Source organism: Ornithodoros turicata, chromosome 1 (genome assembly GCF_037126465.1).
Source record: "Ornithodoros turicata isolate Travis chromosome 1, ASM3712646v1, whole genome shotgun sequence".
Lineage (NCBI taxonomy): Eukaryota > Metazoa > Arthropoda > Arachnida > Ixodida > Argasidae > Ornithodoros > Ornithodoros turicata.
Genome location: NC_088201.1, coordinates 149,722,622 through 149,794,710, shown reverse-complemented (window position 1 = coordinate 149,794,710; position 72,089 = coordinate 149,722,622). Strand labels below are relative to the sequence as shown.

Genomic DNA, 72,089 nt, shown 5'->3' with positions numbered 1-72,089 from the left:
GCTACATGCGACACAGCCCAAAATTTGATTGCCTATGTACCTCGCTGTTGGCCACATACACGAGAATAGCACCGTTTTACCCAGTGTTTCTGAATGTGTGAGCAAACAAGGGTATGATACATATTACTAAAACATCGAGGCTAGGGTAGTACCACGGTCCCTTGATAGCTTGTCACTCGCTTTTCGAGATTACTACTGACCACAAACACCAAACAGTGAGCAGTGGTCAGCAAGGTCGCTTGGATTAAGACGTCTCTATACCGCAAGAGAAAGGATGTGCTTTGTTGTAAAATACAGCGCTATCGTGTCATGCGTGCACCGTTTTACCCAGTGTTTCTGAATGTGTGAGCAAACAAGGGTATGATACATATTACTAAAACATCGAGGCTAGGGTAGTACCACGGTCCCTTGATAGCTTTCTGGTCATGCAGCTCCGTCAAAAAGTTGGCCTGGGGACAACGGGAGCCGCGTGGCGGCGCCGCGATCGGAACCCGGTAGAATCTTCCGCTCGGGCCAGCCATGGGAACGGCAGACGCAGTGTTGTTTTTGCGCTTTTCCAAACATCCTACAAGAAAATTATTTGTTGCGATGGCTTTCTGCTACCATTGCAGCAGCTGTAATGTGGATAATCGTTTTCTGTTCAGCTTTGTTTTATGCGGAAAGCTGCTGCCGATCACTCTGACTGGCACGGATGTATTGTCGCGAGTCTCATATCTTCAAACCCTCAACCGGAGATTCAAGCGCCGTTTTTGTGCGTAGGGCACGGTGGTAAGATGATCCGTGCTTTATTTAGCGCGTAGAGGACCTTCTGCAGTTAATCGCAGACAGTTGCTGCGCCCATGACGGCGTACTAATTGACGCGATCGGCAGATCGCAATCACACCAGTCTCTTTTACGTGGTACCAGATGACTTACTCTCAGTTGTTGCCGCGAAGCTAATGAAGACAAAAGTATGGTTTATAAAAAGATCTCGACTGACTCAGACATGTCACGATATTTAGCCGCTGTGTCCTTGTCGTTCATCTCTTGTTTTAGTCATCTCGTGTCTACCTTATTTCTTTTCCGATACTGAAAGGAACCGCCATGTGTTCGACATGCTTCCGTGAATCAATCTCGAGCAGCATTTTTATCCTGCCATGCAAAACAACTTTAATAATGCGTACTTTATTTAGTGCGTAGAGGACTTTCTACAGTTAATCGCAGACAGTTGCATGACCGCTTAGTATTTGACGCGATCGGTCGGTCGCGATTACAGGATTATTGCACCAGTTAACACCCCTGGGAGCCAAATCAGCTCAAAAGCCCCAGTTGCCTGAGCAATTTTTCTTTAAGATTCTATCCATAAAAGCACTGAGTTCGTTGGTGGTGTCAACGGCGCACGCTTTCTTTTTACGGGGCCGTTTCCCTGGGCTCGTCTCACGGAACTGCTTCGCAGTTTCGGCGTGGTCAGATAGGGCGGCAGCCGTCATATGCGCGGCACTGCATCCTCTCGAAGCATGCTTTCCACGCTTGTGCAGCACTTTATCACCGTTGATGACGAGTTCCTCGTGCCACACGACGTCGCTGTGGTCTAAGTGCTTCTCGCAGACACGTGTGTGAAGAGAGTCAAAACTGAAGCGGCCACCTTCAATGCGAGGAATGGCATGTTTCCACTTCTCACGCTTTGTCAGGATCCCCAGGAAATGCGAACATGGATACCTTGCCACCTCCCTGATACCAGAGCGACATTTCGTAACACAGCGTGTTTCTGGCATGCTGCTAGCACACAGTTATCACGCGATAACAGCCGAAACACGTGTACTGCAATGGGAGACGCCAGGCGTTTCCCTCCCGGGTTCCGATGGCAGCGCCACCACGCGGGCGCTCCGGTCCCTGGGCAAAACTTCCCCATAGAGTTACGGAGAAGCTGCGTGACCAGGAAGCTATCAAGGGACCGTGGTAGTACGAAAACAGGCACACACGGAAGAAGTCCCAAACACAGCTGAAATATGCATTCCAGAGGAACAATTTTTAAGAAATACAATAAGGTCAAGGACGAAAAGCCATCAACTCTCCTAAACACGAACCGAAGGTCGCGCACGGCTTGCTAACACAGTTCCCTCAGGAATAGATCGACTGTGTATTTCTCAATTGCAGACCATTCAACCCTGATTCTTTAGCTTTAATAATAGTGTTATGCCCAACTAAAACGTTCCAATGGCGTGGCACGACCACCGCCCGCCGGTTTTCATGAAAAAAAAAAGATATATATATATATATATATATACGCTACAAAATTTAGGTTCGAACGACCAGGATGTTGAATATAGATAGGGGAGAAAAGACACCAGAGACTGAAGTAGGGAGTAGGGGAAGTTATTTATTAAGCTGGCATTTAAACTAAGGGTCTGGGGAAGTCTACGTTTCGGCGGAAGCTCCGCCTTCTTCGGGACTGAGACGAAAATCTATGTACAAGGTCTTTTAAAAGGTTACAAAAGTGTCGTCACAGTTGGTACAATTCCACTGCGAGGCAGTCGTCAGTGAGTCATGTTCTGGAAGATTCCGGAAGGTTCCTGGGTCATCGGCCGGGGAGATTACGTGTCAGAGTCTTGGGTCGCGCTCGTTGAAAACCTGTTGTCCGGGGTGTTCTCAGAGTCATTGTGTTCAACTGTAAAGAAAAGAAGAAAAGAGGCAGCGGGCACTCCGAGGACATACAGAAAAAAAGTTATCCGGATATGCTTCTTACAGTTGATAGCACTCCTTTATCCTCATTTATTAGAGATTGGAATTTGTAGATCAAGTACGATTCGCGTTGCTCTCTGCAGCGATCGGATGTGAAATTTGACTCTAAAATAAAAAGTGCGACGTTATTAATGGAATGACCGGGTCGACTAAAATGGCGAGAAACCGGGAGGCTACCTTTTTTCGAAACATCTGATCGGTGGTTATTGAATCGAATCCTGAATGAATTTTTACTTTGACCTACATATTGCGCGGAGCATGTTGTACATTGAATGATATAAATAATGTTACTGGAGTTACAGTCAAAGTCGCCATTGATTTTAAGGGAGAAGTCGGAGTTTGTACTCTTGACCGCTGCCGTGCTTTGCATTGATTTGCATATTTGGCATCTTTTACCATTGCATGGATGGCATCCCGCCGTAGGTGTTAATGGTTTGGGAACTTTGGAGTTGACTAGTCTATCTTGGAGGTTGCGGGCACGTCTGTAGGTAACTCGTGGCTTCTCGGCAAATATTTGTCGTGTCCGTTCAGAACGGTTCTGAACGTTCGTGTTCTGAACGGACACGACAAATATTTGCCGAGAAGCCACGAGTTACCTACAGACGTGCCCGCAACCTCCAAGATAGACTAGTCAACTCCAAAGTTCCCAAACCATTAACACCTACGGCGGGATGCCATCCATGCAATGGTAAAAGATGCCAAATATGCAAATCAATGCAAAGCACGGCAGCGGTCAAGAGTACAAACTCCGACTTCTCCCTTAAAATCAATGGCGACTTTGACTGTAACTCCAGTAACATTATTTATATCATTCAATGTACAACATGCTCCGCGCAATATGTAGGTCAAAGTAAAAATTCATTCAGGATTCGATTCAATAACCACCGATCAGATGTTTCGAAAAAAGGTAGCCTCCCGGTTTCTCGCCATTTTAGTCGACCCGGTCATTCCATTAATAACGTCGCACTTTTTATTTTAGAGTCAAATTTCACATCCGATCGCTGCAGAGAGCAACGCGAATCGTACTTGATCTACAAATTCCAATCTCTAATAAATGAGGATAAAGGAGTGCTATCAACTGTAAGAAGCATATCCGGATAACTTTTTTTCTGTATGTCCTCGGAGTGCCCGCTGCCTCTTTTCTTCTTTTCTTTACAGTTGAACACAATGACTCTGAGAACACCCCGGACAACAGGTTTTCAACGAGCGCGACCCAAGACTCTGACACGTAATCTCCCCGGCCGATGACCCAGGAACCTTCCGGAATCTTCCAGAACATGACTCACTGACGACTGCCTCGCAGTGGAATTGTACCAACTGTGACGACACTTTTGTAACCTTTTAAAAGACCTTGTACATAGATTTTCGTCTCAGTCCCGAAGAAGGCGGAGCTTCCGCCGAAACGTAGACTTCCCCAGACCCTTAGTTTAAATGCCAGCTTAATAAATAACTTCCCCTACTCCCTACTTCAGTCTCTGGTGTCTTTTCTCCCCTATCTATATATATATATATATATATATATATATACATCTTGCGATGCGACAGCACCAGAGGACACGTGTTTCGCCGTGTTTGCGGCTCGTCGGCCCTGGGTAGCTGCGCATCGTTCGGGATTGGCAAACCAGGGGTCACTCATTCACTTCAGGGGTCACTCAGTCAATCCCGAACGATGCGCAGCTACCCAGGGCCGACGAGCCACAAACACGGCGAAACACGTGTCCTCTGGTGCTGTCGCATCGTTCAATGAGTATCTGTTTCTCTACGTGCAGCCATAGAAGCCATTTTAATCTGTAAGTTTGAGTTTCAAACACGTCTAGCATCATTTACTTATTTTTTTTAATGGCTTTCCCCCCTCTTTATATTTCACTGGCTTGCACTGTGGCATTGAGGAGTGCTCAGTCACCCTCCCAGGTGTATATCGCTCGCTGAGTGACCCCTGGTTTGCCAATCCCGAACGATGCGCAGCTACCCAGGGCCGACGAGCCGCAAACACGGCGAAACACGTGTCCTCTGGTGCTGTCGCATCCTTCAATGAGTATCTGTTTCTCTACGTGCAGCCATAGAAGCCATTTTAATCTGTAAGTTTGAGTTTCAAACACGTCTAGCATCATTTACTTATTTTTTCAATGGCTTTCCCCCCCTCTTTATATATATATACATACATATATATATATATATATATATATATATATGTTTACAATTTGATCGTGCACTCCCAGTCAAGGACAGCTGTTTCGCTCTACTTGGAGCTCGTCGGCCTGGCGTAGGGAAGTGACACGATCTTGGGTCGGCACAACAGTGCGTCTCGCCGAGATGTCAATGTTCCACGGTGACGACGCCACCTGTGGAGGCCGCAGTGCAAGCCAGCAAGTACATATACAAAGTAAAAAAATAGCCGAAGCTCTGTAGCTGCACGTTGAGCATATGTTTACAATTTGATCGTGCACTCCCAGCCAAGGACAGCTGTTTCGCTCTACTTGGAGCTCGTCGGCCTGGCGTAGGGAAGTGACACGATCTTGCTGGTGGTAGTGATGTTTATTTTTAAAAAAAATGTGGTCTGCCTGCTCAGAATAATGGCGGCAAGTTACATTTCCAAGCGTGGGGAGTAAGGGAGGAAAAGAATAAGCAAAATAGTTAAGAAAGAAAGGAAAGAGGAAAAGGTTAGGGGGATGAAATTACAAAACTGACGAAAGTCCGGTGTCTTCTAGGAAGCTGAGGAGTGCGTCCCGAATTTTCCTTCGGGTATATCTTGACCCTTGAGGGTGCGTGAGGTCATTAGAAGAGCGTAAAGTCGTTCCTGTGCCCTGAAGACGTTGAAGTAGGGATTGCCTTTCGCTGTGATACCTCCCGCAACAAATGAGAAGATGGCATATATCGGATAGTTCTCTACAGCTGCTGCAGTATGGTGACTCTGTGCGTCCGAGCTTATGCAGGAACGCTGGTGTGAAGGCACTTCCCGTTCTCAGGCGATGTATAAGCGTGGCAGTGTGTATCGGAAGTCCTCTGGTCGGACAGGCAGGTGCGTATTCTGGTGGAGTGTTTGCTGTTTGGAGATGAACCATGGTGATATAATCCCTTATTGCTGTGCGCGTGGCGTCAGGGTCAATAGGGGCAGGTAGGTTTGCGTCAAGGTAGGTGACGACGCCATCTGTGGAGGCCGCAGTGCAAGCCAGCAAGTACATATACAAAGTATACGTACTCAACGTGCAGCTACAGAGTTTCGGGTATTTTTTTACTTTGTATATATATAGAAGCCATAGAACCATGTTAATCTGTAAGTTTGAATTCCAAACACGTCTAGTATCATTTATTTGTTTCTTTAATGGCTTTTTTTCCTGCATTATATATATATATATATGATATATTGATGATATGATATATATTGTATATCTGGTGCTGTCGCATCGTTCAATGAGTATCTGTTTCTCTACGTGCAGCCATAGAAGCCATTTTAATCTGTAAGTTTGAATTTCAAACACGTCTAGCATCATTTACTTACTTTCTAATGGCTTTTCCCCCTTCTTTATATATATATATATATATATAGATACTGATGGAACGATGCGGCAGCACCAGAGGACACGTGTTTCGCCGTGTTCGCGGCTCGTCAGCCCCGGGTAGCTGCGCATCGTTCCGAATCGGCAAACCAGGGGTCACTCAGCGAGCGATATACACCTGGGAGGGTGACTGAGCACTCCTCAGTGCCACAATGCAAGCCAGTGAATTATAATGCAGGGAAAAAAGCCATTCAAGGAACAAATAAATGATACTAGACGTGTTTGAAATTCAAACTTACAGATTAACGATGCGCAGCTACCCAGGGCTGACGAGCCGCGAACACGGCGAAACACGTGTCCTCTGGTGCTGCCGCATCGTTCCATCAGTATCTGTTTTTCTGCGTGCAGCCATAGAAGCCATGTTAATCTGTAAGTTTGAATTTCAAACACGTCTAGTATCATTTATTTGTTCCTTGAATGGCTTTTTTCCCTGCATTATAATTCACTGGCTTGCATTGTGGCACTGAGGAGTGCTCAGTCACCCTCCCAGGTGTATATCGCTCGCTGAGTGACCCCTGGTTTGCCGATTCGGAACGATGCGCAGCTACCCAGGGCCGATGAGCCGCAAACACGGCGAAACACGTGTCCTCTGGTGCTGCCGCATCGTTCCATCAGTATCTGTTTTTCTGCGTGCAGCCATATAAGCCATGTTAATCTGTAAGTTTGAATTTCAAACACGTCTGGTATCATTTATTTGTTCCTTGAATGACTTTTTTCCCTGCATTATATATATATATATATATATATATATATATATATATGCTTCTCACTGACGTACATACGTTCTGTGTGAAATATTTCTTTCGGGTTACGCACGGAATCGCCACTAGAGGGCTTCGAAGTTCCGCTCCAAACCCAAAAATGTAATGCGTTTGAGCAAGCACAGAGGGTTGAACGGCTTTACATATATGAAAAGTTCAAACGGGACGTGCTTCCGAAAAGTTCAAGCTGGTTATCATCGGATTGGCAGTCGCCGCGAGTGGAGAAGTAGCTAGCTACGCTTCCGCGAAAGAGGCGCAAAACCGCACGAATTCAACATTTTTCTAAAAAAAAAAAAACACTATGAGCAGAAATTGCTAAGTTTTAAACTGTTAGGCTGTAAAAAAATGCGAAAGACGGTAGTTTTAGGAAAAATTGAAAACTTCGCCAAAGAAAAAGTGGCATTGGCGGACGCGCTAAAGGAACAAACTTTCCGCACAAATGTATTATAGTTTCCCATTTATAAGCACCAAAAATTTCTCCAAGGGTGTTTTTTGTGGCACGACTGCGAAGAATTTTAAGTTCAGCCTGGTGGGCGTCTCGCAAACGCATTCCAGTTTTGGTTTCAGAGCGGAAGTTCGAAGCCCCCTAGCGGCGATTTCCTGCGGATCCAGAAAGAAATATTTCTTATTATTTTTTTTAAACGAAAATCAGCGGTGGTCGAACCACGCCATTGGGACGTTTGAGGTGGAATGGCCCGCACTTAAGATGATAACTTCTCAAGCACGATTGTTTTTTCTTTTTTTTTTACTGGGCGCATTTTCTGAAATATTTGAATTCTAAACATCTGCTCGCTTGCTTTTTAGCAATTCTTTCAAGGATATGATCATTATGAATGTGTCCTCTGGGCAGGATGCGAGAAAGAACTCTAGTTCCAATAGCTTCAACTCGAGCACATAACAGGCCTTATCGTTACTTTTTGAAAGGGCACGGAGGGGATTCGTGCTTGTGGGCCTCATTGACTACTGGAAGCAGGTATATTCTGTGCTCAATGCTCATTAATTGGAATATACACTCGTAGTGTGATGCAGGAAAGAGTAGAGCCGCGAGCTGGTGTGTGACGAATGCAGACTGTGAGGTGTGTGGAACGAGGACTTTCACGTCAAGACGAATGAATACGTCAGGAATTACGAAATATACCACCTGCGAATGAAGGATATATGGATTTCTAACAAGAATTGTTCCACGTAAAACCGAATTTTCTCAGTAATAGCCTTGTAGGACATACAGTACAAGAGATGAACTTCGCAATCACACAACACCGCTACGACAACAGCACCAACGGTCAGTGATTTACCCAGACCCCCAACACACCTAAATGTTTGACAATATCCCCACCCTTTTTGTCCTTGCTATTTCAGCTTTAGACAGACATTGGTAGGATGCATTAAAGGTCTGATAAAGGGGGACAAGGTGCATTTTCTTAATGCACTGTGATGCGTTGCCGGAGGTGAACTTTTTCCAAAATTGTTGTCGCAAAAAAGGAAACACTGACACAAAATCGACCGAATAGTCACTGCAGTCTTTCCCGCTCATGCCCCACTCTGCGATGACCTTTCGACAGCAGCCAGACGTCAGTTTGCCGTCGCGCACCATCAACGATCGTGCGACAATCGATCGTGCAACAATCAACCCCTCGCGGCATTTTTTGCAACACCCCGTGCTTGGAATTCTGACTAAACCAGTGTCAGCAGTGTTGCAGTGTCTTGTGCAGTCTGACCTGTGCTGCTCCGCTCCCAGTTGGTAGCAGCTCTGGCTGCCGCTACTGCAGCTCATACGCCACGGCGAGGTTTATCTCTACCCGTCGCAGAAAAGTCGGAATTCCCCTGGAACGGCGTTGATTGGAGGATGGGCCGTTCCTGCAACTTATTTCCTTTGATAATTATGTGCGCTGTAGGTGACCTACACTTAAGGCTTTTCGCTGCTTCGGAGGAAGAAAAGAGGAAACTCCGATTTGCCACTTTTTTTAGCGTTTTAAATCGAATGGAAGAAGCCCATTCCTCTTGCGTTGCTGTCATTGTGACAACATTTTTAATACCCCGAAGTGAAATTTTCGCGCGTCACTGCCCCTTTCACTTGGCATGCTTCCAACGTCTTGGGACGGCAGGTGCAAAGCCTTTTTTGGTTGACTGGGATTATTAGTAAACCTTACGATTAGACTTCGCGCAGGGACTCATGGCAAGTCGCGGAGAAAGCTTTATCGCTCGCTCACCGAATATCACCAACCTAAAGATCGCGATTGCGAAACCAATCTAGCCTAAAGAGGGTACGATGCTCAGCAGAATTCGCTCGCACGACACCTTAACGCGATTGCTGTAGTGGTTGTCTAAAAACATTCGGTGGGTTTTTTGCGTAGAGGTATGCATGCAGCATTCCTAGACCTTCAGAGAAAAAAAAAGAATGAATGAATTTACTCTTGTGCGCGTGACCGAAAAGTCATGGAGTGGGCATTCGTACTCCGCAGGAAGAAGAATACGGCGCTGTTTGCTGGCGTTACGCAAAGTCATTGGGACGGAACAAGTACCGCTTTCTAGTATCGTTTTCTCTCCGTCGTCTTCGCCACCGCGTCCTTCAACCAAGCATGGTGGCCACAGCCCTATGGGCTGTCCAGCGCACCAAGGGACTCTGAGGACTTATATTAAAAGGGAGTCTGGCCATTGGGAGGAGTCACGAAAAGATGCTCGACCTGTCAATCACAGTTTCGTTCCCCTGACTGGTTTGCTTTTTACCATGGGGTTGCCATGACACCTTACTGCCACCCAAAATGGCGATGAAAACAAACAGAGTGAAGCGGGAATCTCGTGACAAAATTTGCACACATTACTCTGATTTTACGCTGTAAATGTGCACCCTCATATAGGTTTCTCGGAAATCAGATTTAACTGCTGCTCATTCATCGATATCTAAACGAAAATGATAATGTTTTGTCGTCGGTGTTAGGCCTAATGAACGCGGCGATAGCTGCGATCAGAATGAAATCATAATAAAAACGGCAGTGTGCTGTACAATCTTATATTTAGTTGCTGGATTTCATGGACATAAACATGCTCGCCTTTTATATTCCCACTATTCATGTAGGTTCGTTTAAATATAGTACCGACGACAGAATGTGTCCCAGCAGGTGATTCAAGCTGTAGGGGTACAACGACGGAGGCAGACGACAATTGGTGGCGTGCCTTACGCACTTTAGAAGGCGTTCATCAAATTGGCACCAAAACTCCACTAGTTTTGCAGATTGCGAGAGGTATATATTTCAATCCCATCCAATACACTTTCCACCCAAAATGGCGCAGCCCATGTTGGATTCGGGGACAAATAGTGAGGACAGGTTGATTAATACTCCATATTTCAAGACTCCATTCGTTAGAAAGCTGAAAAAGGGGTGGAGCTTCAGGTATGGGCATGACCCATTAATTGCCGGACTCCCTTTTATTATACGGCTCTGAGGGGTCTATACATATAACGGCACCTAGGGAGGTAGTGCTCAACCTTGTATAAGCAATGCGCCTAGATAACAAGGCCGGTGCACTCTCTCGACAACGCCACGCATCCGTACAGGATTGCATACATTTTCAACGAGGGAGCTTCCCACTTCTTTGCTCTTTCAGTGACGTCACATCTATCAGTCGCCAACAGCCACAGTGGGTCCAGGTGTGAAAGAGTCTTCTGTTATTACGGTGGTATTGGCATATAGGAAACGAATACTACCGGTTTTCCCGGCGATTTTAATCTAAGTGCCAGCTAGATTAATCCCAGTGCCAAACTAATTAATCCAGGCGCCATTTAAATTAATCCGAGTGCCATACAAAATAATACAGGTGTCACTCAAATTAATCCTATGTAAATACTTGGGATAGTAGACACTTTGCGACATAGGTGGTGCGGTCTACTACGTGGAACACAACTTTTTGTGAGTCACGTATGTCAGAGTTGCATGACATGACATATACTCACTGTTGTGGGTTATGGCAACTGTTTGTGACAGTTTTCGTCATAGCGTGACCTTCTAACTAAATGGCTTCAGAACTACGATCAACTGGGAGAGCGATTCTATATTTACCACGACAATTTTAATATTTGGTGCTGTCCAGGGTTCTGAAAATTACGTTCCGTAAGTAGTGAGTTACAGCTACAGATGGTCAGCCTCCAATGTAATTAAGCTACAGCTAGGGTTACCCCTCCCCGAACATATTCAGTTATAGTTACAGCTGCCTCCAAAGGCTATCTGAGTGTGCTGCAGCTGCTTTTTAAAACTCCCCTTGTAAGCCATACTTTTGTCTTTGCTTCATCGTAACTTTCCCACCTGAAATATTATATTTTTTTACAAATTACGGAAGGTCGTACAGCCTATGCTGTTTGCACACACACAGTTTCCTGGCTGATCTCATTTACATGCAGCACTATGAAGGGTGTACCTAAAGGGATAACAATCGCGAAGACAAAAGGTGACACAACGAAAAGGCAATAAAGATTTTCATATCCAAACGGACGTGACAAGCTTTTTATCACTTTTTGATTCTGGTTGGCATGACATAGGTGCAGAGTAGTTCCCCAGCATATTCCGGCGGACAAATAATGTTAAATGTTTAGAATGTATGCGATGAACGCAATTTCCTTACCGCTTCGGACATGCTTGACACTCTGTGAAAACTTCGGTGACATTGTGTTCGCACTATATCTGGCATTGTGCAGTGAGTGTTTCTCGGCGTCGAACGTCTCCCCCTTTCCTTTCCCCCGTTTTCCTTTATCCTTTATCCAGCTGCACCCACTCTACCCCTTTCTTGTTTCCTGTGTTTGGTTGTTTGTTTGTTTGTCCTATTTTTCGTAGCTGACCTTTTTCTTTCTTTTTTTTCACCCACAAACGCGTTTTGGAGTAGCCAGTTCTGACTGGGTCGGGACTAACCTCTCCATATTTTTCTTTCTTTTCCAATCCAATCCAATCCAATCCAACGCAATTTTCGGTGCGTGCCCTGAAAAAAGAGTTTGACAAGTATTCACGACTTATATGTTTTCAGTCAGAGCTGACTTTCTTCACTTTTTACCTGGATGCTTATTTCGTCGCAAAAATGCATCAGCAGTTTTCAACCGGTCGGGATGCTTGCTAAAAGGTGTCTGCAGTAAGAGCTGGTTATATGTGACTGTCTCTTCAGGCTAGTCGGTGAAGGGAGGACACCGTAACCAGCATTACGAAAGTTGTCCCAAAAAGGTGTAGCAGTCAGTAATGGGCATAAACCACAATACCATACAGCTGCGACATGAGGAAGCCCCAAAAAGTCACGCCGTAGCCAGCACTACGAAAATTGTCCCAAAAAGGTAGAGTAGTCAATAATAGTCGTAGACCAGCCTGTCATACGGCTCTAACATGAGGAAGTCCCAAAAAGTCACGCCATTGCCTGCTCCGGAACATTGTCCCGAACATTGAACATTATCCCGGTGTAGTTGTGAATAATGATTATAAGGCACTACACCATACGGCTCCGACATGAAGAAGTGGCAAAAAGTCACGCCGTACTCGGGATCACCAAAGTTGCCCCAAATTGGCGTAGCAGTAGTCGATAATGGTCCTAAACAACCATGTCATAGAGCTCTGACATGAGGGAGTTCCAAAAAGTCACGCCATAACCGCCTTCATCCAAATTGTGGCAAAACGGTTTTGTAGCCAATAATGGTCGTAAGTCACCAGTCCATACAGCAGCGACGTGGTGAAGTCCTAAAAGGTCAGGCCATACTCGGCATGACGAAAGTTGTCGCAAACAGTTGCCATAACCCACAATAGTGGGTATGTGTCATGTCATGCAACTCTGACATACGTGAGTCGCAAAAAGATGGGTTCCGCGTAGTTGACCCTACCACCTTTGCCGCAAAGTGTCGATCATCCCAAGCATTTGTATAGGATTAATTTATATGGCACCTGGATTAATTAGTTTGGCACAAGGATTAATTTAGCTGGCACTTGGATTAAAATCGCCGGGAAAACCTGTAGTTACTGAGCATACGGAGGGAGTTAGTATGCAGGTAGCCTACAACTCTGTGTCACGTATCGCCTCCTTGTCTAGACCGATAATCATCGGATGCTTGGTCGTCCACTGGTAGCCATGTTCGGTTGAGCGTGGCCTCCCCTCAGAGACGGTACTGGTATAGGTCCTTCGTTCGCCACACCGCCGATAGGGAAGCGCTCAGCCACGGGTCGGAGATTTGCGAGAGCCGTATTCGTAACAGTATCAGTAACAAAAATTTATATTTATACTATTATAAATCCAGCATAACCTTTCTTGCACTCGGTCCTATTCGCAGCCCGATTTACCCTTAGTGCTGTTCATCTACTTGTTCCTGCTGTTTCAGAGGACGCTTGTGCCATGATTGTGACGGATCTATGCAACGTGGACCCGTGTTGCGTGGAGATGTATGACTACATCTGTGGGCCTAAGAAGATACCCATATACGAACACAGTTGTTCTGAAGTATATGCTAGCGTGCAATAAATATATGAACAAATGCTGTAACTCAGGATTTTAATGAGTTATATTGGTTGCATATCATAATAACATAACATAACATAACATAACATAACATAATCGTTTGGAATCTGAATGTAATCTTGTGATTTTTCTTTTTTTTTTACAACTAACGGTCTTCGAAAAGAAAAGCATTGCAATCACCACAGACATGGCTTATGTTTATAGCTGTGCTTCCCTTTTCTCCTCTCGAAAGTGATCTGTGTCCCGGTATTTCGACCCGCGTATAGGGACGCCGCCCACAGAAATGTGCGTTTGAAACACGTACAGTCCCATAGTGTTTGACACTGCACAGTAGTTAATTTTTGCCAGTTTTATCTCGCGAAAAGTGTTTAAATATTGAATAAACCAGTTTCATAGGTGGTGGTGGTGATGGTGAAAGGGCTTACTGTTGTCGGCCTCACGTAGGTAACCAGTTTCATAAATTAGCATTGCAGCCGAGCAAGCTCCAGTGGGAAAACATCATTGTGACGCACTTTTGAATGGCGGATCTGAGGGAATCAAGCAGGCAATTGGCATCCGTGGAGAGTTCGTTTACTTCACTTAATACGCTCCTTGGAGATGGCCGCCGCTCAACCGGCACAGGATTTTCAAAGACATCCTTTCATTGGTCGGCTTCATTCTGGAGATTTCTCATGTTTCCAGAGAGGGACTTCCGCAACAATCTCAACAGCCGTCGTCTGCTCCTTCGGTGTATTTAAGCGAACTGCACAAAAGCTGTGCCATTATATCGTGTGTTATTCTCTGTATCATTATCGGTGACAATCAAAGAATACAATGAAGAATTAAAGAAAGTAGCAGAAGGCGACCGTTTCTTTGATTATACGTGGTTAACAAATAAGTACTTGAAGCACCAAGTACTTAAGTGCTCGTCCGCCTTGTCCTTGAATACTGTATCGTACTCTGAATGTAATTCCAAGCTGAACGAGCTTTCACAGCTTCGAAGCAGTCCTGCTAGTTATCTTCACTCTCACTTCATGATCATCTTCGTTACCATCATTTGACAACTGTCCTAAAGCACCATCATCAAGCGGCTCACCTTTGTGTTCACCGTCAGCACTGGAAATCCACTTCTCTGTTTTCTGTCTCTCATTCTTGTGGCTGCGCAGCACTGCACGGGTGTTTGACATTTATGCTTTATCTTTATTGAGGCGATCCCAATACTTCCCCGTGCATTAAAAACCCCGTTCATAAATCGACGTCAGGACGTTTTGCGGTTCGGATATCGAGTGTTCATAAACCGAGGGAGGAATACGTAATGGAAAGGGCTTGGTTCCTTGTGACGCCGTTCATAAATCGAGGGAATTCGTAAATCGGAGGTTCATAAAACGAGGGCTGACTGTATGTGATGGTGCGACGTGCGCAAACGTGCACCAGAATAATTTGTTTTTTTCAACACAGTGTAGAACGACCGTACGGCAGTGGGCTCCGGGCCAAAAACCAAGGCACGCTTTGGCACTTGTGTAGGGGAATACGGCTACAAATAAATAAAAAAATTCTAATTAGGTCGTTTTTAGGAAGGATAGTTTAATCTCTGACAGCTTCCATACCTTAAGCGACCAGCCCATTATAACGTACTGGACAAGCAAAGTCAGAGCACATTGCGCCAAGTTCGGAATTTTTTTCCTTAATAACGGTTTTATTAAAATCCGCCGAGTATATTTTTATCCGATAGTAAAGTGCCGATACAACGCACGGAAAAATATTTACGGTCATGTGGCAAATGGTTTATGATTTTAAAAATTCACGTCTGCAAAGCGAGAGGCCACTGAAAGCAACACACTGCGGACATGATCCTCCAAGGGAAGGTTCGAAAAGATACCAAAGTAAAGCATTGCCGGGAGCCCGGTGTCATCATGCAATGCGTATCTCACCTGTAAAAGGATCAACAGCCAGGAATTACTGAGGAATCCTTCAAGTAAGCAATACACTACTCTGAAAGCGATACACTTTGCGAGCGTGACGATTTTTGAGTCAGAGTCAGCCGTGTGGGATAGCGGTGGTGACTCAAAAAGTATAGCTTCAATTAAGTTAAGCTGTAATTAAGTAACAAATAATTTGTTCTGGATGATCCATTGAACTTCATTCTTAATTTCTCACTAGAGTTTCCAAATTCCCAATGCTGGAATGTAAGGACACCTCCCCACTTTGGATCTCACCATGAAAAAAACAGGTGTCCTTAGAGTCGAGAAAATACGGTGTAGTGCCATGCGAATGCCAAGCATGCGACCTCGGACAAAACTGCCAGCACTGTGCTCCCATTCGTGTGCTTGATTTTATGTCACCATGGTGTTAGCTGCGGAGGACGTCTGAATCATTAAAGTCCGTTTATTTAATTTGGAAGCCATATTTTAAAGCAGGAACTTGGCCAAATTGAATGTGAAGCGATGACAGACATTACCGCATCAGTTGCATACACACCTTCTCGGATGTGATAGTCCCTTTAATGAGGAATGTGGCTACAAGATCATGGCTACAAGATTCCAGTTGTTCTGAAGTATATGCTAGCGTGCAATAAATATATGAACAAATGCTGTAACTCAGGATTTTAATGAGTTATATTGGTTGCATATCATAATAACATAACATAACATAACATAATCGTTTGGAATCTGAATGTAATCTTGTGATTTTTCTTTTTTTTTTTTTTACAACTAACGGTCTTCGAAAAGAAAAGCATTGCAATCACCACAGACATGGCTTATGTTTATAGCTGTGCTTCCCTTTTCTCCTCTCGAAAGTGATCTGTGTCCCGGTATTTCGACCCGCGTATAGGGACGCCGCCCACAGAAATGTGCGTTTGAAACACGTACAGTCCCATAGTGTTTGACACTGCACAGTAGTTAATTTTTGCCAGTTTTATCTCGCGAAAAGTGTTTAAATATTGAATAAACCAGTTTCATAGGTGGTGGTGGTGATGGTGAAAGGGCTTACTGTTGTCGGCCTCACGTAGGTAACCAGTTTCATAAATTAGCATTGCAGCCGAGCAAGCTCCAGTGGGAAAACATCATTGTGACGCACTTTTGAATGGCGGATCTGAGGGAATCAAGCAGGCAATTGGCATCCGTGGAGAGTTCGTTTACTTCACTTAATACGCTCCTTGGAGATGGCCGCCGCTCAACCGGCACAGGATTTTCAAAGACATCCTTTCATTGGTCGGCTTCATTCTGGAGATTTCTCATGTTTCCAGAGAGGGACTTCCGCAACAATCTCAACAGCCGTCGTCTGCTCCTTCGGTGTATTTAAGCGAACTGCACAAAAGCTGTGCCATTATATCGTGTGTTATTCTCTGTATCATTATCGGTGACAATCAAAGAATACAATGAAGAATTAAAGAAAATAGCAGAAGGCGACCGTTTCTTTGATTATACGTGGTTAACAAATAAGTACTTGAAGCACCAAGTACTTAAGTGCTCGTCCGCCTTGTCCTTGAATACTGTATCGTACTCTGAATGTAATTCCAAGCTGAACGAGCTTTCACAGCTTCGAAGCAGTCCTGCTAGTTATCTTCACTCTCACTTCATGATCATCTTCGTTACCATCATTTGACAACTGTCCTAAAGCACCATCATCAAGCGGCTCACCTTTGTGTTCACCGTCAGCACTGGAAATCCACTTCTCTGTTTTCTGTCTCTCATTCTTGTGGCTGCGCAGCACTGCACGGGTGTTTGACATTTATGCTTTATCTTTATTGAGGCGATCCCAATACTTCCCCGTGCATTAAAAACCCCGTTCATAAATCGACGTCAGGACGTTTTGCGGTTCGGATATCGAGTGTTCATAAACCGAGGGAGGAATACGTAATGGAAAGGGCTTGGTTCCTTGTGACGCCGTTCATAAATCGAGGGAATTCGTAAATCGGAGGTTCATAAAACGAGGGCTGACTGTATGTGATGGTGCGACGTGCGCAAACGTGCACCAGAATAATTTGTTTTTTTCAACACAGTGTAGAACGACGGCAGTGGGCTCCGGGCCAAAAACCAAGGCACGCTTTGGCACTTGTGTAGGGGAATACGGCTACAAATAAATAAAAAAATTCTAATTAGGTCGTTTTTAGGAAGGATAGTTTAATCTCTGACAGCTTCCATACCTTAAAGGTCAGATATGCCGATTTTGAAGTGCCGCAGAACTGAGCGATACTCGCGCTGTGTGTTCATTACCGAACACTGAATATGTGTGCGAAATATCTTGCTCCAACTGTTAGTAGTTTTTTAGAAAACAGTTTTTTTAGTTCCCACGCCCGGCCGTCAGACCGTCGGCAAACCCTGCGCACGGGCGCACCGACGTTATACCGACGTCACTGCGCTCGGTTTATCTGTCTTTGGCTTGGCATGGACTCTTGGCTTGGCTGCTTGGCTTCTTTCGTTTCCTCCTCTGTGCATCGTACATAAGCGAACAGCTGTTATGTTGTTGCTAAGCCGGAAACAAAGCATGTGAATGTTTTTTTTTTTTTTTTTTGGCACAGCGTCGTTTGGAAAGTGCACTTCCTTGTTCTGACCTTGCCTTTTATGGGCTGGAGCGATATGATTCGTAAATATGCCACGGCGAAGTTGTCGAAGATGCGAGAGTGCTACGCTGTTAGAACAATTCATCGGTGCATTCAAGTGTTACCTATTATAAGCTGCCAAAAGACCAAGCAGTGCGAAGCTCTTGGCTGACAGTGGTGCCCGCTAATTTCCACTGCAAGGATTTCGTCCACGAATGTTATCATAGGTTACGCGCGACTCCAGAGGCAATTTGGAATCTTGGCACGAAATAGTCTGATGAAAATCCGAGGTGCCCGACGCATGACATTTTGAACGTGCCACGGAGGATCAAGGCAAAAAACGAGAGCAAAAAATGGTAAGTCGAGGTTCAGATATAAAAAATAGCAAGCTTAATGAATCGATTGTGCAGCTGTCCTACTGCGCTTACTCTGATATAACCACGATTAACAACACAATAGTACTATTGATAATCTAACTTCTGAATTATCACAGGTGCACGCTGAAGGCGGAAATGAAGCATGATCTGGCTTGCATCTGGTCATGAAGAAATTGCTGACACGTTAGTTGCAGTCCACCTCCACCAACAGGTATGACAATGTGATGTTATAATTTGAGTATTCATCTATGTTCAACTTTTCATGTGCATTCGCATGGAGACATTTTGACACCACTTTTGAATCTGCCCTCAAAGTTACAACCTGTGCTTTGAGGGTGGAAAACAAAGATCGCCATTCCGATTAGCTGCTATCTCCCAGTTCAAGCACTTTTGTGTCTGGACACTGGTTCCTGTGGATGGGGTGTTACAAGCTTTACTGTCTGATATAGAAGGTACGTTACATTAGTTCAGTTAATTTGTCTTTTACACATTTTTGTTACTGTTAGCTGGATTACTGTTGGACATACAATTTGACACACCGAAGCTGATGTCGCCTCTGATAACATTTTAGAATTTTCAGTGTCATCAACGTCCATTGAGGAAGGTGCCTTTACTCTCTGTGAATCTTCATCTGAAGAATAGCCCAGAATTCATGTTAACATTGTCTACTCTTATTAATTCACTGTCTGTTTTCTGAGAGCTAAGAAAAATGGAAACTATTTATTTGTCACAACTTCACACTGGATACTGGTGTGGTACTGGCTTGACATGTAAGCTAAAATACCTGGATTCTACAATAATTGTGTTCAACTTGGTGCATTATCGTGGGCAATGCCACATTCACTACATTTTTAGTGGGTCCGGTGCACAAATACTGTGTGCATACTGCATACATACATACTGTCCGATAGGCAAAAATACCTGAGCAGTGCTGTGTAGTCTTTTTACCCAAAGTCCATACTCTTACTGCAAAGTCACAGTACGTAGAACAGCAATGTGCAGGTATGCTGCGATAGAGATTCACAACAGAAAGAAGACTGTTGAGAGCATCTAAATTTTAATGAGACGAGACTTTCGTGCACAAGGCTGCTCTTGTTAATGTCTAACATGAAGTTACAAAATCCCAGAATATATAAAACATGTTGTAATGTAGAGAGCGAGGGGTGGTACAGACATAAAGATAATTATATAATCATATATAATAAAATAAAAAGGGGGTACAACTGCCCCCTCAACTCAACTCGACAACTCAATAACCCTACTTATTCTCTACCTTACAACATGTCATATATTCTGGAATTTTGTAACTTGATGTTAGACATCAAGAAGTACAGCCTTCTGTGCAAAAGTATTCTTTCTGTTGTGCACAATCATTATGCAGTAAATGCGACTATCCATTTCTTGTCATTAAATGCTTTCCCTTTCTTTCTTTCTTTTTTTCTGCAGTGATGAGCATCCATAAGGACACATGCCAGAAAGGGAGTCTCTTTGGGATGACAAACCCTCATCAACCTCATGAGGATACAATGGTTGACGAATGGTTCTCAAGCACATCGAAACTTCAAACAAATAATTCATGAAAAAGCCAGTCAGTGCTAGCACCAGGAATTGAACGTGGGCCATCCTGCTACCAGTCAGAGATGTTCAGTGGTGTAGCCACGGCGGGGCTAGGGGGGGCTCGAGCCCCCCCCCCCTACCTGCCACGGACCGACCCACACAAATCGTGCAAATCCGAGAACATAATATATGGGGGGGGGGGGGACCAGTGTCACTATCGCGAAAGTTCTTGCAGTTCATGGCGTCTATCTAAGAAGCATTCTTGAATGGTTTTCAAAGTATGAGCTTTTCAAAATACTTCCAATCTCGTGACCCCATTTCATTGGTCATGACAGCCTATACATGTAATCGTACTGTGAACGTCTAAATCAACTATTTCGTTCCCTTTTTTAATCCTCAGTTTGAAGTGTGCACAAGTACGTGTGTGTTGTCGACACAGGATCAGCGGGGGGGGGGGGAGTTTTCGTATCGAGCCCCCCCTACCTTTGAGGTCGGGCTACGCCACTGGAGATGTTACATTTCAGGCGCTCATTGACTTTTGGTGACTTTGTCCCAAGGTGGAGCTCGCTACAGCTCATTTGCTATCTGTTAATGTTGTGGCGTGTGTTGCGTTTTTCTCTTTGTGTGTTCCAGACTCAGAACGGTCAATTTGGATCAGGTCAGGTACGTTTCATTTAGACATGGCAAACATAAAATGGTGTTTCTCAACACAACTTAGCAGTGGTCTTCATGCAATACTGCTACGGCCATTAAGCGTGAATAGAAACCTAGCCAGAGCAGCTGATACACAGAGAGAACATAGCCCGTGTGTGTTTGTCTTTTCCACCGCAGCCCTTGGGTTTCCTCCCTGATGGCTACACATGTCAGGGATAGGTTTCAGAACCGGTAGTTCCCGCCAAGTGTGAATTGCTTTTCAGGGGATCATCACGCTGGCAGATGAAACATATGGTTGAAATTATTTGCAGGACAGGAATTGCGCAGCTTCACACAAATACTACTACTACGACGTAAGAGTGGTTTAAAATCTATATTTTTTGTGTTCCTGACATTATCGCACAAGATGTAGTATCCACTATGATCCTTTATGTGGGGGGTATGTACAGTGCAATCAACAGATGCTATTTACAAATCTGTGTTTTCTACTGTGTTGAAATGGGGTAGTTTGTATCTGAGAGCCATAGTGAAACACAGGCCCTCGAGAAACATGGCAACACAGCAGGGGCTCTGGATGCTGCCTAAATTTCCAGAACACACAGCTCAAGGCAGCGGTTAAATAACAAGTGGTTAGAGAAATCCAAGATAGTAGCATCCGTAAGCAGTCCGCTGTTGGATTTGCTTCTGTCAGAGATACGTTATCTCAAAGGGAACGCACGGACACACTCAGAATGATACTAGGGCTGCGTGTGAAATAGAATGAGGAGAGGGGAAGATATATAACCCTTTTTCTTGTCTGTTATTCTATTGGTTAAATTGTCATTTTCTTAGCAGCATATGTGTATATTCCAGAGTCTGCTAATAAATATATCAGTTTAGAGCTAGCAGTCGCATTGTAGATGTCTCATCGTGCCCTTGGTTGCTTGTGATTCACTATGGCCATGCTTGCTAATGCAAAAACAGAAAAGAAAAAAAGACAATAGAAAAACACGAAAAGAGCGACCTAAAAAGCTGCCTGTTCTAGAGCTGACATGGAGGCAATGCAATGAGGTAACATGTTCCATTAATGAACTGTGCATAGTAGTACATATCACAACGGCAACAGATTATTCAGATTTTTCTTGAAGTACTCTGTTTTTTTTAGCTTTGTTTGCACAGTCTATTATTGGAGCTTTATGTGATTCCCCTCTTCAGATACTTTAAGATTGCTGATGCTGTGCAGTTTGTTAATTTTGAAACTGTACTGTGCTGAGGTACAAAAACAGAATTGTCATATCTGCATTTGAGCACATAGGTATAATTTGTAAGTACTTTACTTGTTGACATTAATATTTGCACCAGGTCACAAAATTGTTGATTTATGGAAAATGTAAATAAATATATTTATTTGCTTGCCAAACAATGCGCAAATGTCTTCTTTTGTAGTGAGATATTCCCTGTTCACCAGACATAAATGTGGAAAAGGGACACAATGATGGTAGAGTCTAGCGTTGCTTTTTGCCACTTCACATATATGCACTGTTATTCGTGTGCACATGTAGGAATAGGAAGGTAGAGGATGCGCATAAAAAATTTCGTATGCAGCCACACATATGGTTCAGAAGATTAATTAGATGATGTCCAAGCATGTATAATTGTGCTTCATGTGCAATGGGTATGCTAACGGATTGCTTCCATGAAGCCTTTTTATTTATTTTTATAAATTATTTTTATAAATGTTATTTTTTATTTTATATAAATTTCATATTACATATTGTATACTTATATTTTTATAAATTAAAAACTCAAGTTACACGGCCCTTTTTAAATGGTTTGGTAACGTGTCTCTCACTGTAAAGGTAAGAGGCCATTGAGAATGCTGCAGACAAGGTTGCAACTTACATATTGCTTATCACGTCCTACATACAAAGTGATTTGTACAATAATTCCTGAGCACGGAATTAATCCAGAGGCTGGCCAGTGATGTCACCCACGACGACAAGTCACATAATTGCCTTTAATACTTTTACACCCCATGGGCTGAGTTGTGAATTGAAAGAGCACTCTACAGAAGGATAAGGTGCACCTGATTTCTAGAATCTATGCTATGCCCTAACTCTTCAGGCACCACATTTCTAAGTGGCAATATGTGCTCTGGTACCTCTTTTGCGTCTGCATAGTGTGCAACCACATGGCTACTGGAGCTTTCGTGTGCATGTTTTTGTGCGACAGTGTTCATTACAAACATTATCCAGATGTTAGACATAAAATGCAGTAGTTTGTAGCGTACCACACAACGCAGCGTGACATGGGAGTGCGTGATTCGAAGAAAGCTTCTGGAAAATGCACAGAATCCCACAAAAAGTTTAAAATGTGATTTGTATTTCGTTTTAAGTCTTTCGTCGTTACATACCATCGTCGACGCTGTTGCACATTGATAAATCGTACGTAAAACTTGTCCCATAGCAGTATGCGGTTTCTCAAATACATAGCACAATTTTCCTGCAGTAATAAAACGCTGTCGGCATTTTCTTGCTGACACGGCTGTCGAAACGTCAGCCTCTACAATGGGCAAGTGCTGTAAAGGGGCTAACGCAGACGCGACTTGATACAAATTGTACGTGCTCACAAAACACAAACGACGAATTCCAATCACAACATCGCACAGAGGTTGGTTCGCGAATGAGTTCGCAGCTGCTGCACTGTTTACTTATCGCGGAACGGTGGAACCCGGCTGTCCGCCATCTTCAAGCACAGATACGTGAAGCCGCGAGAAGCCGTAGCTGAAATCCACTGACAAGTACGAAGGCGCGTACACGTCACAATGCCCGTTCGGGCGCATTTACGTCATAAAAATGGCTGCGCCCATGTGTGTTTCGGAATGAATTACCTATTTTTTTGACATGGTACTGTACCGAACTGAGAGAATGAAGGTGTATTTTGGGGAGAGCTGGATGTGGGCTTTCAGAATATCACAACCGTTACGACTATTTGGGATATCGGCATAGCTGACCTTTAAGCGACCAGCCCATTATAACGTACTGGACAAGCAAAGTCAGAGCACATTGCGCCAAGTTCGGAATTTTTTTCCTTAATAACGGTTTTATTAAAATCCGCCGAGTATATTTTTATCCGATAGTAAAGTGCCGATACAACGCACGGAAAAATATTTACGGTCATGTGGCAAATGGTTTATGATTTTAAAAATTCACGTCTGCAAAGCGAGAGGCCACTGAAAGCAACACACTGCGGACATGATCCTCCAAGGGAAGGTTCGAAAAGATACCAAAGTAAAGCATTGCCGGGAGCCCGGTGTCATCATGCAATGCGTATCTCACCTGTAAAAGGATCAACAGCCAGGAATTACTGAGGAATCCTTCAAGTAAGCAATACACTACTCTGAAAGCGATACACTTTGCGAGCGTGACGATTTTTGAGTCAGAGTCAGCCGTGTGGGATAGCGGTGGTGACTCAAAAAGTATAGCTTCAATTAAGTTAAGCTGTAATTAAGTAACAAATAATTTGTTCTGGATGATCCATTGAACTTCATTCTTAATTTCTCACTAGAGTTTCCAAATTCCCAATGCTGGAATGTAAGGACACCTCCCCACTTTGGATCTCACCATGAAAAAAACAGGTGTCCTTAGAGTCGAGAAAATACGGTGTAGTGCAATGCGAATGCCAAGCATGCGACCTCGGACAAAACTGCCAGCACTGTGCTCCCATTCGTGTGCTTGATTTTATGTCACCATGGTGTTAGCTGCGGAGGACGTCTGAATCATTAAAGTCCGTTTATTTAATTTGGAAGCCATATTTTAAAGCAGGAACTTGGCCAAATTGAATGTGAAGCGATGACAGACATTACCGCATCAGTTGCATACACACCTTCTCGGATGTGATAGTCCCTTTAATGAGGAATGTGGCTACAAGATCATGTTCTGATTTTTTCTTATTTTTATCGTGTAGCACATGAAACCAACTCTCAATCTTTATCTGACAACGAAACACATGCGTGGGAAAATACTTCACAACAGCTATTGTCGCAGTATCGTAGAACCAGGTAATGAATATTGCACTGTGGACCGCATAAAACTAGACCTTGTTAACATTCAGTTTTGAAGATTTATCTGTGGACAGCCTGTTTGGTGAGTGGGTATTTAGTGCCTTCCCTACACACATACTGCTTGCTGAGTACCTGAGGCCAAATGGAAGTGTGTGATTTTACACACCGTATCAGTTGCTTGTCTTGTATCTGAGAAAAATCCTACAAAAACATGGAAGCTACATGTGGACCAAAAATGTTGAGCCCGAACAATGGCACATTTTAGCCAAGTATGCTGTAACTGCTACACTGGATGAAAAATGATCATAGCAATAAGAACTAATGTCACTGTTACATTATTGCAGATGAAGAGACATCCTCTTCACTTCTGTCTCACATTGCTACTGAGAAGTCTGACAACACCTCTATTGGGCCTATGTCCGCCAATGAGAAGCCTGGCAAGCAACATTCTTCCAGACGTTGTAGCCAAGGTAAGCAGAGTTTCAGCTTTCTTGTGAGCATCAGTGCTCCGCTCGCTTGTAAAAAGTTTAATGATTACACTCATACTGCTGCATGTACAGGGAGTCCAGTCTATGATGGGAGTGCTGTGTGCGACTGAAACTTGCTGAAAGCTGTGTTGTGCTCCCTGTTAACAGCTTTTTGTTGTTGCTGCAGATAAATGAGGCATAATTGACTAGTTAACTTTCTAGTGACAGCTCTAGGGCAAATGCAAGAAGAAACCTCTAATGGAGATATTTCTGTAAATGTAAATCCGCAGGGCATAGAAACATGTAGTTTACTCAACATGCTCTAATTCTTACTTCTCCCATAAGGGTAGTAGTTAAAAAGCTGGCTAACTAGTTATGCTCAATTCATGGGTCACCAAAACAGAGTGTCAGAGTGGAGAGCGCAACATTTAACAGCCTTCAGCCAGCTTTGTTTGCATGCATGGATCTATCCTTTAAGTTCCTGTCATTCCTTAGCTGAGACACCATGTATATGCGTTCAAACTACAAGCTGCAGTATGAAAAGTACAGTGTGCATAAAAGAGCACTGAGGCGACCCCACTTTTTTCTGTCCCGGAGTATCATGCAATGAATAAAATGAGGTCACAGATAACCTACGTAGTTAACGAGAGCGAGGCACGCATTAAAAACAATTCGCTCACTGCGAAAAGAGTATGTCACAGAATAAGAGAACGTTGTCACCTTATATGATTGGTGACATAGAGCAGCACAGGTCAAACATGTACCATAAACGTGGTACATAAATGATACCACAGACTTTCAAACGTGCGACAGGGTTATCTAAAACTTACTCTCAAGTGAAAGTCTGTATTTCAATAAGTACCCCTCAGACAAAAGTAGTTGACACAATGCTACCGTTTAGAAGAAAAGCGCAATCAAAACACAACCTCTGTTGTCGAGGTCCGCGTGTAAGATTAGCTGCGTGCAGACGTAGACAACAAAGGCCAATTTTGCCCAAACTGTCTGATATAATCAGCCAGGCTCCTGATCTGCTGCAGCAAGGTTCAGACAACAGTGGTAACGATGAAGTTGCCTTTGTGCCCTAGAGTGTCGCAACAAGGCTACCCTAACAGAAACAACGCAAAGTACAATCCCGTGTTCGTGAAGCTATCTTGTGTAGACAGTTATTTCAAGCGAGTGTTAGAGTCCAAATAAAGTTTTGTTGAAACAGTGCAGATTTATACACTTGTTTAAAAATATGAACGGCTGGATAATCCAGACCGATTTAGTGGCTCCTTTAAGCCGAAAAATTGTTTGGCGAGTGTAAGTGTATTACATATGTTGATATTACAAAATGCTATTACTTCAGTGACCGAAGCAATCGTGAAAGACCTCCACAATATCAAGGAGCAGAGCACCATGGGACTCAAACTCCTCGAGGAAAAAGCACCTTCGACGGTATCAAGGATGTCTGAAGACTTCCCACTGCAAACGGAGGAATTGAAAAACTTTGAGGTCCAACTATCAGATGATGAGTTCCACTCACAGCTGGTAGCCACAAAATTGAGCAGGGGGTGTTAACTACTGTCTCTTGCTATTGCTTCGAGTGAAAGTCACTTTGATTGCTGCAGTGTCTCCAAATTCCCGGTTGCAACATCCAGGGGGATTGTGACAGATTCCGCAGTGGTTGTGGAATGCTTCCGGAAACGGGTTCGTCGACGCGGGTGACCATTTCTTCGAATTTTAAGCATATTTCGTTCGAAAAAAAATATCAATCTCTTGCTGATGTTTCTTTTCTTTGTATGAAGATTCTTGAATGGCGTACAAGAGAGTATTAGACGAAAATTGCCTGATATACCACCACAATTGACATGTTCGTTGAGTTTCAATAAGTGATGATACATCAGACCTTGTACGACAATAGTGAACTTCTGCTCATCCGACATCATTGCAAGAACTGATAGAAGTAAATAGTTCTGTCGAGGTTGTAGTGGAACATATCACGTAATAATATTTTTATGTACTTTCCATTTCAATTGTTAGGTGTAATTTCAACAAATCCGTAATGAATCGCGCGATACAGACTGCTTGTATATGATAATTTGATCTGATTGCTTTCTTGATTAATGCAATGCCCATTGCAATGATTACAATTACATCTGGTCTAGTATATTTCAATTCTTCGTTAGCAAGCCTCAAAAACTCCACCATCAATCCCAGTGGCCCTTCCGTTGTTGACGTGCAAATATTTTTGTAACTATGGTACATTCGGCATACAAGTTCTTGCACCTTCAATTCCATATTTTTGTACCATACCTCCGAATCCGACCATGTCTAAGACGTATTGGAATGCTGTGATAATAGAATCATTTCGTTGCTCTTCTTTTTCAAAGCAGCTTTTTGTCATGTCCTCCATTGACCTATGGTAACGAGTACAAAATCCATCCATCTCTTCGCTGAAACTTCCTTTTTTCTGTTTTGTAGTGTTCTTCTACACTTACTAAAGCCATATCGGTGCTCATTTTATTAATTAAAAACTTATTATGTTATCAGGTTTAGAATGTTATTAATATCCACCTGCCGTGAGAATTACGAAAATCAATTTACAAAAAGATGTAATGAGTAAGAAAAACGTGCACTTTCATGATTCTACGTACAAGACAGTGCTAGAAAACCCCCTTCCCTAACTTGACTTGCAAGAGCGAGTTTATGATTTTCAACTATAGATTGTGTACGAATGCCATTGTAGAATTCCCCTACTCCCTGCTGGCGTAACCTTAACGAAAGTGTATGAGAACTTTACGGCCTAGCGGCTTTCCCTCCCTCACTCCGGATCCGCTAGTGGGTTGAATGAAAAAGACGTGTTTCTGGGACGTATTTGGGCTGCGTGGTCAGGAAAATGTTTACCTAAATTAATTACTGCTATGACTTTGTTTCAGGTGATCACTCGATTGATATTAATAAAAATATTCTACTAGATGGGAATGTATTTTTGAGATGTGTGCGTTCCTTTCCGCTAAAGAAAGCTTTTACAATAATTTGCATTTCAGAGGAGTTGTTAGTTTGTGGCTTCTGCGTGTAGAAATTACTGTTGCAAACTTATAAAAATGATGTAATTAAATTTGTTTCCCGTTTTCGAATTAGTATTGTTTCTATCACTGAATAGACTTGACTTTCTATCTTTGCTTCAGATGTTCACTCGATTGATATTTTGTGAGTTGCGAATAATATATGCATGATAGTTGTGTCTGATCTGAAATACATTAAATGCAGCGTTTCTCGTTTTTGATTGAGTATTGTTTCCGCAGATGATATTTCTCGCTTGCTTAGATAATGTTTGTCTAAGACCAGTTTGCACCGATATTGACGTCTATTCCCAGATTTTTTGCTTGCTATTGATTGTTTTGATATAATTCTTATTGTGTTTTTGAGAATCGAATAATACTAACATCTATTTGCATTACGGTCCTAAGGATATTTCACTTTGGAGGAAAGAAGGAAAGAAGGTAATGTTTATAGCGCTTGAGTGGGATGAAAATTGTATATTGTTCGACTACATTAGCTTACAAGGATGATTTTATAATAGTTCAAAAGATAGATTATTTCCATTTCAATTTATTAAATTTGCAATGTTTCTTGGTTGATAGTTTGTTTCGATATTATTTTCCTGCATGTGTCTGCTGTTACATGTTGGCAGATGCGCCGTTTAGAGTGTTTCTCTGCTATTCAGTGTTAAGTGCGTGCATGTTTATCGTTTTCATAGATTGTTTTTCAATTATTTTTCTTATTGTGTACCTCTTGTTTACGTGTTGGATGGTGCATTGTTTTGGTTCTGTATTAGTTGTTGATCGTGTTACTCATTATTTCCTTGCATGTATCTATTGTTTACGCGTGGATGATGCGCCATTCAAAGTGTTTCTCTGCTATTCAGCGTTAGCTCTGTGCTAGTCGCTGCATTAAATTCGTCATGCTTCTCGTTTTTATAGATTGTTTTTTCAATTATTTTCCTGTACGTATCTCCTTTTTACGAGTTGGACGATGCATAGGTTTGGTACTCTATTTGCTGTTGATCGTGTTTCTCGTTATTTCCTTCTATGTGTGCTATTCACGTCATATGAAATTGATTATATTGTGTCATGTTGGAATATTTAATTAGCTTCCCATATTCTTTATTATATGTATTGCGTTTCTTCTGCTTTCTTTTTCGTTTTCCTTCCAACTAGCTTCCCATATTCTTTATTATGTGTGTTGTGTTTCTTCCATTTCATGTTTTTGGTTGGGTTTTTCTTCTTTACGCAGTCACAACATAATTCCTGCCATTATTGGCTTTAATTTATTTCATCTTGTACTTTTGTGTATGGCTATCTTTTGTATAACTATGCTTGCATGTGAGCCGTCCACCGCGCAGCTGTTGTATTGGAAAAAATTACGAATGAAGTCGGCCCAGGGTGAAAATCGCGAATGAAGTCGGCCCAGGTGTGACGACACCATCGCTTGGTGCGGTTGTCAGTGTGCATGCCCCTACTTGCGTGTAAACCGCCTACCGCACCGCTGTTGTAGCGAAAAAAATTATGAAAGAAGTCAGCCCAGGCAGAAAAATTACCAAAGAAGTCGGCCCAGGTGTGACAGTATCATCGCCTGGTTGGTATGCCAGTGTGCATGCCCGTATTTGTGTGTAAACCACTCACGCACCGCCTGAAAAAAATGTGAACGAAGTCGGCCGAGGCGGAAAAATCGGCAAAGAAGTCGGCGCACACTCTTAAAAATGAACTTCACCGCATAGCACGCTCCTAGCCTACCATCATCTCCAATGATATCGTTATCTGCCCTGATTTGTTGAAAACGGGATAACGATATTATTCCAGATGATGGTTGGCTAGGAACGTACTATGCGGTGAAGTTCATTTTTAAGAGTGCAGATGAAAAAATAATACAGAACGATAAGGGCACGCGCAGCCCATGCATTCGGTATGCATGCGTGGTATGCATTCGGACAGCCCCTCACCCGCGCACCACCCACCTCGCGCTGGAAAAAAAATCGTGAGAGAAGTCGGCCCAGGTTGAAAAATGTCCGAAGGTAAACAAAGGCCCTCCGCCAACTCTATCGATCACTTCATAAGAATCTGATTAATTATGCCATATTGCAATATTAGCTGTTGTGCTTAGAGTTAGGTACATCTATCAGAGCTTTTTTTATTTTTTTTTATTCTCTAACATATTCTTATATTTACTTATAAGATCCAGCAATAGCGATATCTCAGTTTGTGTGAAATTGGCACCTCGTTTTGACATGACTCAATAATGGATTTTTTTGTACCATCGCGGCACTGCGTAAGTACCCCTTCATGTTGATAGTATAATGGCTCCTGCCTGCGCTCGAGGATTTTATTCAGAACGGTAAGCTCTTGGGGGCGGAGGAGAGTTGCACCGAGGTAGGGGTGCAGGTACATTGTAACAGTGGTACACAGGAAAAAAAAGTTGGTGGAGTTGCAAAACACTTGAGGGCGTTTGTAATTAAAACTCCACTATGGTGCTCACGTATAACAATGTTAGGCTTTTTATAATAAAACTTGTAATTTCGATTGTAATTGTATTGATTAAAAATGTCTTCTTTGATTAAGATGTGCTACCCCATTTTAGTTCTGATTCATTGAAAACTTGTATGATTATCATTAATAAAAAATATTGTGTATGATGTGTGATACCCCTTCAATGCTATAGCATCGTACATAAAATAAGTATAATCTTTGTCACGTGTATTGTATTGTGTTTCTTCTGCTTGAGGTTTTTTGGCTGGGTTTTCCTCCTTCACACAGATTCATAACATAATTCGCGACACTATTGACTTTAATAAAGATATTTTCACTTGTACTTTTGTGTATGGGTATCCTTTGTATGTAAACCGCCTACTACAGTCAATAAACGAGCCTGTAACTCGCCACGCTTTTGCCTCGGCATGACCATTTACTACTACTGTGCTATGTAAAGCACCAGGTAAACCTGTCCACTGGTCTTCCCAACAGCCTCGACATCACCTCTCCAACTAAACCTTTTCGATTTTTTGTTTCTCACGATAACCTCAGATGTGACAACCAATTAAAAACGTGTTTTCGAAGAACCTTTCGTTGCTCATCAAACAAACATTTCCTGTGACAACACTTTCTTCTTATAACCTCGGAGGAGATCAGTGGCATAGCCAGACCTCCAAGCTAGGGGAGGCTTGATAGGAAAACTTGCCGCACTTCCCCTCATCCCTCCTGCTGATCTTGGGTGCGACAACACAAGCATACTCGTACACATCGCAAAATGCAGATGAAAAAAAAAATAAATAAATAAATGATTTGGACGTTCGCAATACGATTACATGTAGGCTGTCATGACCAATGAGGCGGTGTCACGAGATTGGAAATATTTTGAAAACCTCTTACTTTGAAAACCACTCAACAGTGCTGCTTATAGGTAGACGCCATGAACTGCAAGAACTTTCGCGATCGTCCCACTGGTCCTCACCCCCACCCATATATTTTTTTACCTCTGATCTGCTCGATTTGCCTGAGTTGGTCTGTGGCAGGTATGGGGGGCTCGTGCCCCCTAGCCCCCCTATGGCTATGCCACTGGTGGAGATACTGTGGCTTATCACTTACTTAGTTTATCACAAGGAAAATGATTGAGTTGCCTGCTTAGCTATGTGGTTCAAAGGAAACCAACAGTAAATAAGCAGAAAGCACTCCAAATATTGACTCTCACACAAGAGGGAATGACTGTCTGGAACGAAATATAATGGAAACTCCAGGAACGTCGCCAAAATATCCATCTCTTGGGAGCCTTTTTTCGTGAAAATGTTTTTTGGTCTTGGCAAGGGTTCACTGAGAACCAATCATTGCTACATTAAAAGGCTGATAAATTTTCTCCCTAAAGGTAACATACCAGATTTATTCTGTCATTGTTTTTTGACATTACACTTATCGCCTTTTAGTGTGATCAAGATCAACTTAAAGAAATCATGATAATCTCCTGTCTGTGTAAAAATGAGCAGAATACCTAACTAATTGTATAACTCTCCCACAAACTCTATGCTGTTCTTCGGAGACTATCTCAAGTTTGAGGTGAAGCATCCATAAAGATAAAACGTGTCATTGGATGTCTAGCAGCTATGTAAAGTAAATAATCGCCAACAAGCCCAGTCAGATGTTTTAGGGAATAATGCATAATTTGAAGCAAAGTGTTGCAGAAAGTGGTGTTGCTTGCCCTTACATTAAAATAAACTGTACACAAATAATGCTCGACAGTGATCATACTGAAAACTTCTAGAACTCCTAAATCAATATTCTGTTACTCTGGAACTTCTGCATGATGTGCCTCAGAAAAGAAGCGATTCAAATTATTAGAAGAACTGTACTAATTGAGATGTGTTAGTGAAAGGTTTCTATATGTTACACGACACAATTATTGTGCATTTCACAAACTGTGCTACTATACAAACTTTGGGAGCGGTGTAAAATACCGTGTAAATTTCTGGAATAAAATTTAGAAGAATTAATACTGTGACTGCTATGTTTTCCTAATTGTTTTATACTCCATTCTCCAACCCGGGGGCATCTCCGAAAGCAGGATACATTTTGGCTCCACTGCGCAGGTCTGACATTTCTACGTTTCACTGACATACAACCATGGGCATAGGGGGGGGGGGTCAACACGCCCCAAAATTGTACCTTCGGTAGCATGTGCACGTGCATGTGCACACCTATACCACCTTTTTTTTTGCATTCTTAGATACCCTTCTCCTTTTTAAAGCCATACCACGGCCCTTCTTGTCAACTTCCTCGCTTTCTTGTTCTTCACTTTCCTCTGAAACCATCGTGTGGAAGCTTTCTCCACTGTCAGAATATGTAATTTGTGACACTGAAGACACACTTAAGGTTGTGCTTGTTACAGAGGAAGCATCGTCCTGGCTTGCTTCCTCTTCAGCATTGCCAATGCGAACCTCTGACCCTCGCTTTTCTTCCGTTCCTTCACCCTTACTTTCATCATTTATGCTTCCCTCCACCTCCTTGCTGACCTTCGTTTCTTCCCCTAAACCTTTTCCTCCTACCTCTTGCTGCTTATCACAAGCCCCCATTTCTCCCTGATTCTTCCCACTGACAACTTCTTTCATTTTAACATCCCCATCCTTCTCTACGACTGTGGTGTCCAACTTGATATCATCCACTACATCTACACCTCCACCCACCACTACATCTACTACAACCTCGTGCTGTACTTCCTGCTGTTCTGTACTTTCCAAACGTGGAAAGTTCTCCTCTGACACCCATGGCGTACTTTTTGGCTCAACCACACCTGCCCAAGCCGATGGCCTTATATCTGCCGGGACGTTCCTTTTTCTTGCCAGGTCACTTTTACATTTCCCACACTCCACCTCGTAATAAGACCCACACCAGCGGCATCTATGAGCCTTACAATCACGAGCCAGGTGATCAGTTGCGTCACACTTCGCACATCTCTGTGTGACCCCATGATAGAGGCACTCAATTCTGACACCCCTCACCGTCAAAAAATTTGGAAGGTCCCCATTAAGCTCTATGATCACCAATCTTGTTCCAGCTTCGCAGTCTTCATGCTCTCCACCATATTTTTCCTTTGAGTCTTGATCACCAATCCATACTGTCCTAACTCTTTTTCCAAGTCGGTATCAGGATAATCAATGGGGTACCGGAATACAGGTATCCTTCGCATTTTCGCTCCCAAATAATATGCCTCTACCCTTTTTCCACCAATCACTACACCTCCATCTTCCTTCAGTAACCTGGCACCCTCCATATCGTTCATAACTACCTCATAGAATCCATAACCCTGATTCTGTGCACCGCGGACCCTGCCAGGAGCTACCTTTCTTACACACATCCAAAACATCCTTCCCAAAGTACCCCTGAGGGGCTCTTACCTTAGAAACCAGGATGCGGTCGTCCCTATGGAATGTGACGGCGAACATAACAACGAATACGCCTTAGGTGTCTGGCCACTGCTGCCTAAAATGAGTTCCAGTTGTTCAAGATTGCCGGTGTGACGGAAGTTCCAAGAATGAAAGTGTTCGCCTCACCAGCCCCTCAGTGGCATGCAATGACGACGACGCTTCAGTTTTGAGAACTGGAATAAATGTTGATGATAGTGACACGATGACTGCTCAAACTATAGCGCGCCAGACTATGAGGTATTGTGAGTAAACTACAACGATATTTCGGATTTAAAACTACCATTTCCACACAGCTTCTGAGTGAAACGGCATAAAAGTCCAGATACGCTGGATGGATAAAAACAGCACCTGTTAATAAGGCAGTTGATGTCGTAAAAAAGATGATGAAACGAGCTGACATAGTCGGGCGCCTCATAACCACGCAAATAATATTAAATGAACAAATGGACAATCAAATCCAATCAAACACTCTAAACCCACACTCTAAATCAGGTAACGCATATGTAACGGTTAAGTACCGCTTGGCCAAGAGGTACATTTAAAAAAAAAATATACGTCTTAAAATTAAGAGGTACATGCGCCCTCACATGCGATACATGTAACGGATAGCGCGCAGTGATTTAGGCCTACCCGTCGGGGTGGTTCCCCTCCTCCACGGTATATTAACAGCCCCAGGAAGCTACGCTGTACGATAAATATAACAAACAAATACCTTTATTCGAAAATTATATCCATTTTAGGGGTGATGCTTGTCCATCGCGAGCGTGCATTGTCATGATGCACAAACACCTGACACACGGGACACAACGTATATGGGTGAACGATGACCACTGCATCTCTCTTTCACCATTGCAGCTGCTCTGTGGTCACGCTACTTTATCTCTTCCACACCTTTGGATTGCTGTTCTTCCCCAACTTCCGTTTCTTCCGCAGAACGTAACACCAACCACACTAGACGATTGACTCACCCACTTACGACATCGACTGGACGTAACCTAGGAGAAAATACAATGTAAAAAAATCTAACAACCGAAATATAGCTTGCCTGAAAAGATGCCTACTTGCTTGTGTAATCCAGGTGTAAAGTGCAATCTAGGCTCCTCTAATTCACGCATCAACGTTCGTGCATGAAGCACAAAGTTCGTTACCAGCTCCCGTGGCATAATGGTTAGAGTGATCGCTTTCCACGCCGAGACTGGGAGGTGACACGGGTTCGAATCCTGTCACCGGCTGTGCTGTCTGAGGTTTTCCCTGGGTTTTCCGAAGACTTTCCAGACGAATGTCGGCACAGTTCCCCTTGAAGTCGGCCCAGGACGCATACTAACCCCCCTGTCCCCCACTCCTTCCTGCTGTCCTCTCTTCATCTGTCCACGTCTATACGCCGCTCATAGCCACAGTTGCTTCGCGGCGCTAACACGGAATTAAAAAAAACAAAAAAAAAACAAAGTTCGTTGTCTCCGTCCCTCAGTCGTTGTGTCCAGCCTACCGGTTATCAGGACCACTGGGAATCAGGGCGAAGATGAACGAAAATGTGTCGTGCAGACGAATAATTGCTTCACAGATATAATACGCACCTTAAATGACTCCAATCTTGAAAGCGTCGGACGAGTTTCTTCAAAGACCGAGCAGACTCGTCCTCGCTCCCGGACGTTTCAAAACAAACTGATTTGCAGCAGTTGCAAGAAACTAATTCTTCCCAAACGTGCGATCCCTCGCGGTCACGGGTTCTAATTATTGCACTTCTTTGATAGAATGATAGTGCTGACCCATTATGGCACTGCTGCATAAGGGAATTTATTGCCTGGTATTCGGAATCACACGATATATTTGTCCAGCGCATGGGTATCGTGAGAAGGCGTTCGTACTCATGCGCCGGAAACACGCGGTACACATGAGGTACACCTGGTATAGATCGCGCTCTAAAGGTACCTAACCGGTACGGATGGGTCTCGGAGCCCTTGTGCCGTTTTAATTTCGCAGTGGTCGCGAACTGTACCTGCTGGTTGAGGACTGTACCTCATGTGTACCGCCGGGATCACTCTGGTTTACACTTCACAAAATAAACTTCGAGAATAAACTCCTCGAAATAAATCACGAAACAATCCACGGTGTAAAGATAAAGCCCTAAAACTCAACTTTTGCGATAGAAACGCTTCAGATTCAAACTTTCAAAATAAATCGTCTCTGATTTGTCGACAGGCACGACAGCCTCAGAGCAGCGAAGGTTTTTGACTCCCGCGTCTCAAAATAGCTCCCCGCAGGGTGAGGCTTTTTGGGGTGGGCTGGGAACGAGAGTACCGAGTCTGGACGAATCGTTTATTGTATTCTCCGCCGGCTATCAGGATTCTGTTGACACTGCAGTTAATGCTTTGTCCTGCTGCTCGCCTGTCAAACTTGAGTATGTCGAACTCTGAATTCGTGTCATGTCACCAAATCAGTTCCCGGTGTTGGTTCCAGCTATGGTGGGCACCTGCTATATTATGAACATTGTCGCGAACATCGCCATTCTCCTGTAGCTGCCTTGGTTGTGAAGTCGTAGAGTTGAAAAGTGACAACCGACGAAAAAGCCTGATTCCGATGCCGTGTGGATGTGTTGTGTTTGTCAGTCTGTATGTGTTTGTGTGTGTCCCAGCCTCAGAACCGTTGAATCGTGAAATCGGAACCTGCCTGTGGTTTTCCTTGTGAGCCTACGTTCTGATAAACTCAGGGAACAGGGACTGGACAGACTCTCGAAATGCATTTCTGCAAATAAGCTGCATATGAATGTGAAGAAATTGTTTGTTTGTTTGCAAGAAAAAAAAACGATTTTCTCTCGGATGAATAACTTGAGTCAGCAGAAGTGCCCTAATTTTTTGTAACCAGCATACGGTAGTCTCAAAGTGGAACTGAAGAAAACCAGGCACAATAGGTAACTGAAATCAGAAGTGCGAGAAATGAATGGCACCCTCTGTTGTATTTGTTTTCCTTCCTTTCTCTCCTATGATCTTCACAATCAGAAATCCCGAAGTACGTTTATTAGCAGGCCACTCTTTATGCAAAGCACCCACGCCAAGAAGAAGTCTAAAATGTACGGTACCAGCTACTTCATTGTATGGTACCCGTGCACCTATTTTTACAGCATATAAATATTGTGCTGAAATATGAAATCGTTGTAAAACTTGGATCCTGCGCGAGATTACATTAAATGTGCTGCTTGCAGTTCTGCAGCGTTGTTTCTTCCTCACGTTCAAGTGAAAAGGCAAAAAGAACGTTCCGAGACTTACTCTCACACAACCATTATTTCGGGGCCATGTCCTCGCACTAAATGGTCACGAGCATACTTTTGAAAACTCTAGCGGCACATAGGGAAACCGACGTTGCATTTGCACCAACCTTCTATTTCCAATAATTAAACGAGACCTAATTAGTACACCCACTTGGGTGTAGAACATGTTGTCATCCCTTATAACTGCAAAAATATGATTTCTCTAAGAATTAAAAAATCAGTCCATGGACACGCTATAGGCACGGCGCCTACTAGAAATTAACCAGTGCTTGCTGAAAATATACTGGTATTTGTGTCTTATGTGTCATTGATGTATGGCCCACATTTTCTTTTTGACCAGCCATGCCAGTGTGAGAGCTCCTAAGCCAGACTAGCTAATTCGTCATCTTTGTTCTCCATGCGGTCACATATATGTTACGCTACAAGGAAGCTAGCTGGTACCACAGTACCAAACAGGCGAATTAACGTGAACACAATCACATAGCAGAGTGAATAACAACCACAATTATTGACTATTGACCTATTGCTTTGTCGGTGGCAACTGAAGGTGGCATATTTCTTTCCTCAGATTTTTTTTATTGGTTTGTTCCAGCTACAAACAGGAACCATACACTGAGCAGCAGGGCATAATAAAACCCTCCATAAGCATCACTTTGCCTCTTTGAAATTGCCTTTGCGCCATTAAATATCCTAATCAACATCATCATCACCTCTTTGGCTTTGGCAAGCGTGGCTTTGCCTCCACAAGCATGACTTTGACATAATTCCTTTGTGCCGTGATAAACGGTACTATGACTGTGTTCGCAGTACCATTTAAAACGTTGGCACCTGTAGGGCTAGATTGCAGCCCCCTATTATGTGCAGATATTCTGATGCCTGCAGAGCTGTAAGCTGTTCTTCCGGGTGAAAGAAAGCTTGAAGACTGCATACGTTGTGGCTCACTGCCAAAGACATACGGTTGGAGAAGAAATAACAAAATACATATAAAGCACAGTGAGGCATGCTCCACCCAGGCCACAAGGAGGTACAATTAATTTGAGTCACCTTCTGTTAATTGAGCAAAAACACCTATTTCCACTGAAAGAAAGACTATGGGCTTTTTTTCTGTTGTGGTTGAAGGGCACACGAGATCATAATAAATTGTTTCCAAAAGCTGTTCCGTCGCATTCTGACATGATCTGAGCCAATATGGTCAGCTGATGCTATAAGATCTACGGAAAACACATGCCAGCAGGTTTTGAACATGCTATAGGAGAGGGTATGCCCTTGAAATGATGAGATTTGTTCACTTTCCAGATGACTTCAGGTATGTGAAAACAATCATAAAAGTTAACAAAGCTGTTATGAAGCAGTGACTGCAATTAATCTATAGAACTTCGCAGAACAGTTGAATGCAGAATTTGTTCAATTTCAGTTTCAATTTGTTTCAATGTCAGTTTCAATTTCTACGCATCTAGAATTTGTTCAAAGTTTTCTATAGCGTGATCAGATGGGATATGAATGAGCCGACGAAACATATTCCTTGGGTGAGAACAAATACACGTGTAGGTTCTCAAAATGGAAAAGCAGAGCTTCGATTTTCGCAGGAGAGAGGCATCTTTTATTTTATTTGCTTCCTAGATGGCCTCAACTGACGAACAAGCTGCAGCACATTATGGTGACAATTTTTTTATATTTTTTAAAGAAAACTAAACCTGTAGATTTTCAAAATGTTGCAGGAGAGGACCAGTTATACAAATCAGGGAAGATTTCTTTTTAGACGACCTATATGTGAATATACTATCTGAAAAAAAGTAGATTTTTGCAAGTGCTTGATATTCTCAAACACATGGTTAAACAATGTATATAGATCAGCTTGACAGTTACATTGGTAACTGTGTTTCCTACACATGACTGAAGTTCATTTTTGTTTTCTAGGGTATTACCGAATAATTACCTATAAATATTAGCTACTTGTGCCTTATTTCGCGGTTCATCACAGCAAAAGGTGTGCCAGCAACCGCTCAGAATGGTGTTCTACTTTCCATCTGGCACCACAGTCCCAGAAGAACGCTCATCAATAGCAGCAGCGCACCCAAAAGAAGGTAATGCTTTCTGCCCTTTTCCCGCTCAGGTAGTAGAAACCGTATGGCTCCTCATCACGGCTGTAGGCATTTCGAGTTTGCGAAAGAAACTCAACAATCATACTATAGATATTATACTGTGAAGTACGACCTCGAATCTTAAAGCCTTCAGGACAGTAGAACAGCTCCGGGCAACTACAAACTGAAGGAGTGTATGGCTCACCTTAATTTATAAGTTGGTCGAAGGAATCGCATCTGACTAAATATTTCACTAGACAAGTCTTTGCGCAAAACATTGGTAACTGTGTTTCCTACACAAGACTGAAGTTCATTTTTGTTTTTTAGGGTATTACCGAATAATTACCTATAAATATTAGCTACTTGTGCCTTATTCCGCGGTTCATCACAGCAAAAGGTGTGCTAGCAACCGCTCGGAATGGGGTTCTACCTTCCATCTGACACCACAGTTCCAGATGAACGCTCATCAATAGCAGCAGCGCACCCAAAAGAAGGTAATGCTTTCTGCCCTTTTCGCCCTCAGGTAGAAACCCTACGGCTGCTCATCACGGCTGCAGGCATTTCGAGTTTGCGAGACAAAGTCAACAATCATACTATAGAAATGAACCTATGAAGTATGACCTTGAATCTTAAAGCCTTCGCAATACTAGAACTACCCCGGCCAACTACAAACTGAAGGAGTGTGCGGCTCACCTTAATTAGAAGTTGGTCGAAGGAATCGCATCTGACTAAATATTTCACTAGACAAGTCTTTGCGCAAAACATTGGTAACTGTGTTTGCTACACATGACTGAAGTTCAGTTTTGTTTTCTAGGGTATTACAGAATAATTATCTATAAATATTAGCTACTTCTTCGTTACCTCGCAGTTCTTCACAGCAAAAGGTGTGCCAGCAACCGCTCAGAATGGGGTTCTACCCTCCATCTGACACCATAGTCTCAGAAGAACGCTCATCAATAGCAGAAACGCACCCAAAAGAAGGTAATGCTTTCTGCCCTTTTCGCGCTCAGGTAGAAACCCTACGGCTCCTCATCACGGTTGTAGGAATTTCGAGTTTGCTAAAGAAACTCAACAATCATACTATAGAAATGATCCTATGAAGTATGACCTTTAATCTTAAAGCCTTGAGGATAGTAGAACTACCCCGGCCAACTCATAACTGAAGGAGTGTGTGGCTCACCTTAATTAGAAGTTGGTCGAAGGAATCGCATCTGACTAAATATTTCACTAGACAAGTCTTTGCGCAAAACATTGGTAACTGTGTTTGCTACACATGACTGACTGAAGTTCAGTTTTGTTTTTTAGGGTATTACAGAATAATTATCTAGAAATATTAGCTACTTCTTCGTTACCTCGCGGTTCATCACAGCAAAAGGTGTGCTAGCAACCGCTCGGAACGGGGTTCTACCTTCCATCTGACACCACAGTTCCAGATGAACGCTCATCAATAGCAGCAGCGCACCCAAAACAACGTAATGCTTTCTGCCCTTTTCGCCCTCAGGTAGAAACCCTACGGCTGCTCATCACGGCTGTAGGCATTTCGAGTTTGCGAGACAAAGTCAACAATCATACTATAGAAATGATCCTATGAAGTATGACCTTGAATCTTAAAGCCTTCAGGATAGTAGAACAACTCCCGCCAACTACAAACTGAAGGAGTGAGTGGCTCCCCTTAATTAGACGTTGGTCGAAGGAATCGCATCTGACAAAATATTTCACTAGACAAGTTTTTGCGCAAAACATTGGTAACTGTGTTTCCTACACAGGACTGAAGTTCAATTGTGTTTTCTAGGGTATTACCGGATAATTATCTATAAATATTAGCTACTTGTGCCTTATTCCGCGGTTCATCACAGCAAAAGGTGTGCCAGCAACCGCTCAGAATGGGGTTCTATCTTCCATCTGACACCATAGTCCCAGAAGAACGCTCATCAATAGCAGCAGCGCACCCAAAAGAAGGTAATGCTTTCTGCCCTTGTCGCGCTCAGGTAGAAACCCTACGGCTGCTCATCACGGCTGTAGGCATTTCGAGTTTGCGAGACAAAGTCAACAATCATACTATAGAAATGTAGATGGGTAGAAATCCAGCGAACCGGTAGAGATGTAAAATCCCGACGCGTGCCAAATAAGCTTCATCACAAGATATTCCAACGCACTTCCAAACATCAAAGCCATTCTACAGAAGCACGAGCCCCTCCTCCAAAGCAGTGACCGACTTAACAACACATTCACAAATCCCATACAGGTGACATACCGACGCGCAAGAAACCTGGCAGACTCCTTGGTCAATGCCAAAATCAGCAAAACGAGCGTCCCGTACACGGGAACACGACCCTGCAACCTCCCGCGCTGCAAAACATGCAAGCACGTTCAACACGCTAACTCCATCAAAAGCACTGCGAGCAATTACACCCACCCCGTTAACCACGCATTCACATGCACAAGCTCCAATGTTATATACTGCATTGAATGCGGCGACTGCTCTATGCAATACATTGGTGAAACCGGCCAACAAATGAACAACCGCCTTACCGGACACAGAACCGACACGTCCAACAAACTCCCCAAAGCAGTCGCCGAACACTTTAACGTTCCTGGTCACAATTTTGACAACATTAAGCTATATATTCTAGAAACCGGGTTTAGATCCACACGTGACAGACGTGATAGGGAGTCTTATCTCATATACAAGTTCAACGCTCTTCACCCGTCCGGTATCAACAAATCACAAGGCACCCTAGAAACACTTCACAAATAAAGTATGCTTTTCCCATCTACCTCCATTATCATCTGTTATGTTCTGCATGGCCACTGCTTTCTGCTCTCTTTATTGCATGCCACAACTTTGTATTACAAATATATATTTAAAAAAAAAATTTTTTTTGCTCGTTCTGGAATTTTCCCCACGTAACCACTAACCTCCTTATCTTTCGCTATGCTTGCGAATTCTTGCCTGTTGTCCCGTTTCGTCCACGTGTTCGTGAACCTTCCATTTTTCTGCAACCGGTCTGTAGCCTAGATCACTACGTTCACATAATCCTCTCCACACTCTAACAAAGCAGCCATTCACTCCCGCCGTAAAAACCCGTACGGACCTTTCTTCCCTCCGGGCTGTTGACCCACAATTCGCATGAACCTTTAAACACGTCACACCTAACCCTTTAAATACCATGCCAATGATGAGGACGGTGCCCAGAAGAAGAACAGTCTCTGTTCGAAATATCGGCGGCTTCTGTCCTGAGGCAACTCCCTTCCTATACTATAGAAATGATCCTATGAAGTATGACCTTGAATCTTAAAGCCTTCAGGATAGTAGAACAACTCCCGCCAACTACAAACTGAAGGAGTGAGTGGCTCCCCTTAATTAGACGTTGGTCGAAGGAATCGCATCTGACAAAATATTTCACTAGACAAGTTTTTGCGCAAAACATTGGTAACTGTGTTTCCTACACAGGACTGAAGTTCAATTGTGTTTTCTAGGGTATTACCGGATAATTATCTATAAATATTAGCTACTTGTGCCTTATTCCGCGGTTCATCACAGCAAAAGGTGTGCCAGCAACCGCTCAGAATGGGGTTCTATCTTCCATCTGACACCATAGTCCCAGAAGAACGCTCATCAATAGCAGCAGCGCACCCAAAAGAAGGTAATGCTTTCTGCCCTTGTCGCGCTCAGGTAGAAACCCTACGGCTCCTCATCACGTTTGTAGGCATTTCGAGTTTGCGAAAGAAACTCAACAATCATACTATAGAAATGATCCTATGAAGTATGACCTTGAATCTTAAAGCCTTCGCGATACTAGAACTACCCCGGCCAACTACAAACTGAAGGAGTGTGCGGCTCACCTTAATTAGAAGTTGGTAGAAGGAATCGCATCTGACTAAATATTTCACTAGACAAGTCTTTGCGCAAAACATTGGTAACTGTGTTTGCTACAGATGACTGAAGTTGAGTTTTGTTTTCTAGGGTATTACAGAATAATTATCTATAAATATTAGCTACTTCTTCGTTACCTCGCAGTTCTTCACAGCAAAAGGTGTGCCAGCAACCGCTCAGAATGGGGTTCTGCCTTCCATCTGACACCACAGTCCCAGAAGAACGCTCATCAATAGCAGCAGCGCACCCAAAAGAAGGTAATGCTTTCTGCCCTTTTCGCGCTCAGGTAGAAACCCTACGGCTCCTCATCACCGTTGTAGGCATTTCGAGTTTGCGAAAGAAACTCAACAATGATACTATAGAAATGATCCTATGAAGTATGACCTTGAATCTTAAAGCCTTCAGGACAGTAGAACTACCCCGGCCAACTCCAAACTGAAGGAGTGTGTGGCTCACCTTAATTGGAAGTTGATCGAAGGAATCGCATCTGCCTAAATATTTCACTAGTCAAGTGTTTGCGCAAAACATTGGTAACTATGTTTGCTACACATGATTGAAGTTCAGTTTTGTTTTTCAGGGTATTACAGAATAATTATCTATAAATATTAGCTACTTGTGCCTTATTTCGCGGTTCATCACAGCAATAGGCGTGCCAGCAACCGCTCAGAATGGGGTTCTACCTTCCATCTGACACCACAGTCCCAGAAGAACGCTCATCCATAGCAGCAGCGCACCCAAAAGGAGGTAATGCTTTCTGCCCTTTTCGCGCTCAGGTAGAAACCCTACGGCTCCTCATCACGGTTGTAGGCATTTCGAGTTTGCGAAAGAAACTCAACAATCATACTATAGAAATGATCCTATGAAGTATGACCTTGAATCTTAAAGCCTTCAGGACAGTAGAACTACCCCGGCCAACTCCAAACTGAAGGAGTGTGTGGCTCACCTTAATTGGAAGTTGATCGAAGGAATCGCATCTGCCTAAATATTTCACTAGTCAAGTGTTTGCGCAAAACATTGGTAACTATGTTTCCTACACAAGACAAAAGTTCAGTTTTCTTTTCTAGGGTATTACCGAATAATTATATATAAATATTAGCTACTTGTGCCTTATTTCGCGGTTCATCACAGCAATAGGTGTGCCAGCAACCGCTCAGAATGGGGTTCTACCTTCCATCTGACACCACAGTCCCAGAAGAACGCTCATCAATAGCAGCAGCGCACCCAAAAGGAGGTAATGCTTTCTGCCCTTTTCGCGCTCAGGTAGAAACCCTACGGCTCCTCATCACGGTTGTAGGCATTTCGAGTTTGCGAAAGAAACTCAACAATCATGCTATAGAAATGATCCTATGAAGTATGACCTGGAATCATAAAGCCTTCAGGATAGTAGAACTACCCCGGCCAACTCTAATCTGAGGGAGTGTGTGGCTCACCTTAATTAGAAGTTGGTCGAAGGAATCGCATCTGACTAAATATTTCACTAGACAAGTCCTTGCGCAGATCATTGGTAACTGTGTTTTCTACACAAGACTAAAGTTCAGTTTTCTTTTCTAGGGTATTACCGAATAATTATCTATAAATATTAGCTACTTGTGCCTTATTTCGCGGTTCATCACAGCAATAGGTGTGCCAGCAACCGCTCAGAATGGGGTTCTACCTTCCATCTGACACCACAGTCCCAGAAGAACGCTCATCAATAGCAGCAGCGCACCCAAAAGGAGGTAATGCTTTCTGCCCTTTTCGCGCTCAGGTAGAAACCCTACGGCTCCTCATCACGGTTGTAGGCATTTCGAGTTTGCGAAAGAAACTCAACAATCATACTATAGAAATGATCCTATGAAGTATGACCTTGAATCTTAAAGCATTCAGGATAGTAGAACTACTCCGGCCAACTACAAACTGAAGGAGTGTGTGGCTCACCTTAATTAGAAGTTGATCGAAGGAATCGCATCTGCCTAAATATTTCACTAGTCAAGTGTTTGCGCAAAACATTGGTAACTGTGTTTCCTACACAAGGCTAAAGTTCAGTTTTATTTTCTAGGGTATTACGGAATGATTATCTCTAAATATTAGCTACTTGTGCCTTATTTCGCGGTTCATCACAGCAATAGGTGTGCCAGCAACCGCTCAGAATGGGGTTCTACCTTCCATCTGACACCATAGTCCCAGAAGAACGCTCATCAATAGCAGCAGCGCACCCAAAAGGAGGTAATGCTTTCTGCCCTTTTCGCGCTCAGGTAGAAACCCTACGGCTCCTCATCACGGTTGTAGGCATTTCGAGTTTTCGAAAGAAACTCAACAATCATACTATAGAAATGATCCTATGAAGTATGACCTGGAATCATAAAGCCTTCAGGATAGTAGAACTACCCCGGCCAACTACAAACTGAAGGAGTGTGTGGCTCACCTTAATTAGAAGTTGGTCGAAGGAATCGCATCTGACTAAATATTTCACTAGACAAGTCTTTGCGCAAAACATTGGTAAGTGTGTTTGCTACACAAGACTGAAGTTCAGTTTTGTTTTCTAGGGTATTACAGAATAATTATCTATAAATATTAGCTACTTCTTCGTTACCTCGCAGTTCTTCACGGCAAAAGGTGTGCCAGCAACCGCTCAGAATGGGGTTCTACATTACATCCTACACCACAGTCCCAGAAGAACGTTCATCAATAGCAGCAGCGCACCCAAAAGAAGGTAATGCTTTCTGCCCTTTTCGCGCTCAGGTAGAAACCCTACGGCTCCTCATCACCGTTGTAGCCATTTCGAGTTTGCGAAAGAAACTCAACAATCATACTATAGAAATGATCCTATGAAGTGTGACCTTGAATCTTAAAGCCTTCGCGATACTAAAACTAGCACGGCCAACTACAAACTGAAGGAGTGTGTGGCTCACCTTAATTAGAAGTTGATCGAAGGAATCGCATCTGCCTAAATATTTCATTAGACAAGTCTTTGCGCAGAAATTTGGTAACTGTCTTTCCTACACAAGGCTAAAGTTCAGTTTTGTTTTCTAGGGTATTACCGAATAATAATATATAAATATTAGCTACTTCTGCCTTATTTCGCGGTTCATCACAGCAATAGGTGTGCCAGCAACCGCTCAGAATGAGGTTCTACCCTCCATCTGACACCATCCCAGCAAACCACCAACATGCAAAAGATATCCCAGAAAGGTCGGATATGTCACAGATATCACACCTGTCACATGGACGTCTCATGGACATCCAGAATTTTACGTTCGTGAATGACTTTTTCCTTATGCATCATAGACGTCCCATGGATATCCAGGATGTGACATTTCAGAATGTCGTGTTTTCAATGTCTCATAGACGTAACACGGTGGACGTACTTAAGTGTGTGCAAAATGTGACTAAAAAAGTTGCATTTTCACTTTTTTTTATAATTCCAGCTTAATATATGCCATTCGAGTACTATCAGGGATCCCGAGTGAACAAAAAAACAACAACTAATTTTGGCTGAATTGGAACAGAAGAAAAAACAAAATTGTGTGCTTCTTCCTTTTTTTTTTTTTTCAAGATATGTTTTTGGTTCAAATGAAAACCTGAATAATTTGGCCCTCGAGAGTATGTAACGCAAGACCTCAAGTGCACAATACACGACATCCATCAGTGTTTGGGTAGGAAACTCCAGAAACTTCACATTACAACAATGTGCCAGAGCACTACACGGGTCCCTTGTTTTTGTCTGTAAGTCATATACCTCTCTCTTTACTTCACTGTCTTTTGGAAAGAATAAAGGGAATTATTTTTGTCACAATCAATTCTTTTTACACCAAGTGGAACTGAACTGGTTCGAACTACAGTCACTATATAAGCTATTATATAGTGACTTACAGTAGCTTATATAGCGACTGTAGTTTGAACCAGTTTCAAAACGTTACGTTTTTACTCGGGAGCTAAAGCGTTTTCTTTGAAATGAAATGAGAACCTGAACAAAGAACTGTTGGGTTTGACACCCTGGGTGTTACACAGGAAGCCCGCGACGCAATAATTCGTGAAGTTAAAGCACCGTATGCACAAACACTATAGAAAGTTGCTAGTGACTTTGTGGGAATAATATTTTAGTACATCTAAAAACGACTTTACTATATTGCAGTAGTGTGGTAGCAGCAGCAACTTCATGAAACCAAATCGACATCTTAGGGCACCACTACCACCGTTGAAGCACAGCTTTTATGTCCCTTCTACGCAGCAGCTATTGCGAAGCTGCACAACCCAGTATGCCTTAACATTTCTGCATAAAACCTACTTCTTAAAGACATACACAACTACTTCAAAACATACATGCAACAGCTTCAATATGTTATATAGGATATAATATGGAAATTGTAACTCTATAGCTTTGAAATGATGTACTACTTGCTGAAAAGTGATTGTACTACATTTATTTTTGCTTTGCTGGTGTTGGTGCTGCTGGTATGTAGGGACTTCTTACTAGGGCCCAAGACTTTATGCATATAAATATTCCAAAATATGCAGCAAGAATGCCTGATTATGCACACATTCAAAAATGCAGTGGTGCCCGACCTCGAACACTGCTTCTGAAGCCGTTTTGTTGCTTTGAATATGTGAAATGTGTTTTAAACAATTCACATTAATTTGTAAATCTTCAATATTTCATTCATCGGCATGCTCTGGACTATGTCTTGGGTGCTGTACAGCATGTGCGAACAGCAGCCATTGCGCAGCTCTCAATAGTGGCTGACTTAAGTTTGAAAGGTTAAAATGCACAGTAAGTGTGTCTCAATGTATGTATGCATGCACGCACTAGGGTGTTAGGCTAAGAAACCCGATATGGCATAATTTGCATTGCACCATAGACTACCTTATTACTATGATGAACACAGCAACGAGGTACAACAGACGAAAGAGACAGGTGAACGCCGATATACACTGCCCTGTTTTGCTTCCACTGCACTGAAACATTATGCATGCCTAATCTCGAACCTGACGTACTCCAGCAAGGGTTGCTTAAGCTCATCAAAGCTCATCATCAAGCTAATCATAAACTTAAGGACTCTGAGGCCTTTTTTTTGCAAAATCCTGGGAACAAAAACATTACAGTTAATTTCAAAGAAGCCCATATCTACATGACAGACACCAAAGCAGTGGTGCACGCGTGTCTGACATTGGGACAGTATGCGCTTTCGTAATTCCGCTCTCATTTCAGTTGTACCATAATGCCACCTAACAATACGGTCATACTAGGAAGAAGAGCCACTGCTAAACACCACAGTTTTCACTAGTCATTCAGTGTGGCAGGTAGGCGGTGAACGGGACATGCCAGTCAACACTAAAAAATGAGAGCAACCCATAAGAAGGGTATGTGCTTACAAGTGAGGGTGAGTTTTGTTACTTGTAGCTGTGTACTTGTACAAGAAAGGAGGTATGACACAGAGCAGTAAAACTATGCATGAAAGGTGCAGAGGTATATTATATGCCATTTATAAAAAATATCATGAGAATTCCTAGAAATTCTGAAATATGTAATGTAATGACATTCGTACCATGATAAATTTTGCATTTTTATTTCTGAAGAATGTCAGGCTACCCAAGAAACGTGTAAGATAACATGCACTTGCGTGAAATTTTTGGCCCTACTATTTACATAAAGTAATATTACCAGGAATATTGCTGCAGTATCTTGTTAGTTTATTGCACAGAATACAGTTGTGAATTTCCTGCATTAAGCCATACTACGTAACCTCCTTATAACTATGTAACCTAAAAAAAAGACATTTAATGGCTTTTTAGCACTGGTTCCGCTTTGGACGAGCATGGATGTGTCCACAAAATAATGACGACCATGTACAATGGAGTTCAGGACCTCACCATTCAGTCTCTCTTCTTTTTATGACATTATGATTTTTGTGGAGTACTCAATGCATCATCACACAGGTGTGTTACAACAGAATAATAAACAGTAAGCTCGAAAAATTACTCCAAAGCAACATCAAAGGTAGCAACTCATAATGCATTGAAAATCATCATTATAGCGGGAGAAATGTATCTAAATAAACAAGAAAAATACAATGCAGGACTCTAAAACTGCTAGCGCTTTGAAATTAATGACGCATTCTACGCCACTCGAAGAAGTCAATCATACGGCGTAAACCTGTGTCTTACCCAAAGCATTCCTAACATACTGATAGCAAGGCCCCCACCACGGTTACTTCTGCACTTCTACGCGGCAATTAGCTCGTCACTTCACAGCCGCAATATTGGGGCATCAAGGGAGAAAAATACACACTACGACACGCCAGCGAGGTTGAAAACGTCAATTTATCACACGCAGTGCAGCGCGACACAGATTACAAGATTTCCCCCAGATATTTTTCTCCTTGCCACAGTGTCCACATCAACGCGAAGTCTTCCGAGAGATGCCTTTAAAGCACAGTTGACACTACCACAGTGAGACCACTTTACCACTGTTGAACATTGCTCACATTATAAACTGTAGCGGCGGTGTGAACGTGCCGTGGGTGAGTCGTTGTTTCACGTAGCCGGCTTCTTTGTAGCGAGGATCCAGTACGCAAATGGTATGTGTGGACAGGCTAATAAGGACGAAAACAGAAATAAAAAGAGAGCATATAAGCAATATAAGCTTCTATCGTCGCCTGCCTCGCACTTGCTGATGATAACAATGATGATGATACCGTTGGCTGTACTCTTACCATTAGCCACAGCAAAGTGAAAAATAACGTAAAGGTGTTCGCTTAAAAAACTTTGTGCGCAAAAGAACTACTTGAATCCTTGTTTGATAAGAGCACTTTCTTTCACCGTGTAGTAGTTTCTTTTTACCAACGCCACGGTCACAGTGTTGTAAACTATGCATACTATCCAAGTGCATCCAAGTCAATCCTGCATATTCTGGCGCCAGTTCATGTGGCGTCTTCGGCTGGTAGCTGTTGAAACTGAGTGAAACGACGCCGTTGCACAGAATGGAGACAACAACAAACAATGTAAATATTCTAACGTGCATTGACTAAAAGAATTTTTGGTTTACTGTGCCAAAGGACGAGTTTTATCCCCTTGTACGCGTACGCGTTCGTACCTCAAAGGTAGGCCTAGCTAGTAGGGGGTAGATTGGCCGGAAGGTTTCGAAACGCAGCTATGCCGAAATATAAAGGGTTCTATTTGCGAAGGAAAGCCTTGCGTGAGGCACGTACTACCATGGTAATGCTCGGTGAAGAGGCAGAACGCATGGAACCAACGCCGCCAGCTGCGCATGTTTCGCCAACGGATCAGTTGGAAGTAGCTTCATGTCATGAGCAGCTTTCGAGTAGTTCGTCTGAGGAAGGTATCGACACAGACTTTCAGATTGCAGGAGGCTCAGCAGTTCCAACGGAAGGCCCGGTGACGCAAAGCTTCCGCACAAATGAGCCCGAAACGTCATCCGAAAGTGAACTCAGCACATCGAGTGCAGCGGCTTCAAACACTGCCGACCTACTGGCGCAGTTGCGGTCGTGGGCTGTGCGTGAAAGTATCACGCAAAGTGCACTAACTGGCCTCCTTAAAATACTGCGGCAGCACAAATGTCACGCTGATCTTCCCATGGACGCCCGAACACTCATGCAGACGCCAAGAAGCAGCTCAGAACACACCTTTAGCATGCCCCCGGGCGAGTACTGCCATTTTGGGTTAACTGAAGGTTTGCTGCAAATTCTTGAATCATCAGCCGATGTGCCAGACCGTATCTCGCTGATGTTCAACGTTGATGGCCTCCCCCTTTCAAAAAGTTCAAAAAACGAACTGTGGCCAATTCAGTGCAAAATCAAAGACATGCCAAATGCTGCACCATTTGTCATTGGGGCGTACTGCGGAAGCGCTAAGCCGCTGTGCCCAAATGAGTACCTTCAAAAATTTGTCGATGAGCTGTCGGCTCTCCTTCGTGAAGGTATACAAATAAAGCAGTCAGTAGTGTCTGTAGAATTTTATGCAATGATCTGTGATGCCCCAGCACGGTCGTTCATATATGGCACAAAAGGGCACACTGGGTATTCAGGTTGTCCTAAATGCATAGACGAAGGAGGCTATGACATGAACAGAACGTTTTTCAGCAGCACTGCGGCCTCGTTAAGGACTGATGATTCGTTCCGCACACAAGCAGACCCTGATCACCACCGTACTGTAACTATCATGACAAATTTGCCGATTGATATTATCAAATCTGCCCCATTAGACTATATGCATCTTGTTTGTTTGGGCGTGATGAAAAAAATGATTGTCCTGTGGGTTTCGGGTCCTTTGGTTGTCCGTCTAGGTCCAGCGCAGAGGGCCACCATGAACGAGATGGCTGTTCTCTTGCAGAAAGCCATCCCAAGAGAATTTGCGCGGAAACCACGAGGTGTGGATGAGGTGGACCGGTGGAAAGCCACAGAGTTTAGGCTTTTCCTACTTTACACTGGTCCAGTCATCCTCGAGACAGTGCTGCCAAAACATTTGTACCAAAATTTCTTGACTCTGCACTGTGCCATTTCTATTCTAGCAAGGGATGAGCTGTGCCACACACAAAATGAGTATGCTTCCAGTTTGCTGGCACATTTCGTGAGCACATTTGCCGAGGTAAATGGTTACCATTTAGTTTCATACAATGTACATTGCCTTCTGCATTTGGCAGATGACGTGAAGAGTCTAGGTCCCCTGGATTCCTTCAGTGCCTTTCCCTTCGAGAACAATATGAAAGCTCTGAAACGGCAGCTGAAGAAACCAGGGGCTAGCTTGGTCCAGCTCTATAACCGCTACAGTGAGCAAAGGCTCATCCACAGAGACACTGTTCACCAAAAGCAAGGGCTTGGCCTTGGCAATCTGCACAATCGAGGTCCCCTTACCGAATTGGCAATTCAGCCCCAGTATGACACTATGAGAACACAGCATTTTGTATTGACGACTAAAGGACCTGACAGTTACTGCATCGTAAACGGCGATATGGTTGCCATTAAAAACTTTGCAACATTGCGATCATCTGGTGAACCTTGCGTGATTGGTTGCAAACTGAGCTGTGTTCGTGACTTGTACAGGAAGCCATTTCCGTCGTCCCTAATTGGAACCCACGTAGTTTCTAAGGAGATACAACTGAGCACAGGCCCCTCGTAAACGTTCAAAAAGTTGTCTGCCTCCCATTTGGCCACGATATGGTAGTCATGCCTCTTATACACCTGCAGTAAGCATTTGGTAGTTGCAGCGTTAATTTCCACCGTGTATACCTCTCGACGCAGTATACTTTTATACACAGTGCTTGTGAATGGTTGTGCGTACTGAAAGCAGAGAACCAGAATAAAACCATATCAGATGCTCCCAGTGCAGGTTAGAGAATGGTCTGCATGCTGTATGCAGGGAGCTAATTGTGTCCCCTACAGTTAATTCACTACGCTGATGGTGTTTCAAGCCATGTGGCACACAACTTGATACAACTATTCCTTCAAGGGGTTGAGACAGGTCATCTCACGTTAGACCAGATAAACGTAAAAAACGGTTCTTTCCACAAGTGTGAACATGCGTTGAAAATTTCATGCCGTAAAGAGTAACAGAAGCTGAAAAAATTGGCACCGCGAATACTGAAACTCATGTGGCTGTCACATGCTTATTGCTGCCAATAGGAATGGACACAACTCTGAGCTCTCTGACTTCTGCACTTTGCTCGGCCGTGTGTTCGAGGGCTTGTAGCTGACATGTAGAAGAATAATTCTTTTCCTTTATTCTGGCGTGCATTACAGCGCCTCTGATGTAATGAACCACATCTATGACAGTGTCCCGACCCCTTTAAACCACCATGTGCAAAACAGGTTAAAGTTAAGCAAGTACAAGGTAAACAAGTTACGTTAAACCCAAACTCAAAAAGGTTGAAAATAAAAATTAGGGTAGCTCCGCAACAGACCAGTCCTGCATTGGGTAAGAACAAGCACTGGCTATAAAACTACGTTCTGTGGCTGGACCTTGTGGAACAGATTGCGATGTGCCGTGTCATTAACTACTTGGATCTCGTTACGAAGCAGATCAAGGCATGCTACAAGTATGGCTCATTTCAATACATTTGTGGTCATACACATCACGTATCAGTCCTGCATCTGCAATCGTCTCACTTTGTTTTTGCAAAGTGCTTTTGAGTTTGTCCACTACTTTACTCTTTTGTCCTGTATGCTGGCAATTATGCAGGTGCCTTATGCTATTGTCCACTTTACAATGCGCAACGAAGTTGAAGTTGTGCCTTGCTCATGGTTGTCTGGGAAAAACTGCAAGTGGCCAAACTTGCCGTGCCACAGAGTTGAGAAACTCATAAAAAAAGGGAGTCTTCCTGGCAGCGAGTATGAAGAGATGGAAGTGGTTGTCAAAGGAGTGTTCAGTAAGAGCTATTTGAATTTACAGTTTCATACGAAGAAGTTTTTCAAAGCAAGACGTGGCCTTCACTATTTTGTTCACATTTTTGCAGAGTGCTACAAAGACGCAAGGGAAATGCTGCCATTGTCAGAGTACACATCAGACCTCAACAACACAGCCGAGCTGCCTCCTAAGAGGATAAGGCGTGCCAAAGTTTTTGAGAGTGAGGAGGAGGAGGATGACTTCCCACCGATTCCTCAAAGCTTCGTAAGAAAACGTACGTTGTGATTTTTCAATATCTTTTTTCTTGCTAATTTCCCTCATTTCGCTGTAAAAGTGCTCGGTAGTGGCAGTGTTTATTTTTATGCTTCAGGAAAGGCACCTTCAAAGCATCCCACAGACAAACAAAAACTAGGGCACCAAAAAGTCCAAATTGACAACACTAGTGGTAAGTAGAAAATTAAATGTAAAATTAAACTGGCTTTGCACTAATTGGTAAAGGAGGAGAGTACCCAGCACATGAACTTTCGTCTTAAAACATAGTGAATTCATTTCTTCTTTTCTTTTCTTTTTTTCATATAGGCTCTGCTTCACTGAGGTCTTCACCCGCTTCTGCACTTTCTGATGACATGCCTGCCTTTACAGGTTTATTGCTATGCACTTTTACTGACATTGTGAGGTTAACATTATGAGCAGATCACAGATTTATATGCACTAAATATAGCCAACTCGTGTGTGTAAATATATATAAACCATTAAAAAACGTGAGATATTGAGCTTCAATTTCAAAATATTACTTTGCTTCGACATGCAGATCTTAAAACTAGAAAACACGTAGTGCTCAATATTCTCAGGTATTGACACTGGGGGTGTTTGGCATGCGACACATGAAAGATTTCCTCCTCATCACCCTCGGCATTCTTCACCCTTACACATCGTTGTGGCAGTATGCTTGATAAGGAAGATTCTAATGACACCTGCTAGGACTATTCAGCACTGCTCTGCAGACTCCACTTACAGACCAGGGAGGCAAAGTTTGTTCAGTATAGAGATAACTTGATGCGCTGAGAGAAATAATCGGAACACATGTATGGGATACGTGGGGAGTACTGTGTATAACTCTGTCCAACAGGCACGTTTCGACTACTTATCTTGACACATGAAGTATCTCGACAATCAGCCAATATCGCCTCCCTGAACTGTTGTTTGAAAGCTATCACAGAGACACTTATACAGGGACACCCACTTCGAAATTAAACATGCACTATACCGCAGATTATGCATTTTCATGCATCTTAAAACTTGTACCAATGAGTTTGTAGGAAACTAAACAGTGATTCTAGGAATGCCTGGCATGCCCTGCAAAATGCATGCAAAACTGTGGTCTCATATGCATAACTGACGGAATGCAGGTCCAGCCACTTCGGGAACAAGAAAGGACGGCGTGGCTCTGGACACTCACTTGCGTGGTACGTATACAGAATGTTGTCCCCAACTCATTTGCAAGCCTGACTTTTATTGAGAGCATGCATATTTTTTTATTTTTTTTGCTGCAGGTACAGCAGACCCTGAACCTGGTACAGAGGACACCGCCTCTGAAATAGGTGTTTTTCAAGTTGCTCTAACAAATGTAGTTTCACTGAGATCTTGCATGGAATGCAACTATTGGGGTTATTCACTTTTTAGTTACTTCAAAACAATGTTGCATGTCTTGTATGAGCGACACAGTATCTATCTTTTGTACCACAGACGACACATTCCTGGATGACATGGCCGTGACACTCAGCGCATCACAACACGGAGCTCAAGGTAATGGTGTTGTCATTATCAACATTAAGCTGCGTCTACCCCTAGGTTTTCAGATAATTACATATCACATAACATTGAATTATTCTACATTTGCCAGCTTGACAGTGCAAAAAGATAATGCAAATATTCCCCCACCTGAAGTTCATTGTAAAGTAGCCAGAGAATGCTTTTTCCATAAGGGGTATTTTCTGAAGTTACTTTCATGAGCTTAAACCTGGTTTTTCCTTCACACCCTCTAGTCTGTGTTCTGCACTTGTATGGTGTTGTGTGTCCTGAGGGGCACTATACTGTGTGTCCTGCTGGAGTAGAGTGCTTACCATCTTTTGTGATCCCAATGTCCGATTTCGTACAATATAAGGCTTCTTATTCCATGTGATGATGTGTTGTCATGATAGATTGCTACTGTATGTTATTTGTGTGCTTTTCAAGAGCTTACATGTCTTTTCTGGTATTTACCTTTCTTCGTAATTACCATAGTTAATGATCCGTGCTTCAGCATTTTCTCTCATTAGTTAGTTGTTAGATACTGGGCATGTTTTGCCTTTTGTGTACTGGGCACTTACGTTATGACCCTATGGGCCTTCAAGGTAAGATAAATAAATCTGGTGCCATGGATCCATTGTATCTAGGGGGAAGCTTGCTCTTTGTAACATTGCAGTGCTATTTGCCTCTCCAACTACCTATAGAGGCACTCGTGTTGTCCTCAAGATGGCGGAGAAAGGAATGATTGCTGATGAATAAATCGCCCTGCTTCCTGCCTTCTTCCATGAGACATGCTTCAAAAATTGTACAAATAACATAACTTGTCGTCTGTCTTTGTTGTTTTCGTTCACGACGCTCCTGTGATAGTACCTTTTTCGTCTTCCCCTTCTCAACATTGAATATTCTTCTCCACAGTAGTTTTGCAGTGTGGAATTGAGCAGTGCTGTTGCTGTTTCGGTTCTGTTAACTCCATCACACACGAAAGGAACACGGCTCTTTTGGGTCAATGCGAGATATCCCTGTTGTCTGCTGTTACTATCATTCATTGAGTGCTTCTGCTGAGGTCAGCTAGGTGGCGAGCAGCCAGCTGGAGAGGCAAATAGTACTAAAATGCTTATTATCCAGCCTAGTACACAATAAACCATGTTATGTGCAGGCTGTTCACCAGCGACAAAGACTTCTCCAAGGCGACGTGAAGTAGCAATCCCGCAGCATGGTAAATGTTTATTCCCTGTTATTGTAATTATTTTTACCAAGGTGCACTGAAACTATTTTAGAGTTCCAAAAGCAAGTTCTGAAAAACTTCAGCATAGTGCGCTTAGCGATTCAACAACTGGGAGATGTCGTTTCTGGTATGGTCCCTGCGAGCACCACCCTTCCAGAAACACAACTGGTCCTACTGCAGCCACTTAACACCGTGGAGGAAGTTGAAAGCTTTGAACGTCAATTGACGCCTGAGCGCGAGAAGCAGACTGTGAGTGCGCATGCTCTCTGCTTTGTTGATCACATCCTGCTTTGAACAGTGGGCTAAAAAGGCACTCTACTATTTGCAGGTACTTGAGCTCACATTACTGGGTGGACACTCCACGAAGTCTGCGGTACGAAGGATCCTCTCTCACATTTTCACAGACGAGGTGGCACAACTGTACAGCTGGGAGGGGCGCAAGGGCAAGCTGAAATTCTTTGAGCTGTGCTTCGCGGGCCTGATTTTACGTAAGTGTGACTCGTTAGCTAGCTAATAACTAAGATCTACTTAACTAATACATGGAGCTTATATAGCAGTGTGCTCCGACATTTGTATATACATTTAAACAAAACATAATTCAAAGTGTGTGTAGCCCGCTTAAAAATGCCATATATTTCTGTTCCGTTGTCTGAGAGAACATGTGTATATTTAGGGAGTGGCTTTTTTGCAACTTTTCATACAGTATTTGAGTGTGCCCTATTTTGTTTCTCAATCGCATGTCTGAGGAAAAATTGAGACTGCCTTCGTGCAGTGATGTAACGTCATCATACTATGCATCTCTCGTATCTCTCTAATCATATTGTCTCTTTTGTTTACCTAGTAAAGGTATTTTGCAACAGGATGTATTTTTTCTCCTGTCTCGTCAGATTTTGTGGGGAATGCAGATGGTGATGGTTCAGACACTGTTGATGCGTCACTACGCAAAGATAGCTAGATGCAGTTTTCACATCTGTGTATTTGGGCCAGGAGGACAATTTGTGTGAGGTATTTTGTCAGCTTAATTTGACTAGCTTATTAAAATTAATGACAACCTTAATCATGTAATTTTGAGGAAATCAGAAATAGCAGAATTATAGGCAGTTCTCTTTTATGTCCATTTCTTCAAGATTACTCTGACACCATAGGCGAGCGGATGTGGAAGAGCGCAGGAAGCATGTCGACCTTTTGCGTCATGTGGTCATCACACAGAGGAAAAGTGTCATGTGACTGATACCATCTTAAAGGCGGCAATCAATAAGGCGCTTATTTCTGGCGGGTCATGGCCACGTGACACGAAGGGTGGGCGTGCTTCCTGCATTCTTCCACAGCCACTCAACCACGGTTTCGTTGTCATTTTGAAGAAATTTCAGAGGTGCATATTTTGAAGCACATATCAGTACCAATATTTCTAAAACTTGAAATGGACATAAAAGAGAACTGCCTACAATTCCAGCACTGCAGATTTCCCAAATAGTCCTAATTAAGAAGCATATTGATTATAATCAGTTGTTAAATTAAGGTATTGAAATACCTTGTACATATTGTCAACCAGGCCTGAACAAAAGTTTGCGGAAAACCGTCTCATCCACCTGTGTGTTCGCTCATGCTGACATTTTTGTTTCTTTAGGTGCACTACATGCACAGAAAAAATTTGCCAAAGTAACGAAGTTCGAGGTGGAAGCTGTAATCAAGGAATGGCTGCGGCACGCTCCTGAACGCAACAAGAGAGCCAAGTGCTGAAGAAGCCAGGTAGCACATTTATAGCCACAGTAAACATTATACATTGTCGTCTTATAGACTCGGACAACGGCTTTGGCATTGTGATAGTGGAGCAATTTCATGCCGAGTCAGACAGGGTGGTTGAAATATTTTTGAATAACATGCCCTCAGTGCGTACCCTTTGCAGGTTTATTTTTTCCGCACAAAAAAAAAGAAAGCCTGAGAAATGTAAAGGAGTACCACGTAACTGCCTGAGCTGCCTGTCTTTGAGTCTGGCACACAAGCAGCAATCCTACTATATTATCTCTATGTGAGCAGGTACTGCAGTATTCCAGAACATAGCCGACCCTTGATTTGTGAACCCTTAATTTATGGATTTCCCCATTCTATGAATAGTATGCCGCAGAACGAAACATTTGCCATGCATTTCCCCTCATAATACGAATCTTGCATTTCCGAATCACGAACAAGTTTTGTGGATACAGATTGGAGAACACAAAGCTTTTTACCACAACCTAAGAATAGGTTACGCCCAGTCATAAAAAGATCAGAAAGATGGAATTTGGAAAGATGGAACGTGTCCGCGGTGTCCGAGGTGAGACTTGGCTGTTTTGAAAGTTGATGGAGCGGAGGATGTTGTACGAGAAAACGTGACTCATCCTTGGTGCCACAGATTGGCACGGAGACAGTTGTTTGGTGTTCAGACTTCGAAATGGACATATCTGGAGCAGTGAAGCGCTCAGCCCTTACCATCAGGGTGAAAAAGACGATGATAGCGAGCGAAGAAAATGTAAAAGTGCTACTGTGATTAGTAGTTTTGCTCTGTAGATGCTATAGTGTATTTCGAAGAGGAGAACGACGAATGAAGCAGTTGACATCCCTTCTCAATAAAGCAGACACAAATGAAGGTAATGTGCAAAGCGCTATAACCCAGTATTTCTGGAAATAACCATCTCTGGAAAGTTACACCGTTTATAGCGCTCCTCGGATCTTTTCGTTCCTGCACATCTCAATTTATAAACATTTTCACTGTGAACTGTTGGTGTTCATAAATGAAGGGTTCACTGTACCCTAGCAAGTACATTAGAATGCTCTAGACCCTTAAGACTTTCCAAGAGTACCATGTTACCCTGGTAAGAGTACCCACTTGTGCGCTAGAAGTCCGAACAGGTACTCGGCTTCTTAAATTTCATGTGCTTTCATTTTGGCAGGAAAAATACACCTGCTATGTGCACTGCATTGAGGGCACCTTATTCGAAAATGTCCACTTACTCTACATCTTCTCCATTGGCCCTATATGATATCCTATATCATCTTCGGAGCATATTGGCTGCAAAAACGATTGCCAGCAGTTAATCATTATTTTCACAAGAGGGACAAAGCGGGGTAGTTGGTACAAGTTCATATCGGCTAACTGCAGCAATAGACGCGGACAAGGAGTTAGAACACGGAAGAGACAAACCACCTGCAGACTCTCAACTAAGAGAAGTTTAATGAAAGAGGAAGTATTTGAAGAACAAACATTGTGCGTCATCAAGGGCATATCAGTACAGCACACGTCATCAGGTCACAGGTTTACCACGTGGTAGCCTAGAGGCTTTGCAATCACACTCCTGACCTTGAGGGTTCACCTAGATTCAATAAATTATGTTCCCCGTTAAGATATTCCTTTTCTTGGTAAGTAAGTGATACGGAAGGGGAGCTGACACTTTTTTTTTTTTTTTTTTGCCATCCACATGTTTGGTAAAAAATGTGTCAGCTCCCCTTCCGTATCACTTACTTACCAAGAAAAGGAATATCTTAACGGGGAACATAATTTATTGAATCTAGGTGAACCCTCAAGGTCAGGAGTGTGATTGCAAAAACCTCTAGGCTACCACGTGGTAAACCTATGACCTGATGACGTGTGCTGTACTGATATGCCCTTGATGACGCACAATGTTTGTTCTTCAAATACTTCCTCTTTCATTAAACTTCTCTTAGTTGAGAGTCTGCAGGTGGTTTGTCTCTTCCGTGTTCTAACTCCTTGTCCGCGTCTATTGCTGCAGTTAGCCGATATGAAATCATTATTTTGAAATAATTTGTGTATCAACAAAGATTTCGAAGATAGTGATTTGTACTAATTGCCTCTGACCAATTTCCTTTCAGCCTTTTGAGGTTTTAAACTTTGCCTCGCAAGCCTAGCTACAACAGTTCGGCGCGTTTTCGCTTCTCGCTGACCGTCTACCATTCAACTTAACCTAATGTGATTGACGTTGTTGTGTTCCTCTCAATATGCGATTTCTGCTTACACCAAGCGGTGTTGAACATTGTAGAGAACATTTGGATTATAAATTTGTTGTGTGGAGCAGTGCAGACACACATTCTTTCATTCCTGTATCTCAGTATTCTGGCAAATGATTGCATATTCACTCTTTTTTTTTCTTTAGAAACTACATTGCAAGTGCGATGAACACATTATTGCACAGTCAGATGTCATGTTTTATGAACAGAGAGGAGTCAGACTGGAACACACGAAGCGTTTTGTCAATTATTGTTACATCTGCTCAGTGTTTGTTGTCCATACTGTATCTTCTTTCAACGCCCGCTGGCAGTCAAATCCTGTCCGATGCGTACCTTGCACATGTCATGGGAAGTAGCATTACTTCATCATCCAAGGTGTTGCATGGAACTCTAGTTCATGATTAAGAAGGAAGCTGTTCCTAATCATGTGATAGCAATTACCGATAAAGGGAAACCTTTGCTACGGTCAGGGAATTTACTTTGTTAAGTCACAGCATATATAGGAAAGTTGGGGAATTTGAAAGGTGTTATGTGGTAGGCACCCTGATACAAAACCACCTCATCTTAATTTCAGTGATCGCAATGAGGAGACATACACACACAAAATTTTTATGTGTGTTGCTAGCTCTGATTTTAGCTGATTTTTTTCCCTAGCGCTCTGGAAGGAAAGGAACTGCCTGCTCTCCACATGGTGCTTGCCGTCCACGTGCCAAGAAGCCACTTGCCACTCAACTACCTGTAGTCTGCTACCTCACGTAATTTATGCTGCTTTGGTCCACTTTTTACAGCTTTTATGTAACTGTTGTGGTATGTGGAAAGGACTTTTACCTTTTTATTTGATAATCCCTGTGTACTAGGCTCTAGGGCTTTTACTGTTACAATCCTTTTATCAGAACTGTGCTTTATAGATCTTGCAATAATGCACAGATTATTTTTTAGCTGCACTGAACATGTAAGGAAAACAGTTCCATTTCGCCATGATGTTACGCAAGATGGCACCTGTTAGAAAGGAAGATTTTTCCATCATTGGACGATTAACATATGAACCTGAATTCATTTTAGAGGGTATATTTTCATTTACAAAATGGATGCTGTTTGGTCTAGCTGCACCCTAAAATGAACACGACAGTCATCACTCTTTGCAGTACGGGCATTAAAGTGCCTTCAGAGGCTGTTTCAAAGTTGCAGCTAATCTGAGAAAGACAAACAGCACTTTTTGTATTTTTGCCACTGCTAGACGTACTGCAGTGACTTCCTCGCTGTTGTAGGATATCTGATGCCATTATTAGCATAATCCTTTTATGTTCATCATTCCTTTTTGCTTCTTTTTCGTATTTTATTTCTTATTTTTGTTTCTCCCACCAGATAAGCAAAGAAACATAATGATTGATACTGTGCAAAGCCCTTGGTCATCATTTCATTTCCCATGCGAGAGACATCATTAATGTCTGCCAAGAAAGACTGAGTGAGGAATGCCCAACCAGTTGTCGCATTTGAGGTCAGCGTATACCTCGTGAAGTGGGCCACGGTTAACATTTCATACAGCCTTATCTTTCCTAATGTGCCACAACTCGAGGAATCTGCGGGTACCCCACTTTGTTCGAGACCCAGACTAAGTGCATTCATGTAGCTGAAGCACACTGTGTCTAGTTGTCCAACAATAATCGGGCAATTTTTTCTTTGACCTTGTTGCAGTTGTGGCACGTGATTTAGAGAGAACCACAAACTCGACAAGGTCAGAGACAAAATTTTTTTTATCATTGTTGGACAACCGGTAACAGCTTCAACTACATGAATGAACTTAGTTTGTGTCAGTGTTTGTGAACAAAGGTGCGGTCCCCGAACATTCAGAAAGATTAGACCCTATGCAATGTTAACCGTAGCCCACTTCCCGAGGTATACACTGACCTTAACTGAGGCAACTGGGCATTGCTTACTCTGTCTTTCTTGGTGGACACTGATGATGTCCCCCCAGAAATTACATGTTTGAGTAAATTACTTTATGTTGTTCAGTTAAGTCGGTGTGTAAACCTTTTTTTATAATAGTCATTTACTGTGATGTGACGCAAGCACACACATTTGGAGGTTCCTATTGTCTCTCTTGGTCTTCCTGGTCTTGATTTTGGAATAGGTTGTAGAAGCAAATAAGGCCTCTGGCAAGGACAAGAACGGCAATTGCTTATCACAGCCTGTGAATAAAGCATATGGATGCCGTGCTTCAGTTTAATAAATTTAGTAAATAGGAAGGAGCACGTTCCTAATGGTCGTCATGTGTGGCAATCTCATGGACAGATAGAATTTGTTGTAGTGCTTGCTTTTACTTAAACTGTATTGTGTTAAGAACTTCGTTTTACCGTACCATGATATACTTTTCTACGCTGTACTGTGTACATTTTGCAATGCCGCAAAGTAGTGCATTTTGATACTGAGAAGTTTTGACATGCTCTTGTTCAGTAAAGTGTTACATTGCACTGTGATAAACATTACACTGCCATAAATTTAGTCAAGTGAAACTGTGATAAAAACACTTGTGTAGTGTGTTGTGATATCTTTTTCTATGCTGCACGTGGTAAAATTTGTAATGCCACAATCTGCAATAGATTTGGCGATAAATTGTATACTAGTCGTAAATAAACACGATTATATACCTTACTAGAACACTTGAGATGTCGCTGGTTAGTATAGTCCATTGCCTCTGCAGAAGCTGCTATCATGGTGATGAAAACAAGTACAACATTAACACAATGCAGGGATTTAAACAACATCCTGGGAACATCCTGCGGTGACATCTGTGCAACATTTCTGCAATGTGGAAAAATGTGGACAAATCAAGTCTCCTGGATGTACATGTGACATCTACAAGCTCTCTGAAATAATCCCTGGGATATCCAAATATCTTGTGGTGACATCTGTGGGACGTTCCTCAAATGTGGAAAACCGTGGAACAAATTAAGTCTCCTGGATGTACATGTGACGTCTACAGGCTCTCTGCGAAAATCCCTGGGATATCCAAACATCCAGGTTGGGATATTACCCGGACGTCACTTGTACATCTATGGTTTACTGGGATAGTCCCAGAAGAACGGTCCATCAATAGCAGAAGCGCACCCAAAAGAAGGTAATGCTTTTTGCCTTTTCGCGCTCAGGTAGAAACCCTACGGCTCCTCATCAGGGTTGAAGGAACTTCAGTCTTGTGTAGGAAACACAGTTACCAATGTTTTGCGCAAAGGCTTGACTAGTGAAATATTTACTCAGATGAGATTCCTTCGACCAACTTCTAATTAAGGTGAGCCACACACTCCTTCAGTTAGTAGTTGGCCGAGGTGGTTCTACTATCCTGAAGGCTTTAAGATTCAAGGTCATACTTCATGGGATCATTTCTATAGTATGATTCTTCAGTTTCTTTCGCACATCTTCTGGATTACCGGTCCAGTGCTCTACCAATTGAGCTAAGCTAACACGTCTCCCTGGTGACTTCCAAGGGTGCGTCATCTGAAAGGGACAAACGAGCCATACTCTCTCATTCATCCTCCTTTCACTCTTACATTTTTGTTCACTCATGCACACATTCAAACAACGGGATCGACGGAAGCGGAAAGTGTTAAACATGAGAGAACTGATGTTCTGAGGCTGGAACAACATAGAAGGGACAAATACATACAAAGCCTCAATTTGCCTAAGAATTTAACGATGAAAGATGAAAGCCACTGAAAATGTTAGCCAGCTGTAGGACTCGAACCCACATCTTCTGAATTACCGGTCCAGTGCTCTACCAATTGAGCTAAGCTAACATTTTTCCCCCACCTTTTATTAACAAAACACACAAGTACAGGTACGTCACACGGTTGCAACGCTAAGGGCCATTACAAAACGTACAAAGAGAAAACTGAATACTTTTTGAATTTGTACATAATTTTACAAGTACGTAAGGGCACCAGACAATGTTTCCAACCAATCTGGCGGCTCTAAACATCGCATAAGTCATAGCTTAAGTTGATATATTTCTATCTTAATGTATTTCATAGGAGGCATTAACGGTTCTTCGTTCCTGTCAGCCATACGAAGTTTCCACAGACAGTACAAGGCTATAAGCATGACAATATCGTACCTGACTGTTTCCCTCGGGTATAATGGGAGAAACCGTATGGTGTGTGCGTTAAGCCGAAGTCTAGTTTTGAAACTTTATATTGGAGATCCTCCCAGAAAAACTGGGCTTCTGTGCAGTCTAAGAAAAGGTGATCATGCGTTTCAGGAACTTTGCAGGATCTACAGTCTGCAGACCAGGGCACGTATATGCCCTTCTGCGCGAGCCTTGACAGGTAGTGTTGACGTATGAAGTTTGTAAAAGAATGTCTTCATGTTTGGTTTGATTGGCATCCTTTGGACTCGAACCATAACATCCCTGCCTGGCCAAGTGGGTGGAATATCTCGATAGACAGGCACAGGGAACAATGTATCGATCAAGTGGGCCTCCAGCGTTTTCTTGTTGACAGATAAGATGTATTCAAGGGTAAACCTGGCTTTCAAAAACAGCATGCACTCAACGACCTCCTTGAAAAAGCCTGTTAACCGCATCGTTCCCTCTGTGAACGTGGCGTACGTGTAATTACGGGATCTAATTATGTGTAAGAATGCGTTTTACTCCCTCGAGAACTGGATGCGGCTCCTCACGAATAAACCAGAGTCTCATGACCAGTTGTTTTAGAAAGAGGTGCTGTAGGCCGAGACATCCATCACGAAGTTTTCGAAAAAGATAGTCGCGACACATCCTCTCAAATGTAGAGCACCAGATTGCGGTGGCAAAAATCCTGTGACAGGCGTGCACTACTTTGCGTGGGCTTTGCAAGACTTGCAAAAGGTAAACCAGTTTAGCGGCTAGAAACACGTTGCAAGTAGTATAGATTCGATCCCCACAACAACCACTTTTTTCTAATCCAGTTGTAGGAATTTCTAATCCACCAGCCATTTCTAATCGAGGTCAAGCCAGGTCTAATCCAGGCTCGACCCCTTCATAAACACCAAAATTATCTATTCTATTCAATTCTAAGTCAGTTCATAGGCTTCCAAATCACTCTTTTTTCTAATCCAGTTCTAGGAATTTCTAATCCACCACCCAATTCAAATCTAGGTCAAGCCACTTCTAAGTCCTCTGGTTGGTTGGTCACAGCTCCATTCCTTCACGCTGATTGACCGATCCTGGCTCCACCCCTTCATGGTGATCCATCTAATTTCTATGTGATTGGCTACCGTTCATTGCCACAACATCTGCTCACTCGCTCGTAGACACCAAAATGATCTATTCTATTCAATTCTAAGTCATAGGCTTCCAAATCGCTCACCTGTCCATAGGTCCGGGGGGTGGTCACTTCCATTCATTTCTAAAACCTAGTGATTGACCTATTGGCTGCCTCTCATACATGCTCGATAAACTCATTTGTCATTTCCACTCTCTAGTTACTCGGTCACACGCTTTCAACTGCATATTGCTTCATAATTTCAACCGCAACATAGACAGTCCCTCGTGGGTCAATTCCATTCATTTCTGGGCCAGCTCACAAGCCCCCCCAAATTGCATATTGGCTTGGGACGCTTTCTAGTTAATCCAGGACAACGCTTCGGAACAGTAAGGACATAGAAAAACACGGGAAATAGTTTTCAACATTTATTAGACACATCATGGCATTCTGAGAGAGATTGTAGTTCTCTCTGGGGCACTTCCAGCACACTGGACATTTCCACCCCGCATCCATGGCGTTTTTTCACATAAGTACCGTGTGGATCACCCAAGCGTTTGTCCTTCTCCATCCACGGCTCAGTCCCAGACCGCACGCGAGAACAGCATGTCACGGAAGTATCAGTTCTCTTCCTGCACATCTCCTTGAGCGAAAAAAGAACATTATGAGCTTCACTATTTACATCATCCATTTAAACTTACCATATTCACAGCTTCCGTAAGGGTAGGATTCGATGTCATTGCAGAGGTATCTCTTGTCGTCGTATGCCATCAGACTTCTTTTGACGTTTCTGATGGTGTACATGCACTGTTTCTTTCCAACGATTGATACTTGTTCGTTCGATACGCTCGTGTGATTGAACAAGGTATTGTAGTATGTCTCATGGAGGAGGTGCTTGAGTACAATATTCTTTTTGACCCCTTTAGCTCTTGCAATTTGCTTTCCTCCAGCTAATTTGATGGAATACATTTTAGCTTTCAAGCATATTACTTCTTCAATAGGTACACTACCAGTTTCGCTTTTGAAAGCCCCAAGTCTCCCATGATTCTTTTCACTGTACAGTGGATGATCCCGGTCGAAGGAAGACAAATGTAAGTGGTCGTCGGCGATCGCTCGTAACTGATCTTCGTAGTCCTTGCAGAATAGGCCGAGGATCAGAGAATCCGTCTCAAAGTAACAGGCAATCACTGGACAAGTGAGCTTACTCAGCAAGGTTTAGTAGTAGAATGAGTGCATGGTTAATTTACTCAGTTTCAAAATCGTAAACCAAATCTGGAGCGGGAAATCGCATCGCACTTTTCTTTTGCGCATTTCGTACATGACACAATCCGGGGACAAAATTTCCATCCTCACGCATTCTGCCCGACTCCCGAGGCGACTCGCCGTCTCCTCATCGAAGGCTACTCGAATGTCCCGCATGTTAAATTCATTTAAAAGCGTTCTTCCGAATACCGCATTATTTGAGAGTTTATAGAAATTTTTTTCGAACGTCGTGCTCGAGGCAACGCGTCTGGCAACATTGTCCTCGATGTAGGGACACAGGAATGGTGCCTGGCGAAATTTTAGAATTCTGTGAATTTTTGTCACTCTCATACCCAATCTACAATAGAGTGCGAGCAGCGCATAATGAACGACGTACTCGACCTTGTCCTTGCACGTGAGCAGCAGCTTTTTGCTGTTAGCTGGCCGGTACATTAATTCTTCGAGAAGCCCTCGCTGGAATGGTGAGACCCAATCCTTCGGGACGACCATCTTCTCAGGAGCCAGGGGAAAGTACCGTGTCAGTGCGTGGATAGATTTTGGATACTCCAAGTCACATATATACACGTAGCGAACATCTGAATCAGTGGGGTGACGCATAAAATCCACGGAGCTAAAATCCTCGACCCATTCGAAATCACCAATTGGGAGGTGCTTTATCATACTGAATCCGTAAAGATTGTTGCCAATCTATGTATGATATGTACACCTCCTCTTTATCGGGATCATAGCCACTACACAGAGGGTTATTGGCACGTAAATGACGCCTGCTCGCCTGACAGAGCCCACCTCTAACGCCCGATTCGATGGTTCTGTACATGTCCTCGTCGATGATTAACTCCAATTTTGCGTGCGTGTAATTTAGAGCGCATTGCCACGAATAGGATGCTAGAGAAACACAATGAAGCAATTCCAATCCACGTGCGCTGTAGCACAGACGTCGGAAGTGCTGCATCACGTCAGCATGTAATAGGGCATCCATTTTCACGTACAATGCATTATAATCCCGTAAACTCGAGCACCCAAAATGTTCAAATACATGCAGAGCGTACTGGTAGTCTTCGTCACTTATATCTTCCCCAGTTAGATCGTTTCGAAAGGCGGATTTTTCTGGCGAGGTCAATTCATCGTACACTGCGAAAGAACTAATATAGCTGTACGGGAATACACCTTTACGAAGCAAAATTTCGTAGTCATCTCCAAATGCCTGCTTAAGGCATTGGAACGCCTCTGCACCCCCCATGCATTTGACAGTTTCCACAAGCTCCCCCAGCGACGAATTCAGGTACTGCATGGTATCTCTGAAGAGGAAGGTGCCAATTTCAAAACGAACGAATTTTTTCCATGGAGCTGGCTACAATGAAGGGAGGTCGCTTCCACCCGAGAATGTGAAATTCCCGCAGCAGCCCGGCCAAATCGTAGGACAAATTGTGTACCATGATCGGCAATTTTTCCCTCGTCGTGCACACGACGTTACAGGGGTTAAACAAAGTTGCGATATAATTTGTCTCGCCCGCACTACAATGCTTCGAATGATCATGATGCTGGACACGGGGTAGATCTTCGGTAAATTCCTGTTTACAGTACGCACAGTGGGTAGCAGCTCTGTGCTCAGCGCATTGCTCATCATTCAGCACCATTGCGGCGGAGCAAGCGTTCAGGGCGATCATCTCATCTCGCATTTCCATGAGCGCCTTCACACACTGCTTTGCCGCATCTTCCCCATGGTGCATCCTGATGCGCAACCCCCCTGAGTCGTGGGTACGCACGAACACGGCACAAAAGCTAGAGGTGATGTGACGCTGCATGCCATCACTACTGGGCGCAAGTACGCTCTCCGTGTCCAGCGCGACAACGTAGTTGTACTGTTGCGTGTACTGTATTTTAGTAAATTCTACAAAGTTTTCTCCGGGTTCACAAAATTCTAATAGGATTTCGTTCACGTCCGCGCAAAGGCGTCGATGTTTCGCCATGCTCTTTTCCTCATTAAAAGAGCGAGTGCAACGTTCGCATACGAAACGCGTGTTCTTTCTCGTCAACAAACGCTCGAGGGACTTAATTCCGAAAAAATGCTCATCAACCTCCAATAAGTGAATTTTCTCTTCGCTTTCCAGTTTTGGGGGTCGCGACACGTGCACTCCCTGATCGACGTACACGTACACGTACACAGATATCCTATTTTTCTCTTCGAACTCGTCCAGATCAGTGAATGAAACAGGGAAGTGACTAGGCCACCAGTACTCTGTTGCATAATTTTCATTTTTTTTTTCCATCGGTTCCTTTCCTGTGGGTGCAAGAGGGCGAGCGTATTGTATTTAAAGCACTCGTCCTCCTTACGCTCTGGTAAAGGGACATTTGTTAGGACATTCCTACGACTAGCCAAATTAGTGGGAAGTACCCCATTGCACCCGAATTTTTTAGTTTTCACAGAGGAAATACACATTTGAACTTTTTGGACGTCAGTGGATACAAACCCACTACCCTCGCGCTGGTAATTTTCAATGCGCCCGGTGGACTCCTGAATCACATCCATCAAAGTATTTGCGATAGCTCCGTCGCTGTGGACTTCGCGAGCAAGCGCCATGAAATGAGCTATGTGTGCGGTTACATCCCCTCGATTTTCTTTCATCATTAGAACTTCAGAACAAATGCAAAACCTAAAGGGTATCCTTTGCGCTCGCAAAATGGCAATTATATTGTGGAGGTGGTTCATTAAATATTGTCGCAAGTCCTCTACTCCCTGATCGTGAACAGATGCCAATAGCACAAACGCTTTGATGATACCTCGAAATGCGCTATCAGTTTGAAAGAAATGCAGGAAGGAAATGTCCACATAGGGATGTGATCGCTCGACGTGAGCATGCAAAGTGGCAGGTGAAATGTCTGGAGAAGATGGTGAATTCTCTTCCAATGGCTCATCATCCCCGATATCATGAGGATCAAAAAAGCAGAACACGCATCTAGGCACTGAAAAAAAAAAAAAAAGAAGAAACACTAAGAAATCGTGCACCACAGAGCGTGGATGAAAAATACTTACTTTTGAAGCGAGCTCCGCACACTCCCGAAGCGATGCGAAGACTGCTGCCTCTTTACACATCCTCCCCACTTATATAGCGGCGACCTCGCTGCATGCCCCAACATGCACAGGTGCGAGGAGTCGTCATAGCCTAAAAATAACTTGCTCTACATGTTCAAGGTCGCAGCTTGCCCTTGGCTACACGTAATGCTCCGTCCGCCTACACCATTGCCGCACCTGAGCGCAAAGTTCGCTCTCATCACATGTCATTCTGATATGCAAGTTGATTTCATGATCAGGCACACAACACTGTTTTATCACTTAAACGGAAGCAGAGCTGACATTGTTGTACCCTGGCGATAAATCTTTTTATTCCAGCGCCAGCAGAATGTATTCAGAAAAGGTTTCGGGTGTGTAAGGTCAGCCCAAGGTGTGTTGATGGGAGCGCACTACTGCTCTGTTGGGTCTCTATAGTATTCTTGCAAAATATATGGGTGCAAGAAAATAAAAGGAAAACGAAGAAGACAATTCACTCCTGTATGATGAGCGCTGCGTAGAAGCACGGCACCGTTTTCTTTGTGGAGGTATAGCGAACGCGCATTCCTTTCTTTCTTTTTTGGTTCGCGTCGGCCGAGTGGCGATATCCTATTACATCCGGAACGAGGACCTATCGCTTTGCGATCGCATACAAGAGTGAGCCATCTTTTGACGATGGTAGGATAATTATTGACCTGAGGAATAATATGCATTTATGTGGTTGTGAGAATAGACTTTGTGTTTGTGAGTGTGAAAATGTGAGTATGTGTCTGTGTATGTGTGCGCGCGCGCGCGCGCTTTCCTGAACCAGGGATCCCACATGACCCACTTCCCAGTTCTTTGTGTGTGCCTTTTCATGTGACACGAGTGATACATTTATGTACTATTGCGTGGAATAGTGGATTAAAAAATAAGGGTAGCAGCGCTTGCATTGCTATCTGTAGGATAGATCGAGAGCGTTTTAATGGAATTACCTCGCGAACCTGGTGAAGTCTTCGTTTTGGGCAGGCTATTTTATGAGAGCCGGTCCTGTTGCGATGCATTTGATACGCTTTCCTGAAGCAGCGTGCTTTGTTCTTGTAGTGTGGTTTACGCCTTTATCAATAGAAATGAATAGAAGTGTTTGTTTGTTTGTTTGTATGTTTTGTTTGTTTGTTAGTATGTATCTGTCACGTTCGTAGCGCTGTTCAAGCGCTAGCCGCGTAGCGATAAGCGTTGATTCTCCGATTATTCCTGAGCGGTACGACTTGAGCCTTTTCCATGCTCACTTAAGGAAATTTTTCGAATGTTGTTCGAATATTGTTGATATTCGAACCCTATTCGTATTCGAAAATTTGATAATCGAGAAATTCGGATATTCGAAAATTTCGAACAATGGAGCACAAGCGCCAGCATTCCCGCTAAAATGAACAGAATTCCAGGTATTGGGATTAATCTTGCGAAAATTCCACGTTTGGCACGTCCTTAGCGCGATTTCCAATAGGAATCGGACCTCATGTGCATCCAGCAAAACCGCAAGTTGGCTTCACAGCACGCTTCCGCGCATTGCGTGCAGCCAACTTTAAGGCACAACGTCTGGTAGGCTACCTAGTCAATTTGATTTTTTTTTATGTGTGCTTTTGTTATTTTTTAAAAGATAACACAGACTCGAAGAAGTGTTTGTTTGTTTGTTTGTTAGTATGTGTCTGTCACCTTCGTAGCCCTGTTCAGGCTTTATTTTCTTTGCAAAAATTCAGACTTTATGGTATTAAGCTGTTCGAGTAGCAGTGACTTTCCGTGCTCGCTTAAGATAGATTGTGTATCCCTGTCCTGTGCTTTCTTCACGCAGGGCCAATGCAAATGAGTATTTAGCATTATGCAATAATTATCTGATAGCAGAAAA

At 43.1% G+C, this 72,089-nt stretch overlaps 1 long non-coding RNA gene, 11 other non-coding genes and 2 pseudogenes across 12 annotated transcripts; 2 read left to right on the top strand and 12 right to left on the bottom strand.

The window, feature by feature from the left end:
• Positions 1-39,348: 39,348 nt before the first annotated feature.
• On the bottom strand, positions 39,349-39,567 carry LOC135379427 (small nucleolar RNA U3). The gene has a single exon (XR_010418922.1). It is a non-coding gene; the product is annotated as a small nucleolar RNA U3 (small nucleolar RNA).
• Positions 39,568-39,839: 272 nt separating this feature from the next.
• LOC135379416 (small nucleolar RNA U3) lies at positions 39,840-40,055 on the bottom strand. Its single transcript, XR_010418911.1, has one exon. It is a non-coding gene; the product is annotated as a small nucleolar RNA U3 (small nucleolar RNA).
• A 271-nt stretch (positions 40,056-40,326) lies between these two features.
• Positions 40,327-40,542, bottom strand: LOC135379241 (small nucleolar RNA U3). The gene has a single exon (XR_010418744.1). It is a non-coding gene; the product is annotated as a small nucleolar RNA U3 (small nucleolar RNA).
• Positions 40,543-40,817: 275 nt separating this feature from the next.
• LOC135379404 (small nucleolar RNA U3) lies at positions 40,818-41,033 on the bottom strand. The gene has a single exon (XR_010418900.1). It is a non-coding gene; the product is annotated as a small nucleolar RNA U3 (small nucleolar RNA).
• Positions 41,034-41,304: 271 nt separating this feature from the next.
• On the bottom strand, positions 41,305-41,507 carry LOC135379451 (small nucleolar RNA U3; annotated as a pseudogene).
• Positions 41,508-42,992: 1,485 nt separating this feature from the next.
• Positions 42,993-43,208, bottom strand: LOC135379345 (small nucleolar RNA U3). The gene has a single exon (XR_010418844.1). It is a non-coding gene; the product is annotated as a small nucleolar RNA U3 (small nucleolar RNA).
• A 271-nt stretch (positions 43,209-43,479) lies between these two features.
• On the bottom strand, positions 43,480-43,695 carry LOC135379356 (small nucleolar RNA U3). The gene has a single exon (XR_010418855.1). It is a non-coding gene; the product is annotated as a small nucleolar RNA U3 (small nucleolar RNA).
• Positions 43,696-43,966: 271 nt separating this feature from the next.
• On the bottom strand, positions 43,967-44,182 carry LOC135379276 (small nucleolar RNA U3). Its single transcript, XR_010418778.1, has one exon. It is a non-coding gene; the product is annotated as a small nucleolar RNA U3 (small nucleolar RNA).
• A 271-nt stretch (positions 44,183-44,453) lies between these two features.
• Positions 44,454-44,669, bottom strand: LOC135379334 (small nucleolar RNA U3). The gene has a single exon (XR_010418833.1). It is a non-coding gene; the product is annotated as a small nucleolar RNA U3 (small nucleolar RNA).
• A 271-nt stretch (positions 44,670-44,940) lies between these two features.
• Positions 44,941-45,156, bottom strand: LOC135379252 (small nucleolar RNA U3). The gene has a single exon (XR_010418755.1). It is a non-coding gene; the product is annotated as a small nucleolar RNA U3 (small nucleolar RNA).
• Positions 45,157-45,427: 271 nt separating this feature from the next.
• On the bottom strand, positions 45,428-45,643 carry LOC135379264 (small nucleolar RNA U3). Its single transcript, XR_010418766.1, has one exon. It is a non-coding gene; the product is annotated as a small nucleolar RNA U3 (small nucleolar RNA).
• Positions 45,644-45,914: 271 nt separating this feature from the next.
• LOC135379392 (small nucleolar RNA U3) lies at positions 45,915-46,130 on the bottom strand. Its single transcript, XR_010418889.1, has one exon. It is a non-coding gene; the product is annotated as a small nucleolar RNA U3 (small nucleolar RNA).
• A 10,840-nt stretch (positions 46,131-56,970) lies between these two features.
• On the top strand, positions 56,971-61,737 carry LOC135370990 (uncharacterized). Its single transcript, XR_010415484.1, has 3 exons — positions 56,971-57,147; positions 58,287-58,408; positions 61,316-61,737. It is a non-coding gene; the product is annotated as an uncharacterized LOC135370990 (long non-coding RNA).
• Positions 61,738-64,016: 2,279 nt separating this feature from the next.
• On the top strand, positions 64,017-64,162 carry LOC135379474 (small nucleolar RNA U3; annotated as a pseudogene).
• Positions 64,163-72,089: the final 7,927 nt, after the last annotated feature.